This window comes from Cyclospora cayetanensis, unplaced genomic scaffold, assembly GCF_002999335.1.
Source record: "Cyclospora cayetanensis isolate NF1_C8 unplaced genomic scaffold, CcayRef3 CcayRef3_contig_9, whole genome shotgun sequence".
In the NCBI taxonomy this organism is placed as follows: Eukaryota; Apicomplexa; class Conoidasida; order Eucoccidiorida; family Eimeriidae; genus Cyclospora; species Cyclospora cayetanensis.
The window spans coordinates 300,804-368,062 of NW_020312763.1; the positions used below are offsets into that span (position 1 = coordinate 300,804).

At 52.6% G+C, this 67,259-nt stretch overlaps 9 protein-coding genes across 9 annotated transcripts; 2 read left to right on the forward strand and 7 right to left on the reverse strand.

The window, feature by feature from the left end:
- Nucleotides 1-2,698: 2,698 nt before the first annotated feature.
- LOC34617736 lies at nt 2,699-7,419 on the reverse strand. The gene is made up of 6 exons (XM_026336033.1): nt 4,984-7,419; nt 4,522-4,650; nt 4,033-4,333; nt 3,723-3,852; nt 3,297-3,375; nt 2,699-2,953 (listed from the first exon to the last, which is right to left on the reverse strand). The coding sequence occupies exons 1-6, from the start codon at nt 7,417-7,419 to the stop codon at nt 2,699-2,701; spliced, it is 3,330 nt and encodes a 1,109-aa protein (XP_026191818.1).
- Nucleotides 7,420-11,915: 4,496 nt separating this feature from the next.
- Nucleotides 11,916-17,270, reverse strand: LOC34617737. The gene is made up of 8 exons (XM_026336034.1): nt 15,518-17,270; nt 14,739-15,071; nt 14,423-14,514; nt 13,506-14,126; nt 13,155-13,378; nt 12,808-12,973; nt 12,263-12,352; nt 11,916-12,008 (listed from the first exon to the last, which is right to left on the reverse strand). Exons 1-8 carry the CDS (start codon nt 17,268-17,270, stop codon nt 11,916-11,918), a joined length of 3,372 nt encoding a protein of 1,123 aa, XP_026191819.1.
- Nucleotides 17,271-17,652: 382 nt separating this feature from the next.
- LOC34617739 lies at nt 17,653-18,613 on the forward strand. Its single transcript, XM_022731096.2, has 2 exons — nt 17,653-18,158; nt 18,448-18,613. The coding sequence occupies exons 1-2, from the start codon at nt 17,653-17,655 to the stop codon at nt 18,611-18,613; spliced, it is 672 nt and encodes a 223-aa protein (XP_022589120.2).
- A 2,900-nt stretch (nt 18,614-21,513) lies between these two features.
- Nucleotides 21,514-30,177, reverse strand: LOC34617740 (stromal processing peptidase, chloroplastic). The gene is made up of 14 exons (XM_022731097.2): nt 29,851-30,177; nt 29,431-29,578; nt 29,072-29,262; nt 28,582-28,843; nt 28,053-28,331; nt 26,663-27,375; nt 26,135-26,514; nt 25,389-25,854; nt 24,417-25,076; nt 24,075-24,270; nt 23,758-23,937; nt 23,104-23,339; nt 21,936-22,934; nt 21,514-21,762 (listed from the first exon to the last, which is right to left on the reverse strand). Exons 1-14 carry the CDS (start codon nt 30,079-30,081, stop codon nt 21,514-21,516), a joined length of 5,190 nt encoding a protein of 1,729 aa, XP_022589121.2. The 5' UTR covers nt 30,082-30,177.
- A 5,363-nt stretch (nt 30,178-35,540) lies between these two features.
- LOC34617743 lies at nt 35,541-39,727 on the reverse strand. The gene is made up of 5 exons (XM_026336037.1): nt 38,862-39,727; nt 37,696-38,576; nt 37,038-37,172; nt 35,701-36,864; nt 35,541-35,590 (listed from the first exon to the last, which is right to left on the reverse strand). The coding sequence occupies exons 1-5, from the start codon at nt 39,725-39,727 to the stop codon at nt 35,541-35,543; spliced, it is 3,096 nt and encodes a 1,031-aa protein (XP_026191822.1).
- Nucleotides 39,728-41,960: 2,233 nt separating this feature from the next.
- Nucleotides 41,961-45,174, reverse strand: LOC34617744. Its single transcript, XM_026336038.1, has 4 exons — nt 45,094-45,174; nt 43,945-44,058; nt 43,436-43,517; nt 41,961-43,357 (listed from the first exon to the last, which is right to left on the reverse strand). The coding sequence occupies exons 1-4, from the start codon at nt 45,172-45,174 to the stop codon at nt 41,961-41,963; spliced, it is 1,674 nt and encodes a 557-aa protein (XP_026191823.1).
- A 2-nt stretch (nt 45,175-45,176) lies between these two features.
- Nucleotides 45,177-46,234, reverse strand: LOC34617745 (probable 3-hydroxybutyryl-CoA dehydrogenase). Its single transcript, XM_022731102.1, has 2 exons — nt 45,614-46,234; nt 45,177-45,437 (listed from the first exon to the last, which is right to left on the reverse strand). The coding sequence occupies exons 1-2, from the start codon at nt 46,232-46,234 to the stop codon at nt 45,177-45,179; spliced, it is 882 nt and encodes a 293-aa protein (XP_022589126.1).
- A 374-nt stretch (nt 46,235-46,608) lies between these two features.
- Nucleotides 46,609-48,594, forward strand: LOC34617746. The gene is made up of 3 exons (XM_022731103.2): nt 46,609-46,824; nt 47,200-47,285; nt 47,520-48,594. The coding sequence occupies exons 1-3, from the start codon at nt 46,609-46,611 to the stop codon at nt 48,592-48,594; spliced, it is 1,377 nt and encodes a 458-aa protein (XP_022589127.2).
- Nucleotides 48,595-49,859: 1,265 nt separating this feature from the next.
- LOC34617747 (calmodulin) lies at nt 49,860-50,860 on the reverse strand. Its single transcript, XM_026336000.1, has 4 exons — nt 50,683-50,860; nt 50,254-50,543; nt 50,027-50,118; nt 49,860-49,911 (listed from the first exon to the last, which is right to left on the reverse strand). Exons 1-4 carry the CDS (start codon nt 50,858-50,860, stop codon nt 49,860-49,862), a joined length of 612 nt encoding a protein of 203 aa, XP_026191785.1.
- Between the last annotated feature and the right edge of the window lie 16,399 nt (nt 50,861-67,259).

Here is a 67,259-nt window from a genome sequence, read left to right on the forward strand (position 1 = left end):
AGCTCATGCATCCCAGCTACCCATCCTTCCTGCCTGTCCTCTCCCTTCCCGTCTACTCTGCCCATCTGTTCGTCTATGTCCCTCTCTGGCAGCCGACCTTCGGAGGGCAGCACGCGACAAAATGCACCAAACACACCGCTCAAAACTCCATCAGGTCCACCTCCCTCGAACCTCTTCGAAATATAGGGCCCACAGGCAGGCTGTTTGCGTTGAACTTGCATCGCGGCCTATGCCTCAAGTCTTGACCGTTGGGGTGCCTCTTGAACTTCTTTCGAAACCATGCACCACTCACTTTCTTCTCCGCTGCTTATGCTTTCTATTTCGGGAACTATGTCTTCGGCTGGCCTAGTTAGACAGCTGCCCCCGTGAGAAATTCCACGAGGGTCGTAAACGAATTGTTCATCCCCCCTCGCTTCGGCTTCTCGTCCTTTGCACGCTCGCATCCCAGCTTGTTTTCCAGACAAGAGTGACGCCTCTGGGAGCTGCCTTGGAGCTCTGTCTGAGCACCGTAGATCTAGTGCTTGCTTCTGCTGGAAAGATCGCCGACAACAGGCATGCGCGTAGGCTCCCTCTGTTCTTCTGCCTCCATGAGCGACCCGACAGCCGACGCGAGCTGGTGTGTCTTCCGAGGCCTCTGGAAGCTCGGCGCTACTATCCTGCTGGCAGGTCGCATCAGGAGAGTGCAACAACGAAGAAGAGTGCCCCAAATTCCACCTCCCACATGCATCATGATGCATGCCATCCTTTTGCTTAAGGATCTTTTCATCTCTCGCACACCTTGCCTTAGCACTATCCGCGCTCAAGTCGTCTTCTTTCTGAATTCCACAAGCCATGAGAGAAGCAACCGCTTTGTATGCGGCCGTCAACCACGGATGCCTATGAAACACCTCTTTCACGTTCGCCTTTGCTCTAGCTGCTGGTGCTGCTGCTTTGCTCTGTGCATCCCCTTCTTCCACAAGCGGCCCACGCTGATTAACGGACCAAATCTGCTTCCTGTCCCCCTCTACCGGAATCCAAAATCGACTTGGCCTCTGCCTTTCTTCGCGCTGCAGGCGCAGTTTTAGTGCCCGCATGAAGATTCCAAGCCGTCCATAGGACTCCCTCGACCCAAAGTCAAAAGCATACAAGAGCCACAAAAATGTTATCATTGCCCAGCAGACGCCGTGCAAAAGAACTATTTTCCAGGACGCGTAGAGGCTGGGAGGCAGTGACAAGCTGTGTGGGAAGCAATCGAAGAAATAGTGCAGCACGACCTGCAAGCCGGATACCAGCGCTCCGAGGGAGCGCAGGCACAAAAGAAGCAGCCACGGGATGACCCCAAGAAGAAGCAGCAGCAAGTTGACTGGGAGACGCGCTACGTACTCCAGGAGCGCCGCCTGATGATACATAAAACCGCCAACCACGCTTTCTGTAAAGTCAATATCCCTGAAGATACAGCAGAGTGCAGTGTAGAAGACTGCGAGAAGGGCGGCGGAGCAGATGAAGGAGAAAATGCCGACACAAAGTGCCAAAATATCCCGATGTTTGCGCAGCATTGGAAGAGGGTAATGCGACTGTACAACCCTCCTCTGCACTGTGATATCTTTCTCCTCCGCGTCCACCGCACTGGCACCACTGTGATCACCTAATTGTTCATCCTGATCCTCTTCTTCTTCTTCATCTCCTTCCATCTCCCTATCAGACGAGGAAATCCCCGAGTTTTCTCGCCAGCAGCTCTCATTTTTTTCCGCCGGAGGTGTCGCTGGTGCTGCCGCTGCTGTTGCAACGTCATCTTCTTCGGACGCTGCGCGCCGTCCACTGCCCCTCCCCTGCTCATTCCGCTGGCTACGGATCCAGGGCCTCTCAGGTGCCCTCGCGCCGTATAGCTGCTTCCTCTCCATAATGCAGCAGCGAGAGCATGCGGACTAACAGCTGATGAACTTGCGCTGTACTAGCCTGTGGTGGGCACACACATGAATAAATGGCAAAGCGCAGCGGTTCAAGTCCTAATTCACGGTGATTTTACGACGAATATAGACCCGCACAGGAGAAGAATGCCTGAAAATGCCCCTATAAATCAAGTGCATGGAGGCCCCCGCTGTATATGTCCGGCCAAGCCAAAGAGCTCTCGATGCAGCGCCGAGTCCACTGGTCATTAGGTGGTCCGCTACAGATTTACGAGTATTATGGAGGATTCAGAAGATTCCTTCACCATTAAAAACATAAACAGTGTAACTGCCACACGGAAAACAAAGTAGAAGACCAGACCTTCGAGAAATCCAAAAGCAAGGCATCACCAGCAGGTCAGCGGCAGCAGCGGGCGACAGCAAGTTGCTGCTTCCGCCTTCACCCCATGCACTATGACTGCTGCAGTTTAAAGCCAAGCGTTCAAATGTGCAGAGTGAATCTGTATGTCGAGTAGCTGTTCGGGGGAAAAAAGGTGGATTCCTTCCCCCGTCCGTGTGTGTGTCGTTCCAACTCCATAGGAGCCGACAGGCTCGGTACTACTTATGCAAACGATTCTATTAGGGAGGCTCCTCTGCAGGCAGATGCCCACCTCAAACAGGTGCACAAGTACTGTAGGATACGTTTTGGCTTCTATCCATTGACGCCATTCCACCTACAGCTAGTGACTCTCTCAAGTACACCACCCCCATTGCCCCTCTCCGCAATTGCCTCTCTCCCACCCGCCGTGTCTGCTGTTTCATGTGAATTCGTGTTAATCCCGATTCTTCTCTCCCTCACTTCTCTGTGCGTGGAGTTCTCGCGTTTGTGCCCTTCCCCAGGCAACAGGTAGCGCCCCCCACCCGACTTTGCACCTTACTTCCGACGTGTCCCCCCGTAATGCCTGGAAACCGCTCATCCGTTTGGTGTCGACCACACTATATAGGAGTGTCAGTTTTAAGGCGAAGGCATTAGCAATGTCACTTAATTGCGCAGCATCTTGTAACTGGCAATGAAACGCTCCTTCCCGCTATATACTCCCCGTGGCCATTGAAAACCTAGGGGTTTTACAACGCGGAAACAGAGCAATCGCAATCAAAAGAGAAGGGCTTTTTGAATAATTGGGGGCGGGGCACCGTGCAGAATGCAGGATGTGCCGCCGTTCAGCATTGACCAGGCGCAGCGGCAGGGTACTTCAAATACAGCAGCCGCACCATCGAGCTCGAAGCCAGCAAAATATTACAGCGAGTAGAAGACGCCTTTCTACCGCAAGGACAATGCAGACAAGGGGGTCCTTAACGCTCTCATGCCCCACGGATTCACCACCAGCAAACGACATGAAAATACGTATAAGATACAGCAGCTGTTTAGGCATAGTCTTGGTCTATACAGAAGCTGCAACTAGCTTTGGGTAGCCCCGCCCTGGGAGCTGCCCTTCCAAACACAAGCCCCCTTCAATGAGGGTAGATACAGGGCGTAATAAGATGCGCAATAGACGATGAGGCAGCACAGGAGTACACAGTCTTAATTTACAGCCCGCGCCGTAAGAGGGCACGGGGAACACACGAACACACGCAATCGGGAAGATACAACGAGCGAAACACAAGTACATCTGCCTAGAACATCCTCATTGACGCCCTTCTGTGAAATCGGCACTTTTTGAATAACCAACGAAACTCTCCCGTGCACGTCCATCCTCCCATTGAGCTTTCATACCAGTAGGGGTCCCGAACAGGCACCCCTAAGGGGCCTGCTGCGCCTAAGAGATCCCCTTATAATGAGGCGGGTCACACTCGCACATCATGGGCAGATCAACGCAAATCGGCTCTGTCGTTGATTGGAACTCGTCGTATTTGCTTTTTGATCTGTCATTGGGATCCAACCGCCGTGCCCATATACAGCCGCTCCACGAAACTGGCCATGGCGTTCCTTGAAGGGGCAACAAGATCGGGAGAGCATGAAGGAAAGATGCATAGGGGCAGGGCAGATGATGCCGAGGAGGCACCCTCGAAAAACACAACGGCGACAGTACCCTTCAGGTTAAAGGAACGATACGAAGACGAGATCGTCAACACGGGGGTGGGTGAAGTGTGGCGACAGCACTTCAGCCTCTGAGGTCAACATCAGCAGGTCTTCCAGTAGTGGTGGGCTGCGGCATAAGCCTGACACCCTCAATGCGGATAAAGACGCGCTGGATCCCTCGATCAAATTCAACATTGAAGGAAGCACAGATTCTCCTTTTAAACTTTTCGGTGTTTGGGGTGAAAGTACCCCCAGCATACTCTAACAAGAACGCCATAGAGGCATCCGAGCTGCAGAAGGAGATGCAACAATGCGAACCACGTGGAGGAAACACAAGAACGCGCTCGATTCCGCAGATGCCGAGGTCGCCAGTCAAGACCGTCTTTAGCTGAACGAAGCAAACACAGAAAAGGCACATGGCGGCTCGCTGCACATCGTACACAATCCGTAGCCTAATCCTCCACCCCTTACAATGTGCGAAATGCGTAATTCAGTGCATGCCCAGTCACATCGAACAGATTTCGTTCATTAGCGACTTTCACGCCTTCCTGTCTGCCTGGCCATTTTTCTACCTACCTTCTCTTCGGCGGCCTCCTTTCCGGAGAGTGTGTGCGCCCTCGCAGCTCTCGGGATCCAGGAGACAAAAACCGTTCTCTCAAAAGCCTCTGGTGAGACACCTTGAACACCAGGAACGCCCATCAGCCCCTTCTCGGTCTGAACTGCAGCGGCCTGCCCATCCCGCGGCTGCTGCTTATGCTTGTGCTGCTGCTGTTGCTGCTGTTGTTGCTCGAACTGTTGCTGCAGCTGCAAGGCGGGCTGCAAAGGGAAGGAGGTAAGCGGCGTGATGCACGCGAGGCCCCCCGAACCCGGCAACAACTGGCCTCCCTTTGAGGCACTGCGCCCCGCGGCTCCCGTGGCGCTTGTGCTGGACGTTCCCTGCCTCGACTTCTTCTTCTTCCTGCTCCTCCTTTGCCTCTGTCCGGGATGGTGGAGTGCTGGAGGCCATCCTGACACATCGGAGGCGCTGTGGAGGCCTACCAGCCCCCCATCAACTCGCAAACTCGACACCAGCTGCGACACGGCATCCTCCGGGCAGTCCGCTGGGCCTCTAGAGAGAGCGTCGCCGCAGTCAGGCACGCCTTCTCTCAGCTGACCAGAGAGTCCGACCCCCCGTCCTGCCGCCATCGCCATTTCTGATTTAAACATCGCGGGCAGACGGCCTAAAACGCTCCTGCTCTGCTGCTCTGGGCTGCCAGGAAGCCCTCCATGAAGCCGTCCCACAATGCTCCTAAGACCTGCTTGTGCTGAGAGGGGGGCGGGTGCGAGGTTTCCTGCCCCAAAGCCTGCGTCGAATGCCTTGATGCCTCTATTGCCGAAATCCAACTCCTGCAGAAGAGAGGTGACCCCACAGACCTGTGCCGACAAGGGAATCCCTCCACTTTCAGAGGCCGTCAGTGCCACAAAGACTTCAGACTCGATGATAAACGGAGAACACATCGCCGCAGAACCTGAAGAGACCGGGTGGCACGCGTCCACTCCTCCTACCCGCTTCCCTCCAGCTTCTCCGCTTTCCCCCAGAGAACCCGCCGTCTCAGCTGCCGGCGGGGGCCTCGGCCGCAACGTCAAGAAGTGCGAAAAACGACCCACTTTCTGAATACCTTCCTGAACAGAACTGCCACCCCCACTGCCAGCAACGGCAGTAACGGAGGCGGGCATACTCCTCCCGCCCCCCTCCTCGCGCTGGCTACCCCCCCCTCCCGCCACGCAGTTATCGTCGGGGCATCGAGATCCGCCCTGCCCAATCATCAACGCCCCTCTAACGGAACACGACACCCGATCGACACCCGCAACACACACCTGAAGGCTCTCCACAGTCAACGCGAACCCCCCAAGGCAGCTCTTCAAAGCCGTCAGCTGCCGCAGCACGTCACCCGGACCTGTGCCTGCATCGAATACGGGCTGGTCCTGCGGCGTTCGAGACCCCAGCAGCTGAGGATCCAGAAGCTGCCTGCGACTGCACCTAGGGGAATGAACACGCACTGCTAGATCCGCCAACTGCAATTGCGGACGGGGCAAGCCTCTACCGCCACCCACAGAAAACGGAACCCTCCATACGGGCCTTTCGTCAAAGATCGCATCGTACAGCAAAGATACAAATGCAGCTGCTTCTTCATGCAATTTCTGCAGGCCGGACGAGATCGACACAAGACGCTCCCTACGATCCCCATCCACATCGTTCTCCGAAGGAATTGGAGGCAGGGGTGCCGGACAGGCGACTCCTGCTCCTCCTCCCCCCTGACCGCCCCCCCCCACAAGAACCTCGGAAGCGAAACCCATGACGGGCATATTAGGGGCCGACTCCAGAGAGGACGCTGCTGCTCCAAGCCCCAGAGGCCCTCTCTGACTCCGCGGTTTCCGCACACGCATTTTCTCTCGCGCCACCTGTGCCACGGCAGCGAGGGCTATGGAGGGTCGCCTTCCGTCAAAATTCCCACAAGGCGCAGTGTCTTGCTGCTGCAACTGCTGCTGCTGCTGCTCATACAAAAGCGTCCCTCCTCCGCCTCCACACGCCCCTCCCGCCGCCGTCCCCGAGCCTTCTTCGCCTGCCCTCCCTACAACTCGCTGATGCGCCGTGAGGTCTTGCAAAAGGGCCTCTTGCTCAGCAGCAGCGACGCGCGCCTCGAGCGCTCCTCCCCCCCCCGCCCCTCCGCCAAATCCTAGAGCTTCGTAGCCGGGAGGCGCATGCAGATCCAAAGCAGCATGGCGCCGCAGCGCTTGGGGCCCCGCAGCCGCTCCCCACATGGAGGAGGCTTCGACCCCTGGCAACACAGGGGAGAATCCGTCAAACCCCTCGTATGAAAGGGCGCATGCAGCCGACATGCCCATACCCAGTCGAACTGCCCCCGCACTTCCGCCCCCACCGCCACTCGGGGGGCCGCCTCCACCCCCCTGAGCGCCTTGCTGTCGCTCAGCAGCACCTCCGAGAAGAGCCGCACTCTCCTCCGGTCCCGCAGGCAGAGAGGACGAGGCGCTAGGGATACCTAAAGGCGCCTCCCGCAGACACCTCGCCTCCCCCCCAGCCCGCAGCTTCGTGTATGCGCTATTCGCTGACGCAAGCAGCAAACTGGCAGGCAGCGAAGGAGACCCCACAACTCCCGATGCGTCGCCCCCCTCCAGCAACCCGCGAACGCCAGCAGGGCTCGAACACATATCGCCACTGCCCCATTCGCCGAAGCTTTCCGAAATGAGGGGAGAAGCAAATGTGCACGGAGGGCACTCCGGCACCAGGGAGGATCCTCCGCCAGCAGTCGCGAGCTGCACAGGAGGGGCAGGTCGGGGAAGCGAGCCAATCACTGCTTTAGGCGTTCTGCAGAGGCCCCCAGGAGCCACCTCCCACGACTCCGTCGCGCGGGAAGGAAAGACCACCTCAGACACAGGCATATCCCGTGATACAGGCGAGTATCGCCTCTCCATTGGATATCGAAGGAACTCCTCGAAACCTCGGGGCTCTATCAGCAATGCACCGAAGACGCCAGACTAGATGGCCAAACTCCGTCCGCAAGTATTGCATACACACACACACACTCACTCACTCTCACAAACACTCACACACACACTCCACTGCCAAACCGGCGCGGGCAAGCAAAACGGCTGAGGCTCAAGGGGACAGCAAGGCCTCGGGCTTCACAGACTGCGCTCGAATACGCAGCGCTATGCGCTCGCCACACACCGCCGATATTAAGGAACCTAGTACATACAAGAGCACTCCGGAGGCAGCACACAGCCAACGGGAGCGGGAAGGTACCAGCACACACACACACGCAGAGAAACAAGGATGATGAAGCCAATAGCACATGAATGCAAAATATGTGTATTTTTGCGGACAATATATTAGTAAATATATATTCCATAGATAGATGGACATAGATAACAGGTAGAGAAACATGCAGAACCCTACAAACCAGACACACGCGCGCTTCCAGGTTGCCTAGCGGATGCCTCGCACAGAGGCACGCACGCCCCCCGCGCGATCAATCAAAGAATGAAAGAAGCCGTTGGAAGAGGGCTGCCCTGTCACGAGAACAACCTAAGACCCTCCTCCCCCAGATACACCTGGCAGCAAGTGACGAGCACTTCGCATCAACCTCCTCTGGATCTAGACCGATGCCTAGCCTAGAACTTCGCCTCCACCGCGCTTTTGCTCGAAGGCACTCGAGAAAAGGCGCGGTGCAAGTGCAGAGGAATGAGGGGATAGTATGACGCACAATGAAGAAATATTGGGAGGGAAGAAGGGTCCAGTGGAGACGGCACCGAATCAGAACACTCGTCCCTACGTGTGTCAAATGAATCGAATGATGCAAACAGCACTCGTTACGGAAGAGCGAAGAACAGAGCCACTCGTGCTCTTCGATCCCTGTCTCGTACGGCAGGAAGGTAGGTGTATATAAATGAAGATCCAATACACTTCAAATGGAGCAAGCAGGCGCCGAAACTGCCGCACTGTCGCCACGTATCATAGATAGCATATATATATATATATTGTATTGTATGATGAAAGAATATATATATACATATATAAATCTACCTATCTGCACGGCCAAAGGCTCAGTCGCATTTGATTACGCATGTACACTGCAGGCAGCTAGCTATACGCGCAGACGGCCTTCATCATATAAACTCTACACAGTCTGAAGAGCGGTGCGTGCCGCCTCGCACTTGCGGGAGACCGTGCTCTTGCTATTTGAGAGAACGGAAAATCAGATAAGAGCAATCTTTGAATGCACATCCATTCTCGTTGGCCTCCCTTGTCCTGGCTTGCATGCGGCGGGGGAACGAGAGCTTGCAACGAGATAGACACCCGAGATGCCGGGGTATGAGTGTTGGCTCCGGGAGAAGAGAAAGAAGCTCTAGAGCGCGAGACGCAAGCGCGCCTCGCTAGTTAGGGGGCAGGCGAGGCAAGAGCCACACGCACTGCACAATATAAGGACCAGCGCACAAGCTGCAGATATGGGTACATTGCAAGGGCACGCATGCATGTATGCATGCCCTTCCTCTACTGCGACACGAACACAGGGCAGAGGAGAAAGCAAATGAACGAATCGAGGCCGCACACGCAAACAGGCAAGCAGGGGGAGAGACAGCAACTGATGTACCTCCTCCTTCTCCGTAGATATATATATAGTCTATATATATGTATATCTCGATGGACTGGCTTTTCCTTGCTCTTTCGGAGCACCCACAACGGCTGTGCCGCCGGCAGAAAACGCCCCAAAAGATGACGAACGCCCCGCAAACAGTATACGGCCAGAGCCAAGCCTGGAAAAATGCAGCAGGAGGTGCAACACTGGACTCCTCTACCCGCTGAAACTTCAAGGAAGTACCGGTTTGCCGATATCAAAGGCTGCTCGTCTGCTGAGGGACGCAGATCCCCACAAAGGGAGCACGCACCCAGAGAAACTTATTCAGGGCCCCCCATAAGGCGAATAAGAGAGAAAAAGAGAAGAAGAAAACACCAAGAGACCACAAACAAACAACGGAGAGTGATGCTCTTGCTGCCCATGCAGCCACCTCCCCCGCGGTTCGAGTGAGCCTACTCTACCGCCACCAGCCGCTCCACGCGTAAACGAAAAGGGCAGTCTCACTACGCGAGCTCGAAGGCGCCCTGCCGCTACACAGCTGACCTTTCTTCAAAATAATTTAAACGGAAATCGACTAAAAAACAAAAACCAATGCCTATTTGGTCCGATACGTGCATCAAATCCGCCGCGCCCAACGAGGAGGCGCCCTGGCAGTACCATAAGACGCAGGTACGCTGAGGCCCCCCGCCCTCTTCCGGCCCACAGACAGACACAGCGGCACAAGACTCAGGAAACTTGTGTATGATGTTTGCGAGCAAACAGCTCATTGCGGCTTTCTAAGGATAGCTGCGCATGCTTTCCAGCGCGTTCATCGTGCCAAAGCTACCAGCAACCTCAAGGAATTCGCAACGCACGCGCATTTGCCCCTTCAGGGCACATCACCACCTCCCAGGGGCGTACGGGCTTTGCGGCTGCTGGCTGTGTAATACGTATGCAAACGATCCTTGCGTAGAAGCTCTTATGAAAAGAAACCTCCGAGGCTTCGCCGAATTTGGTTCATGCAGACAAAGGGTTTGAACCTAAACAAAAGCTCAAAATAAGCCTCTCCGTGCCCCCGCCCGAATTGCCAGGGAGGTCTCCCGTCCTCTGCCTTCCAATTCCTGTCATAAGTCTCTGCACGCAAAAGACTGCATGAATTTGTCGTGTTCTAGGGGAGCGGTCCGCAGCTACACCAGAGCGAGAAAACCTATGCCTTGAATAGCATGCGTCCATTTCGAGGTAGCGGACAGAACCGGCAAGGGCAGTCCTACCAACGCCTCTTCTTACACGCAGCGCAGTGCACACCTGCTCTGGAAGGGGCACCGTGAAGCCCTCCAAAAGACATTTCTGGCCCCGATTACTTCTCTGCATGCTGAACGCCTGAAGACACGAATTATGTACATTAACTGTTCCGGAGGAAGAGCCCGCTCAATAGTTTCATAAATCCCTTCATAGTAAGTCTGCACTCTTCGTAGTTTTCTCCAAAATGGATAACTCCACGGGTATGTGGACACCTCGCTTCTAGAAGGTACCCGTCCATGCGTTCCTAGATGTACGCCGTCACGGATGCTCTGCCGGATCACCTCGCCGCATCAGAGCTCACCTTGGCGCTTGTGTAATTAGGAGTTCTGTGCTTTCCGCTTTTTGTAAGGCGACTTCGCTCATCGCAAGGCTGGGTTCCCATTCGTGAAATTGCGTCAGGAAATGTGACGAGGGGCGCGGCATGCAGTGTGTAACACTCCGTGTGAGGTCTCTCTGTGCGGAAACACGTCCTTCCGGAGTCAATGCAAACCTAATGGAGTATCATGAAGCGTCCTGCTTTCAAAGGAACGTCACCGTTTTCTTCCCTTGCCCCTCAGGGGCCTGCCATGAGTGGAGAGGTGCAGCTCAGCTGCTGGTAACTGCACCACCCTCTAAGCACTCCGAGCGTTTACACTTAGTTGCCCGCAGCATTTACTGCCTGCACACGTGCACAAGGCTAAGTCTTCAGCGCATTGAGCGAACGCAGTTGCAAAATATATATATTGGGAGCTGAGATCCTGCGCAGGCTAATGTATATGAGTTCTTACTTAAATTTAGCCACTGCAGTAGGAAGAGCCCAACTATACCTTCGCCTCACAGCTTGCCTCCTTCCTCGGTTCGACAATATGCACTAGCCAGGCGCAAGCTATCTTGTGGATGGGGAAATCGTGGCCACTCTAAAGCCCTGCCACCCCACCTCCCCATATATTGTCGCAACGACGAGGGTAGCAGCGCATTTGTTGGGAAGGGCTAAAAAGAAATTCTACAGGGAACCTCTCATTTTACGAGTGTTCATCTGGAGTTATGCGACCGCTAAGAGGTGTATATGCGTTGGGCTGTTCGAGGCGAGATAGATCCCTCCTCTGATTATAATCGGCGCATTTGAGTTGCCTCTTTCGATTAATTTTAATCCCAATTGCGTCAGTGAGCGAATACAGTTGCTGCAGGAGCCCCAAAGTTACGTAGCGGGTACGAGGCTTCTGTGTTGCTCCCTCGAACTCCGTGCTTTCACGCCTCAACCAGTTTTGAATGGCTGGAAGAAGCGCTGAAACCGCGGTTGCTGCAGTTCGGCGTTAGGCAGGCTGCCTCCTTCCGACAGCATGCAACGTGGAGCGCTCGTGAGCGCGTAGACATGTGCAGAGGCTTGCGGGGTTCGGCCTTAACGAACGCAGGAAGGGCTGTCTAGGTTTCACGCTGCGTTTAGGGGCCATACACCGCAACTAGCAAACGCTACATCCATCAACCTGCCAGCAATAGCCCTAAGCGTCCCCTGTATCCCTTCTTCCTGCCTTTGCCACAACACACAATCGGCCAGTCGCTGCTGTCAAGACTTCACCCTGAGCAGGACCCTTGTTGCCCAGCAGTGTCTGTCTGCTCAGCTTCCTCTGTGTCAGCCATAGCGTCGGCAACTGTGGGAATGTCTTCCTGTAGAAACACCAGCAGACTCAGCAGCGTCCAGCGGGCGGATAAGGCATGCAGGCAAGGCTTTTTCACGAGGCTCGCCTTGCCACATCTGCCAGCGCTACCTACGGATTCTGTATAGAGAAGCTACACACACGTGAGGAGCACAGCTGCAGCGCTCCGCTACAAAGCAGTGCGAGACAATGCACCATCGGCACAGTTGGCAAACCAAATAACAAGGCGCTCCTTCCAAGAAGAGAGGTGGACCAGGTACTTACCTCCTCATCCGCCGCCTGATACAGAGGTACACTAGCCACGCGCTCAGCAATGTCTTCATCAACTTCCAGCTGCAAGGTTGCACAAAGCTCCTGAAAACAATGCCAGCCCACCACACTCATACACACCCATACAGAGACATGCACGCCCATACAGATACATGCACACCATACAGATACATGCACATCCACATACATACACTCACATACACACACGTAAGTGCGTAAAAGGTCAGATTATCCAAAAAAAGGCCAGAACATGACCAAAATGAAGGTTGAGAAGCCACAGGGTCGTCTCATCTGCACTACCAACGCGCTTCCAGAGGAACGCGCACGGCCTTTACGCCGGTTTGACGGCTATAGCGATTCAGATATCAGGCAGCGCGAACTGCTAAACAAGGGCATTTCTGAAACGGCTGTTGCAAAATGAAGCCGCCTAAAGCGAAGGCCCGCAAAACTAATACCATAAAGCCGCCTGCGCACTAAATTACACTATCCATTCTACGTGCAGATGCGCTGCGACTGTACCGGCAGAGCTGCATGCTGACCCGTAGTTCTCGGAGCTGCCGCCAGCTCTTAAGATCTCTGAAGCGGAGATCGACTGCCCTCGCGAGTTGATGTCTGAGGGCGGTATCTATGGGTGCTGGCGGGAGAAGACGCAGAACGGATAGTACATCACGTCCCCCCAGACACCAGAGACGGGGTGCGAGGTGCCTGCACGCCAAGCGTCACACGGCATGGCGACCACGCGGCTTGCAGGCTGTACGCATAGCCCCCGCAGAAGTGCCAGACAGCTTTAAAAGTGCAAGTGTGATGACACATTGATACCAGCCGTGCATCAGGAAACAGAAATTCAGAAAGGGCGAAGAACACAGAGAGGATCTTTTATGCGCACTGCAGCAAATCCAGAGGGATGGCGGCCCCCACCGCCACAAGGGTTTGAAGCACACGGGCCAGGCACTTTGCCTCCTTTCGGACGAATGCGCCTTCGAGGCTCTCGCGCTTCTCTTCTTCTTTCCTCAGACACCCGTCCTGCAGTGCACAAAGAGCAGCAGCAAAAGCAACAGCAACAACAGCAGCAGCGCATTTTTTCGACTTGATTAGCGTCCATCGCCGCCGCTGGCCTCCCACGAAATCATGCGAAATTCCCTGTTTTTCAAAGCGCACCAGCAGCGTGACACAGCAGCAGCGTGACACAGCAGCAGCGTGACACAGCAGCAGCGTGACACAGCAGCCGCTAGAGCGCTCGTGTGTTATCGAGCGCAAAAGCAGGCCTTAAGAAAGCCGAGAAACAAGCGAAAGCAAGGGAAGGGGCACGCAGACAGACCCTCTGCAAGCGCCAGCAGATGAGGCCGCAGAGATCCTCTGCATAGCGACGTGCCACATCAGTTTGAGGATGGTGCCGGAGAGCGTCTGCTGCAGTGGCTGCCGCAACAATGGAGAGACGCTGAAAGAGGCGATCCCCAGCGTTGGGAGCCACAGGGAGACTCCTAGCAGCTGAGGCTGCCCCAGATGCGCCTCCCATGGGTGCTGCTCCCAAAGAGGTGGACTCCATTAGGTAGCGAGCTACATGACAGAAACGGCGAGAGAGCTGCTCAGCGGAGGGCAGCGGAGGGAAGTGGCCTCCTCCCCGCACTGCGAATTCTAAAGAGTCTGCTTTACCGACGTCTGGAGGGGCCTGCGCAGCCACAGCACACAGACTGAAGCAGCTTCGGCTTCTCAAAGGCTGGCTAGCCAAAGCTCGCCCCCCAGTATGCCCTAGCCAACAACACACCGGCGCGCCAGACGCGCACGAGCTTCCACCTCCGTCCGTCGCAGAGGCGGCGAGGCCTGTGAAACAGCTACTGGAGATCCCCAGTCCAGCATCCTTTCGAAGAGCCCCATGCGCCAAGACATCAAGAGAGCAAAAACGAGGCGTAGACGCACATATGTATGTATGTACATGCATGCATATATGTATGTGCAGAGCGCTCCACAAAAGCAGCCCTTCGCTTCGCTCTCCTTCGAAGCGCCTCCGCGAGAGCACCCGTGTGCTAAGAATAGCCATGTGGGCATCGTCGCAAAGACAAATCCGAGCCGACAAATCCCCAATCGAATGGCCCCTCCCCCTGCCTGACCACTATACGGGAGAGACAGCACAAGGATCTAACGGCGCAGACTCACGAAACCATCCATTTCCTCCTCCTCCTCTGCCTTCTCCGCCTGCAGGCGCGCCAGTGTCATCAGGAGAGCCGGGAGGCACTCGGGGTCCGCTGCTTCGGCCAGCGCAGCAATGCAGCAAAACACATGAAGCATGCATGCATGCAAGGAAGAAGAATTGTGGAGCGTCTAGAAATTGAGATCGCTGGCCTTTTTTCCCACGCTCCCCCACGCAAGCGCCTACGTAACAGCAGTCATGAGAGCCCGTACTGGGGGAAAGGGGGGCCCCCCAAAGGGCAGGGAGGCCCCCAAAAGTATTCCCAGAAGGGGGTAATCTCACCAGCCATGCGCCCCTTCATCAGCAAGGAGAGCCACAGACCCGCGCCTGCATCTGCGGGGTATCGACAGAGCGTCCGCACCAACGCATCGCCAGAGGCTGTGGCAGCAGCAGCAGAGAGGCGAGCATAGAGTGCCTTTGCCCTTGCCTCAAACCCCTCTATCAGCAACGCATCTGCGCTGTCCATTGTGCACTGTATATCGCAGCCAGTGCCACCGCCGACTGGCGCCTCCCGGGGGGTTCCGAGATCTTCGCACGCGGAAGAGCCATGCCCCACTTGCACGGTCTTCTTGAGGCAGCCGTCCCGGTAAGATGCAACGAATAATTCTGCGATGTCTCCCACGCAGGCGCATACACACACGTGCATGTATACAGACATACATCCATACGCACATACATATATGCCTACATATATACACACAAACATACATATATGCCTACATACATACACACAAACACACATATATGCCTACATATATACACACAAACATACATAAATGCCTACATATATACACACAAACATGCATAAATGCCTACATATATACACACAAACATATGCCTACATACATACACACAAACATGCATAAATGCCTACATATATACACACAGATATGCCTACATACATACACACAAACATACACGCGAACATACATCCATACACAGATATTACCGTCGCCCTCCCTTAGCGCAATACTCTGGAAACGTCTACTGGCAGCGCTTCTACTGCTCAGCCTGGCCCCACAACCACCGCCACACAGGACAGCTCCCCTTGCGTCGCTTGCCTTCCGAAGGAAATACTGAAAGAAGGATGCGCTGTGCCACGAGGAGCTCCGGCTCCTTCAACACGCTTTCACTGCTGCTGGGAGCGGCGGTATCATCAATCGCGTGCTCTCCAAACAACAGACGCGCACAAAGGGCTAGTTCCTCGTGGCACTGAAGCCTCTCAAGAGCATCCAGAGTCCTTATAACTGCCGCGGGAGGCAGTTCGGATAGCAGTGTGTTTGGGGGCTCTAGGAGGGCTGCAACAGCGGCAGCCGCTGCCTGGTCAGTACCGTCTAGTTCTTGCGCTGCTGCCTGCTGCAGCATCTCTGCGCACTGCGGAGCAGACAGTTCGGCAGTCTGTTGCTGCAAGAGCTGTTGCAGCACCCGCGTCAGCAGATCGTGGCGAAGTCCTACTGACCGCAGGGCCCAGTCCACCGCAGACAATTCGCTGACAGAGAAACACAAGGCATGCCGCGCCAGTGCAGGCAAAGCCGCCCTGTAGAGTGCAGCATTAGCTGACAGGGGGGGAGCCGCATCCTCCTTCACGATCTGCCCGTCTAGACGCGAATCTTCAGGCCGCGCGAGCTTGTCGAACGTGGTGAAGGTCCTCAAGAGGCGTGGGAGGCTGCGCACCGGTATGCTGGGCAGCTTGCCTCTGAAGAAGGCACTCGACGCAGCCACGAAGTCAGCTCTGTAGAAGCGGAGAGTCGCGAAGGCTTCGGCAGCAGTCAAAGCCTCTAGGACGGTGCAGGTGGGCAGTCGCTGGACGAGATGATCTGCGCAGCAGTCCAGCATAGGGGCGTTATGGAAGGCGACCCTCGCACATCCCCACAGCAGCTGACTGAGGTCTATGCTGCAGAAAGCCTCCGCCCGAGCCTGGACGTGCTGTGCAAGGGTGCTGAAAAGCTGATGCTGGGGATGTTGCATCCCTCCGTAGGCAGCGGCAACGGTGGCGATGCCACGCGGGCCTAGTTCGTCGGCCTTGCTGATGCACTGGAGCGCCAGGAGGTCAAAAAAAGACTTGTTGGGGATGTTGAGTCGCGCAAACGCCTGAAGCGCCACGGCAAGATCCGACGCGCGGCAGTCTGTAGCCTGCAGCGCAAGGAGTCTCGCCAAGTGGTGGAACAGGGAGACATCGCGGTAACCCGCTTTGGCGTATGCGTTGAGGATTGCGACGATTTCCCTTGCCCTGTAGCCTTCTGCCACGTCTCGCACAGCCGAGCTGCACCGCAGCCAGAAATTCGGGTTCGAGAGGCGCAGGCAGCCTGCGGTCTTGACACTATCCCGCAGTTCCCCTGCAGACTGGAGGTGAATGGGGATGCGGCCAAAGCTAGCGGGAACGCGGCGTGGATCGAGGGTTTTCTCGTAACAGTCGTACTCGTCTAGTCGCTGCCTCTTCGTTGCGAAGCTACGAGTGCGCAGAATCTGCAGGCGCCTCCACAGCGAGTCGCAAGACAATGCATGCCCCGGCAAAAGCGTCTCCGCAGCCAAGGGCCCCGGCTCTGCGTACAGAGACAAACGCCTTCGTGTCGCGTTCGCTCCGCGCCGCCGCGGGGGAGCACTGGTAGAGAAAACGGACGGCTTAGAGGCCGCGCATGCCGAGAGGCGGCATCCCTTGTGCTCGCGTGTCGATGCAGCGGGGAGGGACGAGTGAGCGAGCCGCCCCTCGGAGCCGCCACAGCGCGCTCTGTATTGAAATTCAGGTCGTGCCGCGGTAATAACACTACGCACGGAGGTCGCCCGGTGAGCGCATAAAGGCGCGATCCCCAGCATCCTCCCGGAACGATCGGCCGGCGCACACCCATCTGGGGAGAACGGCTACGTCGAACTCCCACAGAGGTGCCCCAATCGGCGTTATCAAGAATTTCACTAGTAAAAAATAGTGCAACACGGAGGATCCCAGAGGAGCAGGCGCTCACTGCTTGAGTGGCCACGCCGAGGGGCCCCTCCCCGGCTGCGTTCACTGCATGCGCGGAGAGGGCCCTCTCCTCAGCCACAACACGCCCTGTGCGACACTGTGTCTCTTCCTCGACAAAGGAACTTGGCGATTCAAATCGATTCTTGTGAGCCCCGACGCTTCACGACACCCGGGAGAGGGCCGCTTCCGGTTTCTTTTTCCGTCTCTGCGCGTTTTGTGCTATACCCCCACAGCATGATGCCGGCGTACCTCTTACGGCTCGCCCGGCCCTCTCTCCTGCAGAGGAGCTGCAGCAGAGAGGCAGTCGCGCGCCTGACAACTGCAGCAGCAGCTGCCACCCCACAGGCCCCCGGGGGCTCCCCCCCCGTGGCTCCCCCTGCAGCTCAAGGCGGGAGCATCCCTCTTTCCCCCCAAAAGCAATCTTCCGCCTGCATCCCCCCTGCGTTCACCTCCTTCGAGGCCATGCTGAACGCTTGTGGAGGCTCCGAAGACACGGTCTACAAGCGCCTGATCGAGCGAAGCATTGCGGCTTACGGCGCCGAACGAGAAAGTGTGGATAAACACCTGATGCCGATTCTTCAGAAAAATAAGCTCGTTCTTTTCCTTGAAGGCACCGTAGATAACCCCAAGTCTATGCTGTCCATGAATGTGGTCAAGATGCTCACGCAGCTGCAGAGCGTTCCTCTAGTGGCGGTGGATGTCACCACGCATGCCGCCATCCTGGGTTTCGCTCTAACACATGGGTACGGAAATATGCTCTTTAAGATCACAGCCCCCCCAGACTAACACACACAGACACGCGTTAGACCGTTAGACGCTCATCCTTCTGGGGTAGGACCTGTAGGACATGTGGTCTCGAGCACTCAAAAGGAAGCCGGCTTCTCGGAACCAGCAAAGCGCAGCGTGCGCTGGTGCGCTCGATACGTCGAGTATACATGCATTTCAGTACGAATGGCTAGCAGGGTACAGGCGGGGTTCTGGGATTCAAGGTTTTGGGGACTTGTGCTGATGGTGATGTATTTTTTTCTGCAGGAAGAAGAGCCGGTGTCCACTGCTGTTTCTGGATGGCGTCTGTCTCGGGTCTCATGACACCCTTTTGCAGCTTTACCAAAGCGGCACCTTGGCAAAGCAGATTGCCGGCAAGCTGCCACCTACGAGTCAGTACTTTGAAGGGGAGCTGCCCATCGCGTTGTACTGAATGCACTTCGAGATTTGTGAAAGGCAGCAACGTTCATTCCTGTACTGCCGAGGCAGCAACGTTCATTCCTGTACTGCCGGAAAGGCCAGCCACGACGCAGCAAGTAAGCGAAGTTGGGGGTAGTCTTTAGTTTCGTGAGCGCAACTGCCTGTGCTGTAGTTAGGTGGCCCAAATCGGCTGGTCTTCCGAATGCCGAATTTGCCGGATGCTCGTGATCGCTGCCCCGCGGCCCTCTCGCATCTCGCAAAAGGTTGCAGTTAAATGGAAATCGACAGCTTGAAGCCTGTGACGATTCACAGCTTAATATGCTTCGATGAACATGCGGAACCAGCGACGTCTTTTTGCCGTAATGGGAGCGTCCCAGTCAAGATGCCTCTACTAGAGCCCTACGGCGTTCATGGCGTAGGGTGGCTGTTCGCCCACCTGAAGATGGACGGTGTATCAATCGTTTACATAGGTTACGCCGCGGTTCGAACCCTTAAGGCTTAAGATTGTTGCACCGGGAGAACAGTGGTAAACTGTCTGGCAAGTAACATTGCATATTGGAAACGTGGCCTACGTCGAAGAAAGTGAACTGATTCACAGTTTATTAAGCTGTCTGCTGTATTTCTGAGGGCGCTAAAGCCAATTTGGTTCGAGATCGCAAGAACACATCATGAGTTTTCACATTTGCATTTAGGCTGTACATACAGTCGTTAGTTATTCAGCCAATTTTTCGGGATTCGTCAAGGTAGCGATTAAGCTGCTCCAGGCAAAAATTCAGAGGGGTAATGTGAATTTGGCTACGAAGTTGCACTGGCAAGAAGAGCAAATGCGTATTTCCGCTGCGCTGTAAAGAAGAGAGCATGGGAACGGGCGTTGAACCCGGCACTTCTAGCAAGAGTTGCTGCGATTACTACTCCGATTTCGCATTTGACAAGAACTGCAATTTGCAAGGTGCAGAAAATCCAAATACAGGTGGCACGGATAATTGAAAGCACTAACTCCCCACGTTTTGTGCTTCAATTTCGTGTCGTAGATGAGGCCGCCATGGCTGCATTATGGAGTTCACGGCTCGCAGGCAGCAGCAATTTTTCTGAGTCTTGCTGTGCTCTTTGCCATGAAAATTAGTGCGTATCCTCCCCCTTTGGAACACGACGACGATGAAGTTCATGAAGCGGAAGCACGCATAGTTGCATCAGAGAAAGGCAAGATGCTGTTTCTTGTGTCATCGCACTTGCGCTACACCGTTCAAGTTTTCAGCTATTTCGTATACTGCGGTGTTTGCACATGTTCCGAACACTGTAACGGCCGACGATTTTTCAGCGCGGTAAGAACATACCATGACGCTCTTGTTGTATCATCGGAAAGATGAATTTTCCCGCAGAGTCATTGCGCAGAAGGTTCTGAAGGTGAGACACCCGGGTGGTGTGCCCACATTATATCCCCAATACAAGTTCCTGCAGATTACTGTCAATGAAACTCCCTTTGATTGGCATTTCCGGCTTGCTGAGGTACGGATAACTGAGGGGCGCAGCGCATGAATGCAACTTGCCGAACATGAGCGGAACGCGCAGCCCATACCATCGGGTACCAAACTAATCCCTCCGATTGAAGTCGAACGTAATCCAGGTAAGAGCATTAAAGCAGAGTATCATGCAAACATAGCATGAGTTTTGAAGCACAGGGGATTACACCGGTGCTGTATGGCGAGCTACTGTCGTCATTCCTAAGAAGTTTCAGAGCTTCGCAGCTGTTTCTCCAGGTAACCTGCGACATTCCAGCCCATGACAAGTATTTGCGCATGCATAGACATATTGTCCTACTCTGCACACAGCCCCAGCGGAACAGGGCGCTGAAGTAGCTGCAGCACCAGAAGCCAGCAGTGGAGAGATTCCAGGAAAAGGTCTACGTGGGGGCAGCCCTAAAAACCTTCAAGGGCAGACGCAGGCACCCCCTACCCCGCCTTCGTGGACTGCTGAAGCACCTCAAACGACAGGGCCCTCAGTGACATCTCCCAGGCACCGTGCGAAGCCACTATCCTCTCCCTCAGTTCCCGAGAGCATGCCACTTCCTTCCTTCGACAATTGAGGTTCGTGAATCAGTCAAGGAAACGGCCTCGGATCATGCGAAACGTGCCGTTCTCCCCAGTGGCTCTCCTTTTGGTTCATGAAGAACCCAAGTTATCATGCCAGCACAAACCGTTTGTGGAGGAATCCTACGACTGTGCGGTGCGGTGGCTCAACAGGACAAAATATAAGTTCAAATAATAAATATACTGTAAAGTAGTCAAGCCCTGCTGACTGCCACTGGCAGCTGTTCGTGCGGCAGAACCGGATGTCGCAGTCCTCACGCCGGGAGAGGTGGAAATCCACGCAGCCGAGTGCAGAGCTCTCCCCGTGCGAGATGCGTAAATAGAGTAGATTAGATTGTTCCCTCGCCATTAGGTGCTGAAAGACTACCACCTGCATCTAGAAGCCACCCGTGGACGAGCAAAACGTAAATGCCTGGCACATAGACTAGTCATTCGGGTGAAAATGGACCCAGCTCGTGTGCCCGTGCCTAGCTGAGTGAATGCGCCCTCAGGGCAATTGATGCCTGGGCACACCCGTTTGTCAGCAGAAATTTCTGCCATAAAAAATCGATGGCACATTAGTGCGAATAACTACGTAACACCGGCGCGCGCACATACGCGCTTCTTAGCAGCTCTAAGCTGTAAAAAGCCGCGGCAAATGTAGACATGAGCAGTATTACCGCAGCACAGAAGAGTGGCATCAGATAGAGGCTGTGTTCTTTGAAACACAGAGCTGCTTTAGCTGCACCAACTTGCATTACACTTCTACTATGGATGGCTGCCAAGGTTCATGCGGAATTATTTTATGGTAACTAAGGGGGAAGGGGAGAGAGTAGAGCTAGGCAATTCAAAGGGCACTGAAAGCTGCGCTTAGCCTCGTGCTGGAGCGCCCACTGCTAGGTATAGGAACTTCCGAGACCTTTTGGGGTGGGCGAGAGAGAGTCGCAGGAGGGACGGGGCCAGACACCCCGACGGCCTCCCACATGCTATCACGACGCGTGCCTAGGGACCGCAGCAGCAGCTGGATGTCTTGAAGAGTGACGCTCTCAACGACTCGCTCGAAATCTTTGAAATACGCGGCAGTCTTTTGAGGGATCTGCAGCAAGCAACAAAAGTCCGCATTTTGGAGATGCGAAGAGCGTGCAAGAGGGAATGTACAAAATAGAGGGAAGGGTGGACCCAACGTATCCAAGTAGACTACTCACAGTACTAGTGCAGAAAATAGGGGTCTATCAGTTGCATGGGTGATTTGTACTGCTGGGGACTCACATCGGGCATTTGAAGGCCTCCAAGGAGGTCCAACCAGTACCGCGCATACTTGCGGTCGTGCAGATGGCGGCCAATGACCTGTTGTTTTGCTCCTTCTAGCTGCGACTGCAGGAGTGGCCGAATGCTAATGAGCTCCTGCAGCGCCACATGGGTTGCAGCTAGAACGCGCTCCACCTCCTCGGGCTGCGTATGTACCGTGATGACGAAAATCCCCCCCGAAAGGATGTCAAACGACATGACCTCAAAAGCAGCTTCGTAGGTTAAACGCTGCTCTTCTCTGAGGATAGAAAAGAGGCGCTTAGTGACCAGTTCTTGCAGTATCCACAAGCATACGCGAGGAAAGGCCGGGTGTCTCCTATGTGCACTGCCACCTGGAGGAGAAGTTTGCTGCCTGCTGCCTCCTGAAGCCCCACTGTAGGCAGCCTCCAGAGAGTCGTCCTGCCGCTGTAAAGCGTCCATGTGCTCCCAGATCCAGGACCCATCAGGGTTTCTTCCCCAACGATTACACGCGAAACCGCCAATGTGCACAACAGCGCGCGTCTCGCTGTCCCTGACGTACGCATGCAGCCGGCGTCCCCAGGCTTTTGTCCAAGTGCCAGAAGAAAGTGGCTCGGTGATTTCATGCGGAGAGCCCCATTCCTGCACAGCACTGGGAGCCGACGTCTCCTGCAGGTGGAAGTACGGCGACCGTAGCGCCTTTTCTCTGGGATACCTAAGAGGAGCGGGCAAGTGCCGAGGCAAACGACGCATCTCTTTGTCGGTCTTGCTTGGCTCAATAGTCCCCAAGTACTTTGCTGCCAGTTGCGTAATGTGGGCGGCGTCAATATCACCCACTACTGTCACCTCAATATCTCCTCGCAAAAGGGCCTCCGCGATGTGAGACCGGATCTGCTGCTCCACGAAGGGCAGATCCAAAGCCCTCGTAACGGCCGGCTTCAGCGCCTCAAAGCGTGGATCTCGACCAGTCATATGCACAATTAGCTCTCCGAGAGAATACCCCTGAGCGCGGCAACAAAAGACGGACACCCGCACATGCCACTGCTCCAGCTGGGACGTCGCAGCTTTTCACTATCTGGCCCGCCTCCCATGCAGCTGCATGCGGCATACTGCTGTGTGTCTCTGGAGTCCAGTTAGTGACTGAAGCAATGACTGAAATGTTATGACTCACAACCAAGTCTCGGGTGTACGCATGGTAGTCCATGAGGGTCTGCTGTTGCGCACGGCGAAAGGCTGACTCTTCGAAACGAAAGTTAGTGAATATGAGGTGCAGCAGCTGCATGGCACTTTCCAAAGTAGAAGCCCTATCGAGGCTTCCGGCTCGGTTCGAGTCTGCATCGCGGGCGGCAAAAGCGGGGGCGCTGATGTCGATTGCCAGGAACTCGTCGAGGCACTCTATGTTGACGCCTGCATACAAAGTTCACCAAAAAAGCTAGCAGCATCTTGTACCGCAAACCCACACGCAAAGAAGTAGCAGCTAGTGCACCTCCTAAATACAACGCCCCAAGTCCAAGCCCCCCAAAACAAGAATACTTCCAAACATCGGATTTCGTGGGTTGGTTTATTGTGCGACGAGCCAGCACGCATACACAGGTAGCGCACAAATGCAGTGCCACCTGTGTTCAAGCCATCTTGAATGGTGACTCAGTAAATATGCAGTTGGATGATTCAGCAGCTATGGAAGCGGCAATAAGCTAGCTAACCAAGTGTGCCTAATATGAGAGGGCGCGGGCTAGGTGGCGATCACAGTATCCTACAGCGGCTTCAGGCGCATCCATCTGCTCTGGAGAGGCTACGTGGGCCCTGACGTTCGAATACGGCTCACCAATAAGCCTTTCATGGCAAAAACCCTCAATCTGCTCACGCGAAAACGGCCCCAGAGCCCCTCCTTCCATCATTGTACGTGCCCCGAGGACCATGGCAGCGCTCTGTCGCTTCAGTGATTCAAGCGAGCCACTTGATGCATCGCCTCTGGAATTCTTCATCACTGCACCCAGGCGACCTCCTAGAGACACAAAGCAGCAAATATCGCGTAGTCCATGGAACGCCGTCCAGGAAGAGCTTCAGCAAACGCACATGCATGGCCTCAGATATGGGAGGTTGCGTTCACACGTTTTCATCGCGCAGCAAGATGGAACATACCCGGCATCAAGACACGAATCAAGACGGAACCGCGTTCTTCGGGTAGCGGCTTGACTGTCACCTTGACGCCATTGCCAAGCTGCACGGTACGTGCATTAGGCCCAGCCTCCTGCAGCTCCCTGGAAATTGGGGGACTCCGCGCCGCGCGCTGTTGCAGCGATGCCAACTGTGCATCCGTCAACAAAAGCTTGGGAGTCTGCACAAAGGACGTAGCGCAGAAGCCTGAGCTTATGCGACTCGCCAGGCATGGATTTACAAATGTGAGAAAAGACCAAAGAGAGGACTCGGTCTGTTTGCTTGCAGCTCTCTGTGCCTCGCGATGCCGTGGGCCACAAGGCTGACCTCGACTCCCTTTCGTTGCGCCCGAACGGCGCGCGTCATGGAACTGCAAAGTTCATCGAGAATCGATTCCTCAGATATCGCGAACGTAGTGCTGTTAACCTCCTGGGATGTCTCTTCTTCAGCATGCTTAGGCAGGGTAGCAGCCTCCAGAAAGCCCGTCGTTGCGTCTCTCGGCTCCACCTCGACGTGGCCAATCAGCTGCGTGCCGGGGAGCCGCTTCGTCATGGGAGGGCTGCTGCACCGAGTTCCGCCAGGCTGTACCAAGAATGTGCAGATTGCATCCGGGCCGTTTTTCACATTGCTCCTGCAGTTTCGCGCGTCAATCCAGCTCAGCATGCACCGCGCCTCCGCATTCACCAGGTCCAAGAGCCGTTTCATATCCTCTGGATTCGCTGCAGCATCGTCGGAAGCTGCCAGTGCACTCGCACTTTTCGCTGATGAAGATTCCTCTAACTTGCCCATCGCTAGCTTCAACGCAAGGCCGCGCTCGTCTTCCAGGTGGATTATGCGATGCCCGCAAGCGGAGTTTTCCATTAGCAGCCGCAGCATGTCGGCAGACGACAGCAGCTGCATGTGCATGCGATCCAAGTTGGCCCGGTAAGAATCGAGGAGGCTCCTCAACTCCGACATTGTCAGGCCGTGCTTCGCCATCTGGCGCACCTGATCAATGCGACAACACAAGTCACAACAGCCAAGCCCTACTACTCCCCGATGCGGTACACTAGAGCAGCATGCCCGTCGTGGTGCCTTTCGCAACGCACACGCCACCAGCCCGCAGCAGCAGATCCTTAGGCGGCATTGCACTCATATGCATTGGTATTTACCGTGATACAGCCATAAAAGCATACGCACAGAACATTTATACGCGCAGCGAAGTCGTCTCCAGCCACAGCAGATACCCCAAGCTGTGGCCGATGCTAGAAACTCACAGAGGCCTTGTGGGCCCTAGGCATTTGCCAAAAAACTGCGTACCTCCTCAACAGCCACCCTCACAGCGTCGCGCCAGCTGCCTTGTTCTGCCTCTGCCTCGACAGAAACGATGCGACAACCTTCCTTAATGGACTCGGTGTCTGCCACTTCTACGCGCATCCAAGCGTCATCCTCCCGCCTGCACCGCTCATTCAGCCTCATTGCGAGGGCTTGCAGGGCGAGTTTGCGCGCGAGGAGACGGAAGAAATCGCCCGCGGTGCGAAGGGGGACAATTGGCAGCTTGCGGAGAAAGAGCAGCGAAAAATTTTGAAGGAGAGAGTGCTGCCAGATCTGCAGCCGAGACCGCAACACGTTCTTAAGAGGCACTGCTGATTCCCCAGAAGTCTCGCTCTTCACATCTTTCTGCACTTTGCCTGTGGCGCCGGCTGCTGCTTCACCTGCAGCTTTGGCAGCGTTGCCTTTAAAATCTCGGACCCACGCATGTGCCAAGGGAGGAAAAAAAATCGAGCTGCGAAGACACCACCGCACACACAGTAGGACGGTCCAACGCGTAAAAGTGTCATCCCCTCCAAATGCTGGTAACGAAGGCTCAACACGGAAACTCCCAGTTCCTCACGTGCAGGCTTTTTGCGCCCTCCGCTGCATCGGCAATGGGCCGTACCGAGAAGCGCGCCGCCATGCAGAACACCTACAACTAAGACGAGACGTTCTAGGAACGCAGACGTCGTGTTGCAGGACGCTCGGCTAAGCACGAGCTCCCACGCATGCGCTTCGGGAGGCTCGCTCACCTGTTCTTTACTGTGGTCTGCCTCCACTTGTCTCTGGTGGCGCGCCATTTTTTTTCAGCGGCTTTGTCTCCCCGAACAACTCCAAGGACCTCGTCTACAGAACGCAGGGCCCCCAGAGGTGCCACGTCCCCTACAATAAAAAGCGTCGCGTTATCTGGGCGGTAATAGCGCGCGAAGAATTTGTGCACTTCATCAAGGTTCCACCCACGCAGCAGACGCATGTCTCCGATTGGGAAACGGGAAGGCAGCAGCGTATCGCTATGAAGCTTCGACAGTTGAGCCTGTTCCTTCCTGTAAAAAATAGTATTGACTAAGGAAGACTCGGAGAGGACTGCTGCCTTCTCTTTGAGGAGTCGCTCTGGGGTGAACTGGGTGGGCGCCTGGAAAAAAACCAAAAAAGCAAGGACTGCATAGACTTCTGGTTTAGAGCAGCCTCGCAGCCTCGGTACCCACTGCCGCAGTCCCCACTGTAAAACAGCACGGTCTAGAAAGCCCTTTGCGGAATCAGGAGGCCTAGCCTAAATGTACCGTAAAGACTTCTCGCAATAATTCCAGCGCAACCTTCAGCTTGCGGCGGCTTCCCGCTTGACTGTCGGTGAGCATCGTCTCCCGTTCATTGCCCCTCGCGTCCGCCCCCTGAGCGTTCTCGCCCCCTCTCCAGCTCACAAAGTAGACAGTGTGGTGGAAGTCTGTGAAGGCGTTGGCCTCTCCTTGCAGAGCCACGACATCTCCCCTCTTCCGATTGCCCATAAAAATGAGGTGCTCGCACAGGTGTGCCATGCCGCGCTCGCTGTCCTCCTCTGCCGTGCTGCCTGCATGAATTTCCAGATGGACTTCCAAACTGCCTTCAGGGTGGCCGTGAGGCAGCATAAACACCTCCAACCCGGAAGCCAAGACCTTTCGCTGCAAGTAGGGATGCAGCCGGAGCGGCGCACAAGACACGTGGAGACTCCGCCGTTCACCCCCTGGGCCATCTTGAAGAGGTGCCGCTCCTCCTGCCCCTTCGGCAGCCGCGCTTGCACCGCTCGACGCAAGCATCTTCGAGTGCACACGCTGCCCTCCAGAGAGCCGCAAGGCACAGACGTGTCGACTAAAAGGAGCGCCTCCTCCTGGTGGAGGCAGCTGCGAAGGTGGCCGGGAACGTGGTGCAGTGGCGGGCAGCATTCGAACACCCTGCGCGCAAAACAGACTTACAGTTTCCCACCGTGCGCGAGTGCTGCTGCCCCCAATCGTCACGGCAACTACGGCGTGTCAGACTCGCAGGGTGCCCTTGGGCTACACGATGCGCATCGTGGCGCTTGTGCGGTGGCTCTGTTTCGACCGTATCCAAACAAATGCCAGTTCAGCGTTGAGCACACAAGGAGAGCAAAGCCAACAGACACGCGTCGTAAAAATACACCACAACAGAGTGCGGACAACCAGGTCACATCCACACGAACATAACACATGGAGGAACATATTTCAAAACACGCAAGTTGTTCAAGTCAGCGCGGCTTCGCCGGCAGAGTAGGCGAAGCCAGTGCGCAGTCCTTAGGCCTCAAATCCGCTGCCGCGCGCGCTCCAGTGTAGTATGCGCGAGACACACACGAGTGCCAAGGCACCAGCCGCTGCTGCTGCCGCCTTCCTATTGTCACCACGAAAGAGGACGAAAAAACCATCCTTAAGGTTCACAGTGCACTGCACTGCACCCTCCACCTTCCCTAATAATGTCCACCTATCCCCTGTCTACCAGACAAGAGGACAGCCGCTGGCTTCAGGAAGGCAGCTTTATACTCCCCCCAAATATGCTACCAGCAGCAGCTCATTTGCCGTGCTAATAAACGCATTATTTTGCGTTCCCTGAGTGCACCGAGACTTGTCCGCCGGTTGTAGAAGACGAGCGTGTAAAAAAGTTAAAAGCACGGCTCCGTAAACTGGCGTTTCCCACTACAATCATCGGCCATCCACTTGGCAACATCTTTGGCGTAGTACGTCGCGATAGAGTCGGCTCCAGCCCTGCGGAATCCCTTTAAAGTCTCAAACACAACAGACTTCTCGTCGATCCATCCCTTCTCCGCCGCTGCTTTGATCATCGCGTATTCTCCAGACACGTGATAAGCAGCGAGCGGCACATTCGTCTTCTGCCGCACACGGTGCAGGACGTCCAGGTAAGGCGTGCCTGGCTTCACCATTAACATGTCAGCCCCCTCTTGAACATCTGCAACGCAGGCCATCGCAGAGAGCGCATGCGCAGCACAACTCTAGCGGAGGCTCACTTTGGCACCCTCTTGGCATGGACGCGACACATCGTGTTGAAACTGCACACAAGGGGCCTACCCCGAATAAAACACCGAACCAAGGCGGGCACTGTGTGCGGTAAATGGAATGAAAATACACACACCTACACATCAAACACCACATCTACACCCACATACACACATATATATATATAATACATAATCACGCACCCAAGTCTGCCTCGCGCTCCGCTTCTCGGGCATTCGAGAAGTCCATCTGGTAAGTCTTCTTGTCGCCACCGCCTTTCACATGTGAACCCAAGGCGTCTCTAAATGGCCCGTACAGGGAGGAGGCGTATTTGCAAGCGTAGGATAAGATCGAAGTATCCACACATCCCTCCATGTCGAGCGCCTCACGGATGGCTGTAACACGTCCATCCATCATCTCGCTGGGACAAACCATATCCGCCCCAGCCCGCGCTAGGTTGACCGACTGAGCCGCAAGCAACGCGTCAACACACAGCAACCGCATGTTTCGAGAAACAACAGCAGGATGGCGACAGCAGAAGCGAGCAGAAGTTTACACAGCAAGCGCAAGGGGAACTGATTGCGCAGGGACGCTACTGCTTCACCCACACACATCCCGGGCGGGGAAGCGTAAATTCAGCGGGAAAGGCCAACATCTCCATTCGGCTAAGCTCGCGCGACCAGTCGGACTCACCTGCTTGCAGATCTGATAGACAGTCATGTCGTTTAGAACAGCCCCCGTCTCCTCATCCACCACTCCGTCTTGCCCCGAGGTGCTGTAAGGATCCAGCGCCACATCGGCCAAAACTAAGGCATCCGGGAAAGCATCCTTCACTGCCATAATGACACGGGGCATCAACCCGTCCGGGTTGTAGCTCTCTTCCGCTGTAAGGAAGCGCACAAAACGCACAAACACACCACGGGGTGCTCAGTACAAAAAGCAGCAGCGCCAACGCCCGTACAGAAGGCTCCCAGCCAGGTAGAGGCAGCGAACGCGTGCTTCCACGAGAAAAAACGAATTCCAGTCCCTCCAAAAGAAGCTCCACAACGCACCCAGCGGGCTCTTGAGGTCGTCGTCCACCTTTGGAAAGAGCATGAAAGCGTTGACACCGTAACGGCGAGCTTCATCTACCTCCTTGAGGAGATCGGCAGGGCTCAGCCGGCGCTGGCCAGGGAGAGATGGAATCGGCACACTCCTCTCCTGTTTGCAAAAAGACGAACCAAGCCACACACGGACAAGACTAGCATACTCCCGACTGCCCACTGCATCCTGGCTGTCTTTTATTCGCCAGACCATACAGAGCTGACGAGCTGAAAATGGACGGGACGCCTTCTTCTCAAGCCATGCTCCCTCGCGCAAGAATTTACACTCTAGCAACGCTGCCTCTCCAACCAACCACGACAACACCACCACTGCCCACACAGTAAATCGCGCGCGAGCGACACAACACACGGGCCGCCATTGTGCCTCACCTCGTCGTGTACGAACAGCGGATATATCAGACTGGAAGGCTTCACGAGGCTTTCCTGCACGAGCCGACGGGTTGCGTGGTTCTTGCGGTTGCGACGCGGGCGGGACTGGACAGGCAGCCAGACTTCGCCGTAATTGTTGTTTTCTAGAGGCCCTCTGGGTGCAATGGGGTCATACTCGTCATCCGCCTCTCTCCCATCCTCATCTTCATCATCTTCTTCGTCATCTTCCATATCCTCGTCCAGTTCCTCTTCATCGCCCTCCTCGTCCTCCCCCTCGTCCTCCTCTCCCTCCAACGCCTCCAGTATCCCGTTGCCCAGTAGAGCTCTCTGCTGAGCCATGGCGCGTGCCTTTCCCCCCGACTCCGAGCTTCTTGCAGAGCTCCCCAAACTCGCCCCTAAACGTGTGTTGTTGCGCTCTCTGAAAGTCTGCCGCATGCTTTCCAGTGCCTTCGAAATGCGCGCCGACACACGGGGCTTTTTAGACGGCTCCATTCCATCAGCGGCCTGCACACAGACACACACAGACACATGCATACACATACGCATACACAAACAGACACGTACATATACACATACACATACACAGACACATACATATATACAAGTCGCAGCACAAAAACGCTAATTTTCTAAGTCGACATCAACCCTTAGTCGTGATTCTTTCCCCCCCTCTCCCTCCCTTGCACACACGCACTCCACACATATCTGCCAACTACCGAGAGGCTGCACGCATGCCGGCTGGCGGACGCCGCACGAGATCCAAGCCCTTATACAGCAAGACACCAAGCATGCACATGCACCGGCGGAGTAATGCCACGCGTTTTCACACATGCAAAACACCACTGTCCTCCCTCCACAGAGGAGGAATAACACCGCGCCAACGCCAAAGGCAGCCCTCGCAACCCCCAATACGGCTTCTCTGCCGGCAGAGTTTCGCTGCAATGCATGCGCTGCTCCTGGAGATTCCCACATGCGCATTCTGCCGCACACGGTAAAACATCGCGTCGAATGCGGCCCGGTACCTGGGGCAGCAGCAGCTGTGGAGAGGCATGCACAGCTGTGCGCTAAGCCAAGCACTGGTGCTGTTTTCACAGAATATCGCGCATTGCGCAGCAGACACAGCCCTAGAGGAGGCTCCGCGCTAGATCGAAGATTCTCCAACCGCGCTTGGAAGAAGAAGAAGGGGCAGAGGGACGAGCTGCTGGCGCAGCTGCTGCCTCCACCATCGCCAGCTACTACTCCTCCTCCCCCAAAAGAAGACGCTGATTCGTAATCGGCTCCCCCCGAAAAAGGCAGGAAGGCACACCAGGTGGCATAGCCTCGCACGAAGAAATAGCTCCTGAGGCGGAGACATACCTCTGGGGCAGCAGGGGCCTCGTCCATCCGGCCTCTTCCCTTCTCTCCAGCGCTACCTTTGCTTTACGGTGGAATGCAAAAAAATGCAGCTTGCATACCCGCCTCCCTGACGAGCATGCTCCGTATGGTGGATATCGAGCATGCGTGCCAGGTCCAATTTTGAGTTCCTTTGCGCCTCTCCTGACGCGAAGTCTTTGGCCTGTGCCCGTGGGCTTGGCGTCGAAAGCCAGCGTTGCGGCATAGCGTGTGCAGGTCGAGAACACACTCACTCCTCTCATGAAGCAGCGTCATGCCAAAATGACAGCGAGGAAAAAACGCAGCCACTCGCGAGTCCTCAAGGGTGTGGTGTGAGGCGAGGATAGACACCCCACGAGGCGACATAACACTATTCCTGTGCTTGCTTGTTGGCGCGAAAGTGCTGCGGAGCACCGCCACAGACCCCGCGCGCAGGTTCAGTGCTTCTTACTTGGGTAATTGAAGAGCTTCGGAGTCGGTAAGACGGCTTGACAGGCGTGCTGGTAGGGATGCGCTTTCCCTGGCTGGCGATCTCCTCGGTCTGCCAGCACACAGACACGCAGAGCTCAGCTCTCTTTGTGCTCTGGCTCACGAGTCACGGTCTTCCCCACTCCGCGAAGACTTCCCTTCCTCTTCGCCCTCTTGCAGCGCACTGGGCGCAACTCCTGAGGCGGAAACAAGGGAGGCTGGAAGGCGGTAACCACGAGACTGCTCACGTGCAAAGAATTGGGCGCCCTCAGGCCTCCAACGAAGGCCAAAGTCAAGACATTTGGCGAAGATTCATTGGCAACAGTGCAACCCGCGGAGGAGGACCTCAAAGACGGCGCATGCGCGCAATTCTGTCTCCTGATCATTGCGGAAGAGGTTCCAACAAGCCCCAGCAGCGCCGCCAGGGCAGCCGCGCAGAGACTGTGGCGCATTGTCGCTGCAGACAGAGAGGCGAGCACACACGACATGCCGAAAAAAGTACAAGGCCTAAGGAGCCATGCAGCACTGCTACGACCAGCCTGGACCCTAACGGATACGCGTCTAGTGGACAGAAGCTCGGAGGAAGGTGGGCGAAATGCAGGTGCTCACAGTTAAGACAAGCTCGACAGAGAAACAGGATCGGCTGCGCACGATGCTGCAGGAGGGGTATTGCCAGGGAGGCAGGAGGAAGACGATTTCGTGGTCTGCCTGTCGGTCAGGAGGCCCTACACTATAGACACACGCTGGTGGGGTGCTCTGAAATTAGACGGCGAAATCACACAGCCTCCTAATTCGTGTACCTGGCAGAAGTAATGCTTCTACAGGGCCAGTGTTTTGGAAGGAGCCACACAACTGGGGCACTACTGCGCTTAAATCCAACCCTCGGTGTCTCTTCTGCTGTGTCTCCCCACAGCGAGACACAGCCGCGCGGCACTTCAAAGATCAAAGTCCGAGGACAGAACTAAGGAATTCGACTCCTAAATATAGTTTGCCTTCGGAATATACCGGCGGCAACAACAAACCAAAAGAAGGGACTCTCCAGACACACTGGCCCCGCCACAGCGTGGCGTGTGCGGGGCCATGCGAGTCTCGGCATGCATCGCCATCCATATAGCACATGTTGAGGTGTCTGCTTGGCAAAAAGCAAAAACACAATGGCGATGCCTTTGTGTTAGCGAGAGGAGCTCCTGATAACGAGTCTGAGCCTACACAGAAGTCACATACACTCGAACCCCCGAAGGAAGGCCTCCAAGGCAAGGAGCAGGCAAGGAAACTAGCTACTTCATTGGGTATGTTGTGCAGTTTCTTGTGTATTATCGAAGACAAGAGGCCGCCCTTAGGCAGCTGGCACTGAACGGGAACCCCCAGAGAGGCGCATGAAGGTCAATGCCTACCGAGGAGAGGTACATACAGCATGAGGAGGAAGAAAAGATGAAACGGCTTTTCGGCACTATGATATCCCTTCGCAAGCATTTCTTCCGCATGGCGTAACAAGCAGGAGGGGCGCCGAAGGGCTTAACGACAGGTTTCTTCTTGTGAAGGAGCAGTGTACCTTCCTTTCACGCCCACTATCGTAGACCACAGCCTGAAACGGCTAGCGGCAACCCGTATGTCGGCTGTGGCTGCAACCTGCACCCTAAACAATGCCTCAGCAGGCTTTAATCACCATTAATGCACATGCTACATCCCGAGTGCACATGCACGTCCAACGTGTACGCCCCATTACAGTTGTGGCAGAGGATGTGGATGATACAAACCTCAACCTATGTCGTAATTTAACTGGCTTTAGAGAGCATAGCGAAGCCTCCTATGGCCTTTGCGAAGCTCTCTTGAGTGGGAAGAACGGGCTCTGTGCATTCCAGGTACTTTGGTCTGCACTGGCTGTGGAGTTGTCCCGCAGTAGATTTGGTGACACAGTCAGTGGCATACCTCGCCAGATTTGTAAAAGTTGTTTAGTCTGCTACAGGATGTGCATCGGAAGACTATGCTATAACGGGATTTCAAAAAGCGACCGCCAAGGGTCATACAAGGCCAAACCAGTGGAGCACTGGTCTACGATGCATGCCAGCTACGCACAGAAAAAAAGAAGCAGCGGTGAGAGGAGGAGTTCTTGGGCTGCAGACACGAAGCTGCAAAGCTTGATTTGTGACTGACTCTGTGTGAATGGGGGCTGAGCCCTCTCTAAGCAGCGTTACATGCTATTGGTCTCTTAAAAATTCTGCAAAGGGACCTGGAAGATGGAGGGAAATGCATCCAGTGTAGGTCTTCAGTGGAGAGACACGGGAAGCACTTCGTGATTACTGCCGACAAAGCGCCCTGTGTTAAGCGAATGAAGCAAGTGTGGATGCCACCTGCTGCTCTTCAAAGGCAACGCTTTTCTTTGTGTGCTTGCGCTTTTGGCTTACCTCCCACTTGAGTAAGACGCGCGACGAAGATGCGACCCTAGGTGATGAACACGAGGGCAGACTGGCAAGGCCATAAACGGACCAGGACACTTCTGTCTTGATGACAGTCTCCCGCTCTACTCTCGAAAGCCCAGCCGATGAGCACTTGCTGAGTAGTATATATCCGGGGTAGAAACCATGAAAAGCCTTGCACAGAGCGAAACGGCGTGATCCTAGGGGAAAGCAAGACTTCTCCCAAGGAAGCCGATGAGTTCATTATAATGCCCGTGTGTGATATTCACACCCCAGTCCAAAACCATGTTCTCCCTTCCGCTGCAGGCCCTGATGTGGTCTCTTATTCAAACCTCGATCCAAGCATGTGGAGGCAGGTAGTATCCAGCAACACTAGTGCGCGACACCCTCCGTGCAGATGCCTGCCCGCAGCTCGCCCGCATGCTGCACAGGCAAGGTTAAGCGCTTTAACTGTGACTGACCGCCCATGGCGTGAGTGCTTTTGTCCACGTATATACGAAACGGATAGCAGCGACAGTCTAACGCCATGCATAATGCGCGAGAGGCCCTCCTGTGACTGGTTGCTGTCGGGCGCACTGTAAGGCGCTGGCCTGCCCTGGGCATAATACGTCCCATTCAGCACAAGACGCCCGTTTCCCCACAAGCATTGCATGCGTATGGGATAATTTGGTCATGTCATGACCCACATATTACCCTTCTGCTGTCTGAGCTGCACGGGTTTCCACTACGATATAAAAAGTAAGTGCCTGTTAGGCTCTCTTCGAGAATCCAAGTGGTTCCCTTCAGAGTTTCGATCAGCAAGACCGTTTAGCTTTAACATCAGCGAGGCCCTACGATGGCTCGGTTATATCTCTTAGGAAGCAGAGCACTGCTGCTGAACGGCGACGGCCGCAGGAGGGGCCTTTTGCGCTTTGCGCCCGTAGAGTGGCACATGACGTTAGGATTATGCGTGGCCATGCAAACCCTATGGCGAATTGGCTGTGTGGACAGAAACGTAGGGGGTCTCGCTGTCACATGTGCAGATGAAGGTATGCAGCTATTGTTTCTGTGCTTTCCCATGCGGTGCGGGGAGATAACGCCTGTTTCTGTGGGGGGGAGGGGGCCCTCAAGAGGTTGAGAAAGGGCCAACTTGCTGGTCCTTGTGTTGGTGCCGTAACTGTACTACCATGGCTTGTTAGTGCTTTTGTCGGGGTCCGCATATACATACATATGTGGTGTGAACAAATAAGCAAGCGACAGACGCATACAATCGTGGGAACTTGCTGAGACAGCCAGGGATCTCTACACTTGTGCCATGCTTGTCAAGGCGAGTTCTGCTCCGCGGTGTGCCGTTTGAAAGAGCGCTAGGGAGGCGAGCACGCCGCACTGAGCGACTGCTTGCAGGGGTCGAGAGGTTGCGAGAGGCCCATGCTAAAGCTACTTGCGGTGGTGCTTCTAGTTACTGTCCCCTGAAGGGGCTGCATGTGGCGCTGCAACAGATGTTGCTGAGCCATAGGCGTGAAAAGAGCGATGTTGGCTGGTGTTTCCCACTCGCAGGTGATGCGTGACGTGTGCTGCGGAATCCCACCCACCCAGCACCCCGAGGAAATGGTGCCTGCAGGACTGCCTAAGACAAGTGCACAGTCGACCAAGTTGAAGTCCATGTGTTCGGCCGGGTTGCAAGCCTGCAGACCGTCGTGTGGAGTCCGACTGCAGCTCATGAGCTTCTCCACATTGAATGCGTCACTCCTTACACCACACGGGAGATGCGTGCGGAAGCCTGACCTTTGAAAGACATAGGCTTGATTTGGCTGGCGGTAGTGTAGCAGTCCCTCAAGGCCTAAGATATCCTTGCTGGCGCTGGAGATTGTCGGCCCTATATGTTCTTCCAAATCTTCCTGCCAGCTTTCAGAAGTAGGCCGCCCTTGGAGGACTGAAGCAGCAAGATGTTTGCATCCGCCTTCACCACTCGGGATATCCCCCAGAAAAACGCTGGCAGAGTTGGGGGGGGCTTCAATGCATAGAAAGGGCCTGCTGCTCGGAACGTGCAGAGGCTGGAGACCTTGGCTATGGCTAACAAGAAGAGTTGGGGCTGCCAGATTTCGATGTTTCTCAGGTTCGCAACGTAGTGCGACGTGATACTCGTCGCTGTGCGACGCATAATACTTGCCATTGTAGGGGTTGTTTTTGAGGTCTATTGAGCCCTCGCTCCGCTCGATTGCAGCATTCCACAAACCATGCTGGACTCCAGGTTGCAGAGACAAGGGAAGCGCGTCGGTCGATTGGCTCTCCTGAGCCTCCTTAGGCAGCGAACTCGGCGGAGCAGGGGCACTCGACGGGTGCTTCTCCGCTTCCCGTGAAGGGGGCCGAGGAACGTGAAGAGGCGACGACTGCTGCCGCAATCCATGCTCTTCTTGCAGCTTGCAAGGCGCTTGTTTATCTCGCCGTTGCTGCTGTGCTACCTCGGAGTTCACCGAACGGGTGGAGTGGGTATCTGTTTGGCCGGTTCGTGTTTCCATAGACTTTGTCGTTTGGAGCCTGTCGGACGCTTGGTGCTCCTCCGCGCGATGCACTAAGGGCCACTCTTCCCCTTTATTCGGCCCGAAACTCCCGATGAAACGCCGTAAAGGCTCTTTCATTAGGAGCGTTTGTTGTTTCGGTGACAGATAGGGGCTGTATGGCGTGGACAGAGGTTCTTTGCGAGCAATGGCCTCTTGCAGCCGTGGAGGGGTCGGCGAGTTCGCTGAGTGCTGTGCTCCGTTCAAGCTTTTAACCCACTCTGCGAAAAGGTGCACGCGGCATCTATATATATATGTATATACAAGCTATTCGAAGGCCTCTTGTAGGGAGGACCTCAGTAAAGCGCATGCATGTAAAGGCAGAGATCCCGCGCGTGTTGCCGTGAGGCTCTGTTATATTAAAATTCCCCCATTGTTCATCGAAAGGGAAGGCGGGGCAACTTGCCTGGCTCTTCGTCGGAAAGTCCTTCGCCGTCGCTCTCATGGATTTGTCTGTTTTTCTCAATGACGTGCTTCAAGAAGAGGCGTGCCAACATATGCTGCTGTTTCATTTCCTTGGCATTCTGCAGTCATAAGAAGCAGCACGCCATCGGCGACGTCCGTCCTGGACACTCTGGGATCTACGCTGCAAGAATGAAGCGCTAAGCTCTATCTGCTCCTTTGAACGGCTCTCGCGTGCAACTCCGCTTTTTAGTACAGTGGTGCATGCTTCTTTTCTCTTCCCCTAAGGTTCTTGCCACGTCTGCCTATGCAAACTAGAGTATTTCCAGTGCCCTAGCTTCCCGAGCAGTCCTGTACTTCCTTCTGCTGTATCAACTGGGAACGAAAGGTTTCAAACTGACTCCGTGAGTGTAAGGAAACAGCTTGGACATTTCGCCGAACTCTCCGAAGTAGTTAATCTGCAGGCAGCAGATGCTCCACCGCTCGCGTACAAATCTACATACATCTATATAATAGATCTGTACATAGACTAGCTTGCGTCAATATGCCCTGTTTTTTGCGGTGTAGGGAGGATTCCTTTCTCGTAGCAGACAGCGTCACGGACAGACCTACCTTCCATGCACCCTGCTGGAAGTACATTCCTCGCACGCCACTGTGAGGTTTTTTGCCAACTCTTCTGCGTTTCCTTCTCATCTGAGCTGCAACTAGCACAGGCAGGAGGGCCAGCTCCGGAAAGACCTTCTTCCAGAGCGCATCCGAGCTTACGGGATCTTCGCCTCCAATGGTCGCTTGACTTGGCGCAGAAGGATGCCCTTCTGAATGGACAAGGGCCTGTGCAGCAATCGCCTCCTGGTCGCTCCCGGCTTGAAGAAAGCGAGAGCTGCTTGAACAGCATCCTGAATTTCCTGTAGCTTCCTCGCAGAGAACGTCTGCATACCCTCCAGCCTCGCAGTCCGCGCATGCTTGCCCCGCCACGGCAGTTGCCGTTGTTGGTGCTGCCAGAAGTTCCCCCCCCGCTGAAGCCTCTGTCTTTGCTTCTGACTCCATCGTTTGCGGGGAATCCAAGTTTACAACGAGCTCCGGAGCCGACACTACTGTACGCTTATCCTCACGCGTTTCTTCGGACTCCTGCAGGAGCGTTGCGTCTGCCGCGTGAGGTTGGGAGTTCATCTCGCGATCAGTTCTCTGCCCTTCCCGCCCCCCGTCTGCTCCAGAGGTGAGAGGCCATTCAGCGTCCGGCTGGTGCTCCTTTTTCGCAGCTGATCTTTCAAGCTTTTTCTGGCGCTTAAAGGCAGCAGTCTCCTCTTCAGACAGCATGCGATAAACCAGCTTAGGCGCTTTGGGGGGGAAGGTAACCAGCCAATCGACAAGGTCCGGCACGGCAGAGCCGTCATTATCACTGGGGAGCTTGAAATCCATCAATACTGTCAAGGCATCCCTTGTGTCATCGTCGCCGGGGAGAGTAGCCGTCCGCATGACAAAGTTGCGAGCCCACTCGCACATTAAGCGAGCTCGTTCATATCCATAAAGCTGAGGAACGTTCGCACGGCAACACCACGAGTCTGGCTCAAGCCACCGCAATGAGAATACGGAGCCTTAGGGAGCTGTTGCAGACCGCCAGATGACGCGTCCTCGAAAAGTCAAACACAATTTTTGAAAGCGCAAACAAGACTTATACACCAATGGAGGGGCCTGCCCCAGGAAAGCCATGCAAAGGGCGTCGCATGAGAATGGAAATAGAGGCGGCAACATATGGTGGTGTTCAGCTTGCCGTACCTTGCAAGAAAAGGAGCGCTGCCTTTTTGTCCCATTGATGAGGAGTTCAGCTCGCCATGCGAGTTTCTTCATGTGGAAATACATCTTAGCCAGAACCTCTACTCCGTCACAGGCCGCGCGAAGGCGAACTGGCGCAGCACCAAACACATAATGTTCGGAACTAACATACGTTGGTCTTTCCTCAGACTCCTGGTGGTTGAAAGCAGAGTCTTCGGGGATCACCGCAGCCTCGACGATATCCTCCACCTGCGGCATCAGAAGCAGTCTTTTCTTGAGCTCAGCTACTGTGCTGGCGCCGATGCGCTTCTTGAGCTTGTTGTTGAATAGTGCAGGTCCTGCCATTAATCCCTCCGCTGCCCCCTGACTCTGCGGCTCTTCTCCAGCGGTAGCGGCAGTCTGCTGAACCACGTTTAGTGAGTGCTTCAGCTCCAAAATAAGGGGCCTTCCGCTGCCGCGGAGCAGAGCCACGCTGTTCAGCGCGCGCTGCGGCTTCCCGCCAATTATTGCCCGCTCACTGGATGATCCTGGAGTCGCAAAGGAAGGGGCCTTTGGCTGCCCCTCCCGAGTTGCCTGAGGGGCACCTAGCAAATTGCGAACTACATCCAGGGAGGGAGGACGATCAGAAATGCCTTGAAGGGGGGGATGATATGGCCCTAGCCAGTGAGGCTGCACGGGTGTTAGCGAGGGTTCGATGGGCTGACTCAAGCATCCAGTGGAGGAGAATGCGGATGGTGCACAAGGAAGGAGTAAGGACCCTTGCGTCAAAAGCCCCTGTGTTTCCTTGAATATTCGGCCAGTAGTTGTTGCTGCAGGCTGCTGGGAAGAATGCAGTTGGTTTCGCGGGGTGTCAGCAAAAGTGGCCACGGCTGTTGGGCATCCTGACGGAACTGGCATCTGTGCCGCCATGTCGGAGCCAGGAACACTTTTGTTGCCTCAGCAGCTTGCTCGGCCTTTGAGGTTAAAAGTACCCAAAGTGACGGGATTCAACAGAATAGTTGCTTCAACAAACTAATTGTGTCGGGGAATCGGACGCTCCCGAATTGTGCCGACAGGTAATGCCTGCGGGAGACCGCAACGAGACCTCTTAGAAATGTAGCGAGACCACATTAAGCACCAAATGGAGGACATAACATGCATGGCATCAGCGAAAAGCCGCTTGATAATAGCTAATGACAGAAAGTGGACCATTCATTTAGAGGGTCAGGGGCTATGCGCGCCTCTGGGAAAAGCAGATCGCATGACACAGCGGGCGACCAAGCGACCAACGGCTTGCCTCAAGCGTGGAATACAGCCTTCAGCCAGATAGCATGTTGAGGCGGGGTTTTCAAATTCACTTCCTCCTTGTATGCTACTCAAAGCTTCCGGTTCGCTTTCTAATGCAGAAACGACCCGAGCACTCGTTAAAGACTTCGTGCGCGTAATCCTGAGCGGGAGGTGCAAGTTAATACCACAGGAACATCTGGCGCGCACTGAAGCCCGTGACACCAAGCAGGGCGGACTTCTTTGTTTTTTGCCCTTGAAACTCCGGTGACCGGGCTGGTCGCCCTACGCAAGTGCACAGTATGCACTGCGCGGCTTTGGAGCGCTAAACAGGTAGCTTTGGCTGGTTATATGTCCGAAGCTACCAGCGTTTAAGGAGGGTTTTGAGTATCGGTGTCTGTGCCGGAGAAAGAGGAACGGAAGTTCCGGCCATAGGCAACTCTCGATAGAGGAGGAACCGACGGGTGACGAAGCTTTGATATACGCGACACAAGTCAACCAGCAGGAAAAAAAGCGTTGAAATAGTTATAATTAAAAAGGCGTAAGGCTTTAAAACGCTGCTAGGTAGAGGCACTGGGGAGAAACTGGGCTGTGGTCACTATGTCGGATGCGTGGTTCTTATGAGGGGAGAGATGCGTTCCGGAGTCATTCTCGGCTGTGATGCGAGCACGAGGGTTCCGAGGTAATCACATCTGCCAATGATGCATTGCCTCATCAGCTCTATAACATTTGGAGAGCATGTAATGGCCCAACGTTGTGTTCTTGCGCCCCGCTATATGACCGCTGGTCACATGCGTGGTCGTAGAACAACCGTCCACCGACCGACCAGTCACACAGGGCTTCCTGGTACTCGCTCGCTCTACCCTTTTAATTATTTAGCTTCATGACAGAGTGATTTTTCACATAAGGGAAGAAGACAGAAACTGGTCCAAAATGTGCGCATCTTTAGAAGAAGCTGCTAATCAGCGATGTGGAAATAAACTGTAGACGCTTGATAGCACGAAGAAAGAAGTGGGTCCAGCCCCTTTTGATTGTTAGAATCAAACGCGGCATTTGGGTCAAAAACGCATTTTTAGGGCCACTTGCGAACTGGAAGGGCAGTGCTGCTTAATGAAGCGTGATGATCCGCAGCTATTCGTGAGAGCATCCTGCTGCATCTAGATCCTCAAGGTCAGCCTTAAATCCACTGTATGGCAATAGGTTTTAGGGACATACTGCGTTGGAGAATAGCACATTCTCTGGACTTTGAGGGAGGTGAAAACCACGTTTGAGCAGCCTCATTAACTGGTTACCCGATCCCATATCGTAATTATTGCTGCTACGTAGTGTTAATTCGTAAGAAGGAAACGCAGATTTCTGTGCATGAGCGCTTAATGCTATGTGAGACAAGCTGCGTATGGTCGGAGTTTATGGAGGGTGCGGCTGCGCGCCCCCTTGCCTTCCCTCTCCATCACATCGTAACTTTGAGGGGTGCTAGCAGGGGAGGTATGAAGCGCTTACAGGATAAAGCTCGATATCTTTATATTAAACTTTACTGAAACTAAAATTGGTTTCAACGAGACCCTGAATGGAGCAGTACAGCAGTGCACGCACTGACCCGTGCAATTCTCTAGGCATGACCCAATAGTTGACAACCCTAACTTCTGCTTTTCTATCAGCGATACAAAATTAGATTGCCTTACGGATGTGTAAAATGGGCTCAAAAGAGCTCTGGATCAACAAGCTGAGCGGTGGAAACCACATATCAGCCCCAAATTTTTGTTGTAGTTTCACTCGGAAGATCAAACACGTGGACACACCCAATTGCTGCGACGGACACACAACGTAGGCATACCAGTATTGGCCTGCCGTATGCAACCAGGGATGCTGGCAATGTAAGTCAGAGCCGTCTGAGAAGCACTGAAGTTACCACCTGTCCTTCAGCTCCACCAAATTTGAAGGACCTGTGAGGTAACGTCCCAATCCGTTCGAATGCTACACCAGATTTGGTGTCCAGTGAACCCCCTGATGCATCTCCGTTACACAGGTCCTTAGTCAGTGAGGTACTAATACCACAATAGGGGGTTGTTGAAATGCTTGGACCGGGTGCACTTTCAGGAGTTGCACCGTCGACCCTGGTCCCTGGAGTTTGCTCTGCCGTCGGTTGTGCTGCTGCTTCACTTTTAAAGCAAAAAAGAGCATCAAGCTCCTCCACTGTGCAATTGCATGAGGTCAAGAAGAGCAGTCCGTATTGCGGCATCAAGCGATGCATGCACTGTACATACACCTCGGGCGTGTGCATCAGCCAAAAGACATCGAATGTTCCTTTATCGAACACCACAGGAAAATGTGGTAAACCATCCACAGGCTCACAAGTGCTGGAAGCTAGAGGATCCGCCCGCTCATCTGCGTGTGTCTCTTCATGGGAGCTCGCAGGTGCCCTGCAGCTTTCACAGTGGCAGCATATACACGGAAGATGCATATTTGTTGCGGTCGGGTCACGAAGTGGCTTCAAATCTCGAAGATCAGCCTGCCTTAGACAAATATGAAACCCTTTACCTCCATTCTCTTCAAAATGCCGGTACCGGAGGTTTGACTTGGCAAGTTGGATAGCGCTTGCCGAATAATCAATACCGGCGAGTCGCTGAAAGCCGCATCGCTTCAGCCTCGCCAAAACCTGCCCGCCCCCACACCCCACGTCCAGCACTGGCAGTCTCATGAACTCTTTGGAAATCAGAATGCCTTCCCCTCTGCACCAGTCACAGCTACTGCCCACGCACGCCTCCCCGACACTGCCAAAAGTGCCACGTGACGCATGGAGAGCGCGAAAATAGAGCTGCAATGGATGATTGTGGGTCTTTCCCAGCGTGCTGCTGACCCAGCTAGCAATCTTGATGCACTCTGGCCCAAACCATTCTTCTCCTTCTATCGATGAGGTGTCACTGCTTACGCTGCTGCTCCTGCTTTCACTCCGACTTCCACTGTCAACAGTTTCCCGTTCGCGGACACTTCTCCTGCCCTGCCTACTTATATATGCCTTCCGCGCTGCCGCTGCTTTTAGCTCCCTTTGGTATATCTCCTCCCACGTGGAATGCAGTGCGTGGGCAGAGGGCTGCTCAAACTCACCCCGCCGTACCTGATCGCTGCCCATACTTTGTTCTCGCTCCATACCCTTCATATTATCCTCAAAAGAACTCTCCTTATTCGAACACTGTGAGTGCATAGTAGGAGAACGATTGCCTCGCCTTTTCAGTGTGAGGCCGCTTCCTCTACACTTAGAGTCAAAACTCTCCGATGCTATGGTAGAAAGGAATACAATACCTTATTCTATTTGTGGGCTGCCCGGGTGCAGTTGTATGCAGTTGGACAGCATGCCTACGCGGGTAAGGAGGGGCTCCAGTGGTGGCTCATGTTGGGGACCGGTCTCCATTGGGGGCCCCACTGTGGTGTTTTTACTCTACGGGCCAGTCACACATAAGCAAAAATCTTCTATACATAGCCTTCTAATGTCATAAAATGCACTGCTTCAAACTGTATATGGCCTGCCGTCTGAGTGCGTGCGGCGTCTGCCTTCTTCCACGGCATAGAAGGCGCTAAACGATCAGATCTCAGGGGGTGGGGAACATTAGTCCACTTCTTCTATATATACTGTAGTTCGCCTTTGTGTGCAGAATTAAATGTCATATATCTCAGAGCCTACAATTTTCCTCAGGCAAACTGCTACACTCCGCGGGCAGGATGTAATGTTGACTGCAGTGTGTAGATGGCTTCTGAGCTGAAATGAAGGACAGTTGCACACAAAGGGGAACCTGTATTCAGAAACTGGGTCACAGTTATCCCCATTGACAGTATGAAGACTCCACTATTCAAGCAAGCTATCATACCGTTTCCAGGCTCCGACGAAGGGAGCCCTGTGAAACCGAGAACCAATCCGCTTCGTTGAAGGTCCATTCTGTGGGGCTGCCACTATATGCAGATGTAACACAATATACTGCACACTACTGGGGTCCATCCGCGTAGGAATCACTGCCAGGGTATAGGGGTGGAACTGTATTATTGACGAGTAGAAAGAGAATAGTGTAGTAGCGGCCCTCCAAAACATAGACCCGGCTTGAAGCCTTTGAAACCTCCACACATGTTACCTTGTTCCCGATTCCGGAGCTTTAGACAGTCAAGCGAGCCGCATGAAGGGCCCATGCAGAGTCGTGAAAGTTGGCGCTTTATCATGCATTTTCTATCTGTAGTAATCAGGCGGCTGACACCCTACACACCCAGTGCTAGCACTGTTTTCCTCTAAAAGCAGTTCTGGGCAGGGAACAGTTAACAGCTTCAGCTACTGCAATGCCTAGCGAACTGGGGAAAAAGAGCTCAGGCCGCAGGGGCCTCCGCAAATTCAAAAAAAAAAAAGCGGCCCTTTCGCAATGTGAGCTGAAGTAAAGCAGGGATGAAGACTTCCAAAAATCGAGATACACATGATATGTGTCGCCGCAACCGCCGAACGCCATTACCTTTAACGGTCAGCCTGCCTTCACATGGGTTTGTGTTGTAACTCTTGGTGGTACAGTTTTCTGGCTTCGAAGAGACGCATTCCTTTTATATCCCATCGTTGCGGGCAGGGATAAGAAGTATATATCGGCAAGTGCTGCTAGAAAAAGAATAGGGCAAGGAGTCGCTGCACATGGTGATCTCCCACGGCTGTACGTTGGCTTGTGCTTTGAGGGTTAGAAAGCAACTCCCGTTCGGATTAGGTCAATTAGCACTGTAGTTTCGATATGATCCAAGTGCTGTAGATCCAGCTGTTTTCCAGGTAAATACACGAAAGCGCTGCTCCCCAACCGCCTTCTTGAGGCTTTAGCCCCAGGGGTAACTTTCTTTCATTCAGCCTCGCTTGATCGCCTTGACAGGAGTCAACCGTGTTTAGCTCGCAGCAACACTGTGACGCCGTATATGAGTAGCGCCACACCCACAATAGAGTTTATTGGAGCATGCATACAAGGTGCAGACATGGCGCCCGGCGGCTCTCAGGCGGCCGCATGAGTTTCACTACCCACTGCCTCTAGGACGCCGAGTGCTGTGGCACTGCGAGTGCCAGTGTACTCAGATTTCTCAAGCATAATTACTTATGAATGACTGATTGCCCATTATGGTATTCGTAGAATCCACGTCCAGACTTCCTCCCAAGGTAGCCGGCGTCAACATACTGTGTAAGCAGCGGCGCTGGGCGATACTTTGAGTCACCGAGCTCTGAATGCAACACACGGAGGATAGCAAGACAAATGTCCAGACCGATAAAGTCCGCAAGTTCTAGTGGACCCATTGGCATGTTTGCACCGAGTCGCATTATGCGGTCGATGTCTTGCGCGCTGCTTATTCCTTCCTGAGACGCATAGCATTGTACGCAACTTCCCTCCGTAAAAAAGTGCCCCAAGTGGTCGTTCTTCATAAGGGGAATTCGGTAGTGGCGGAGTGGGAAAAGTGCTTTGACAAACTCGCTCAAGAGATTTACAGGAACCCCACGCTGCTCTTCCTATGAGCCACTGTCGCATTCGTTACCTGCAAGGCGAAGACCGCTTCGTTTATGTATGGCATGAGCAGGCGGTTCGCGACAAAGCCTGGTCGATCCTGAGAATGTGCTGTAGTTTTTTTCATATGAGAAGCGAGCTGTTCAGTGCGTTGCTTTGTGTGGTCGTCCGTGTCAAGGCCAGAGATTATTTCAACGAGTGGCATAACCGGAACCGGATTCATGAAATGCATGCCAATGACCTTTTGAGGTCTCCGTGTCACTGCGGCGATCTTAGTAATGGAAATCGAAGAGGTATTTGTCGCCAGAACTGCTGTTTGCGGAGCAGCGGCGTCCAAGAAGGCGAAGAGGCTCCTCTTGACTGCCAGGTTCTCGCTGGCACTCTCAATACAGAAACTGGCGCGCTGGACAGCTTCTGGTGCAGCCGATACATCCCGCTTGATGAGCGCATCCGGATTGAGTATTGAAAAGGTCAAGCGTTGGAGCAAACTTTCCGCCGCTAACTGATCTAGCTTGCCCTTGACGACCTCTTTCTGCACCCAGAGTTCAGAAAATTTGCGGCCACGCTGAAGCTGCGCTTCCGATATATCAAGCACTGCAACGTGCATGTCTCGTATGTGGCGCACTGCTGTTAATGCAATTCCAGTGCCCATTTGGCCTGAGCCTATCACTACGAGTCCGGACTCTGGGGCAGCCAAGGTATTGCCAGCTGGAGCCCCACTGCCTGTAATGCCAATAATATTATCCCCCCCCGTGCTCAGTTTACGGCTCTGATTATTTAGCCATGACCCTCGATGCTGCAGCCAAAACCGGCCTTTCTTTAAAAAAATACTGCTGCCAAGGGACAGGATAATCCCTTTCGACCGCATCTTCCGAACGGGCAAAGTATTGCTCTGAATGCAGGAGAAAGCTGAGGATAGCCGTTGTCACCAAGCAGAAGAAAGGACAGGATGAGCACCTGATTTATTGTGTTAATTGAGTCTACTGTGTCTACGCGTGTAATGCTGCTGTCGAGTTGAGTCGCAGAATGGAGCGAGCTGTTCTTCGTGCCCATGTTCCCAATATCCTTGCAGCTGCATACACCCACGAAGCGCGGAATGGAGAGCTCCGCTTCGCTTTCAAGTCAACACATGGTGCCGAGCATAAGGCAGGCATGTCATGTGGACGCTCATTGAAAGACCCGATGGAAGCGGCATCAGCACACACGGCTGTATTCTTCCTACAAGGAAGGACGCCTGCAGTCGTAGCTTCTAAGAATTTCATGAATGAGTCGCATGGCAATAGTTACTAGCCACAGGATAAAATGCGCTCCGCTGGCAAAGACCCCAGACACCACCCCACGCGCGAAAGGGCCCCCTTTCCTAGCCGCTCATCGCGCCGTATGTGTCCAAGCAAGGCTTCAAACTCGTAGGCCACTGAAACAAGATTGAAGCATCGTTGAGCAAATGTAGTAAGACTTGGCCTTTTCTGGTGTGATGCTTGCGGGGTAACTCTCAAAGGCATGCTCTCAAGACGGCAGGGCACTTCGTCAGCTCCACCTGTTTCGCTTGTCTGCAAAGCATACTTCACCCCCCTGCGTTTTCCTGCCTTCCACTGTATATTACTGTTACCCATCAAGGCGGAACAAAGTCATGCACATTGTAGAGCCCCCTTTCTTCTTGGAGTTCACTGGGAAATTCTAGCATGTACGGCCCTACGACTATGGCAAGGCACAGTCATACGTCTACAGAATTGCTCTAGCTGGATTAGGAAACAGCACTGAGCTGCTTAGCTAGGCTGGGACAAGGATCTGACCACTTTCATCGGCGGGGGGACGCGGTCATGCTGTAGGTCGGGATGGCTCATAGTGAACTCTTCTGGCGACCAGAATAAGGACGTCTTTGGGATTTTTTGAAGAGATCTTATTTTTGGGCGTGTCTGACGCATCGGGAGGCTAAGCTGGCATCTTGTCTGGCCTGTAGCTGCAATGGCTTCGCCGCCCGTGCGTAGTGAGCCGGCAGCCACCATGACACTTGCGGAGCCACAATGTCCCCAAGGAAGAGTGCGTTTCGACAGGAGGCTGCTGCTAGTCTATGGAGTGTTGCTTCTAGATGTGGTTGTAATCGGGAGTACATCGTTGCAACACGTCTGGCAGCCGGCAAACTTAATCGACAAGGTGCTGCAGAACCATAGTACACCTGTTAGTGCGGCGACTCCACTCCATACACCTATGCCACAGCACCAGTTGCCTGTCGCTGTAAAAAGGGAACTTGGCATGTCCTGCTGTTGCGGCTGGCTGGCCCTGGCTGTCATGGGCACCCTCTCGTTGTTGGTGTCATACTCCCTCTCGACAGTTGCTCCTGGGAGTGCCTCCACCTTAACAAGTGGTAGCCATCGGAGGAGGCAGAACACAACTTCTGTACGTCGTAGTCATGCTCAACCACTTCAGGGAAAGGAAGAAGAATCCTGCAGTGTTTGCATGCGGACTCTGGATGAACTCGAACTGCAAATGAAGCTCAAGTACCTCTTGGTCGCAGTTGCCACCTTCTTAGTGTTTTTCACGCTTAATCTCGTTGTGCAGATTCACGGGCGCTTCCAACAGAGCAAAATGACTGTAGCGGCCCTAAAGACATTTGCGGCCGACACAAGCGCCCAGGTGTCCAGCCAGCCGTCTGCGCATGACTTATACGGAGCTCCGCAAGACGATGAGCATCGATTTCACTTCCACACCCAGCGGGATGAGTATCTGGGCACTACTGGTATGTCAGACATAAAACGGGCTGCCGAGGTCTTTCAAGGCATGGATGCGTCCAATGCTGTCTATAGACAGGAATACGACGGCCCTGTGAATCCTCAATCACCTCCTTATTTCTACTGGAGAGATTTCTTCTTTTGGATGGAGCTCAGTCGTGAATGCTTCCTAGATGGTGAGATTCAGCTGTCAGGGCTGTGGGTGCTGTTGCACGCAGCTACACTTCTTAGCGGTCGCGCTATTCTCCGCACGCGTACAGTGTTCCATGCTAATGCAGACTGAGACTCACATCTACGTCTGAGCAGCGGGGATAGGACAAGTCGTTCCGCAACCGATGCCCCAACTGACAAGGGACCCCCATCTCCTAGCAGTTACACGTGGCCAAGTGGAAGACTCCGAAGATACAGCTTTGCAGAGAGTGCTGCACGTCTACCTTCACTCGAACTTTAAATCCTGCAGCTAAATCTCGGTTCCAAATGCCGCCTGCTTGGGAGCAATATCGAAACTGGTGCATCTGCGCACATCATGTCACCCCACCTGCCGGGGCCCGCCAGTATGGAGCCCGCTTTTGTGGAGAGAGCGTCGCGGGCAGAGGCGGCCAACTCTTTAATGCGGAGGGAGAAGCACTCTAAGAGCCTAGCGCGTTCTGTTATCCTAATGTACCCTTCCAGTGGTTCAAACGCCAAAAACGAGTTCCAGGGATAGATATTAAAAGGAAGTTTGATTTATGTTCACTTCTGGTTCGATGTGCAACATGTTTTCCAATGAGCGACACAATACCATGTGGGCTGCTGTGCACTGCCCCCTTTCATTTATGTTGATAACCAGTCATTATTGTCCACCTGAAAACTCGACCATACTTGAACTTGCACAAGAGCGCTATGAAATTTGCGCCTGCAATACCACTGCGACGTAGGCGTGTAACAAACACCTTAACGGACTGAAAGGCACTTCAAATGTCGTGTCGCAAATGCTAGTCGTGCGACCCGTCCTAAGGAACAAAGTAACCACTACTACTGACCGCAGTGCGAAAGCAGGCGTAGCCACTCAAACGATCAAGGTAGCAGCACGCTATCAACACAATACTGAACTCCTTGTATGAGCGCTTCATGCTGATGTGTGCAAGTGCATTGCTACTTGTGTATTGCAGCGAATCGGTAACTCTGCTGGCGCAGCCTAGTTGGCTCCATTGTCCCATACCCGGCTCTGAAGTCTACCTGACAGCATAAATGTGCTGTATGCCATGCGTACTGTGTGGCTAAACTTGACTCTGCAACCATATATGGCGTGTAGCAAATCAGCCGGCTGCTGTTTAAATTGTTGCAGGACTGGCAATGACAAACTGCACTTGGAGCACCAGCTGCCGATGCTTTACTTGCGAGCAAGAACCCTGCAGGAAAAAGGCATAAGTAGAAGTGAACAACTGCCGAACTAAATTGTCCACACCGTCATATCCTGTAAGGACAGATCTGCGTCTGCAACCTCGGCAGGAACCGCCACCAAGGTAAGCAGCATGCTTCCGGATCATCTTGCTAGCTATTGAATGCTTACCGCGTGCAGAATTCTCTGTAGTCGACTCGTTTACTCTGGAAAAATTCCCTGTAGACACGCATCCACGGATTCAAAGAAAACATGAAGCTCCACTGACCCATCGGGCGCAAAGTTTGTTTTCAGTAAGCTCACAGTACGTCCCTCTGTGGAAAAGCAGACTTACGTTTCAACAATGTTCATTTCTTGCGTGGTAAGTGGCTCTCCAAAGGTGGTGAGAATGTTGCGCATTTGCTGCACCGATAGTGTTCCTTCGCCCTGTTTACAGAAAACCAGGCATAAGCAAGCTCAACGATGCAAGTAGATTACGCTTCGAAGTATAGGAACTAGAACTAGTCTATATCACGATATAATAGAGCACCATCACTGAAATTTGTCACTAGCAAATCTCACATTTGGGTCGAAGTACGCAAATGCCCCAACGAAGTCCTCGACGTTGTCCTCCGGGTGAGTGCTCTGAGCAGCAAACTGCTGGAAAGTGGAATAGTCCAGCTGCTGGCCGTTTTGTTCCGCGCACTTTTCCACATCTGCATATGATGGGGCAAGGCCAAGCTGCCGAGCAAGAACTGCGGCGTCCGATGTTGAAACTTTCCCACCGCTAGCCTTGTCGCTGTACTTCTGTTTCATTTCATCATTCTCAACCATCTCCTGTAGAGCCTCCTCCATATCTTCATCAGCCTCTCCTACATTCAACAGAAGTGGGTTTGCAAACACAAAGGAGAATCTCTGGCTTCACATACACTTAGCAGGAAAGAGCTTGTGCCCAGTGTCTACAAAAGCACCAAATTCGCCACGCAGATGTACACGAAGAGGAAAACTTGCCTTCTGACTGAGAACGTTCGGTTTCGTATGCTTCCTTCTCAGCGACAGGCTTAGGCTTCCATTCGAATCCGGGAATCCACATAAAGTAGTTGAGCTCTTCATCGTAGGGCTCCAAAACTTCCCCAGGCTGGGGAAGCTTGTGGTAGCAGATAGGGCAACCTTTTTCCGCTCGCCCCATCTTCTTGACTAATCTAGTGTCACAGCTGAATAGGGTGAATCAGTAGCTCCTGCACAATCTAGGTGTCGAAGCCACCGGGGAAGACGGCCAAGTGCACGGGGGCACACTCCTGGTTTTCACACAACAAATAGAACACAATCAAGGGAACATAATAAAAAAGCGGCACAAAGTGCCCCCTTATTCCAATATTTGCTTTAGAAGCAGTATATTCCCTATGCACATGGAAGGGAAGCGCTCTGCTCGCTCCACCCAGAAAGAGAATCTGTATTTACACACAGCATGATAAAACCCCGACATCTGATTACTTGTGATAGTTTCGACATTTGCGACAGTACTGTGGTGAGCGTTCCCACAATACAAGCAAACAATGAACACTTCAGAGCACGTGTTCTACTGGGTATCAATCCAAGGCTAATACTTGCTCAGAAGCTTTGACTCAGCGTCGCACGGCTCCCTAGACTGCACACAGCCCCTATAACGGTCTACGATTGCAGGGGACTCATATGGATAGGTGCCTCGGCTCCCGAATCGCAGCGTAGCCACCGCTACGAAGCAATCGACGGTGAACGGACGAGCTGCGCTGCTGGATACCGGGATCCACAACTACAAAGACCGAGTTCCACGCACCAAATGAACGTCAGCCTCTCACATCGTATTGATCAATGCAGTCAATCAGTTCCAGGACAATCATGAGAGCAGGACCAAACAGGCGGGAGGTGGGGCAATTACGAGCCTCAGCAAGCCACACCATTCAGACGCACTCGCACGGACAGTGGAACAGCAACCTGGGGGATCTGCAGGAGACAAACATACCAGGGTAGAACTCAGTAATTCTTGGGTTGGAACATAATTATCAGAGTTTCAAATGACTGAAATGTAGATTCGCCCCCAGCCCGCGCCACGCCGCGAGGCCATCCAGCCCGGCTGCATCGGCTATACCGGCCCAAGTAATCCTGCATGACCATGCCAGCTATGAAGCACAATAACAGCCATCTTTTAAAACTGGTATACCCATTGTTAGGCGATTTATTGCAAATTTAATCGCCACGCAAGACGGCATAGCAAATCTCTTTCCTCCTCTCGCTAGCTCACTCGTGCTTCGGCTCTGTTTGTAGGACAGACACGGTGTGGCATGACATACAGGTAAAGGCTAAAGCCGAGCTGCCGTTAAGAAGTGACCTTTGAAGCCCACAGCGAATATCCTTGACTTGGATACTGTTTACTTTACCGGAGCAGTACAATATCTCATCCTCCCCTTGGCTCACCAGCCATTGCAAGCCCTCGGATCCTCAGTGAACAAACACGTGGCTACGTAAGTGTCAGTCGAATTTCTTTTGGCTTGAGGAACAGGTTTATAATAATGACTTCATTGCTGGTGCACTGCGGCTAGAGAGCATCACTCACGAACACACCTAAAATTCAATTTCGTCTTTTGTAAACCATCGAAGGTCTGCGTAGGGCGGAACGCAAATTTTAACTTACTACGAAATGAATGTGGATGAGAACCGAATCATCAGACTCAAAACACAGCACCGGCCGCCTTTACCTCCGGTTCCCTCCTTGGTTCTTGCGCCTTGTACATACACTCGCATGCCCTAGCTAGCTGCTCTCTGCATACTTTGCTCCTAGGGCTGCTGACCACGGACTACCAGGTCCCGGCTTGGCTCAGCGAGGGGCTCTTCAATATAAAATAGGGATGTGGAAGGGAAGCTGTTAAACGATCGCATCATAGTATGAATTCACATACCACAGTAAGTTGATTCAAGCCGAGCATTTGGTTTTGTAAGCATGGAGTTGCAGCTACCTCAAAAGAGTGCCGTTGATTTGCACTGTCTGTCCATCTGCCTCGGCGTGGTTTGTAGTGGTCACATTATGGTGAATATGTCAGCGAATCATGCGCCACCAATTTAGGGTCCCTATGTCCATAATACTCCTGGAGAAGTTGTGGATCTTCCAGACATAGTTTACGACTAGTGGAGCGAATTCCCGAAGCATGACAGCGCTGTTCAGACCGATAAAGTGAGTATTTTTGCTAAGTCTGTCGACAACGACGTAGATGCTATACTGAGCCTACAAATGCGGCAGTCCAACAAGAATACTTACAGTAGTAGTTGACAACCGCTCAGGAGCGGAATTTTTAAACTGCGGGGCAAAGAAGAATTTCATGGTTTCGGATGCTGACGATCCGCCCATGGCAATAGATGCTCCACTGCTATGGGATGCATCCCAGTCCACCAGAAGGGCGGTGAGGGTTTTCCCACTTTATTGTGAATCCCACCACATCATACAATATAGTATCATGCTTGGTGCAAAACGGCGCTACGAAGCAAAGTCAGAATGTGCAGGCGACGAAGTCCCAGCTGTGTCTCGAGCCACATCCTGTCGACCTCAACGTGGTTGTGCAATGACCTTTTTGCAAGTACGTACTTTGGCAATCCCATATAACGCACGGTACGCAGTTGAGAAACATATTGTTTTTCTTCACATTATGAGCGGTTGCGCTGCACACTAGTGAACCGGTAAGGCATCGCGAGGGCGGGCTGGCGATCAAGTTGAGGATGCTCTTGACATACTTCACCATGGAGAAAGAAATCGCCGAATAGGTCGAACAACTCTGGGATGGACAAAATCCTGATAATTTCTGGAAGGTACATTGAGGACTGATGATCGGTTTGGACATCAAAATAATGCGAGTATTAAAATTACTGGCATCCATTTTAACTCACCATCGCACCGCATAGAGTCGTGTTTTTAGTGCATACTCCTCCTGGGTTTCGACTAAGCAATGAGCATAATAAGCGGCAATTTTGGTGTTTTGAAAACCTCGTAGCGTGTTGGGGAAGAATATCACCTGCTGCTACCCAGCATTGCCTGTTAGGACAAAACAACGCTCATAATTTAGCAGTGCCAACATTGGATTAGCTGCAAGAAGGCCGATAATCATCAACCCCCTATCCAAAAAGGCACTGCGATCCCTGCAGTAGGTAAATGAATGAGTAGAGAGCCCAGCAAATCTAGGAATGCAATTTGGGGGTTATGATGTAAGACAGTAAAGTTTTGCACCGTCCTTGCGCGTTTAGGGGTAGTGCTTCGATTTTTCCGTGTCTCAATCAATTCCTCTATTCGGGTGGCCTGTTGCGTGCGCGCCAATTCGAGGCTTTGGGGTAGTGCCTTGTTCATTGTCGCAGTGGATGAGAGTGCTTCTATAACCACAAGCGGTGGAATAAAATGGTTTGGTTGACTTCAGAGTATTATTTTAGCGCGCCCGCAATAAGCTCCAGTTTCGTTGATCAGCTTAGAGATAGGGGAATAGAATGCAGTCAAGAAAGTTTGGAACAACAGTATCCCTTACAATCATTCTAGCCAAGCCAGATCTGTGAAGCTTGTAGTGGTGCCCCAGTACTGAGCTTGTTTTGGGGCTGAGGGCTGTGATACACTATGGGCAAGCACGACCGCTAGCCCCTTGCGTGCTTGTGTTTGGAGGGTACTCGCCTTCATGTGCGAAGAACACCTCGACACATTTTATTCAACAAGATTGAATGCCAGAAAGGCACAACTTGATTAGGCTACCTGTCGACAAATACAGTCAGCACAATCGCGCTAAGATACCAAGCTCATGAGCGAAGAAAAGATAAAACTGCAGAGCATATCAAGAGCACAAGTATAGCACATAACTCCGCTGACACGCTACAAGCGATAGAAAACCCTAAATTCTCCCTCCGTCATCCTTTTCCATTAGACGCTGGATGATGGGTAGGCATACCTTAACTACTTTAAATGCAACAGCCAGAACAGTCACACCACTACACAACACTTAAAGACACGAATATCTGCATTTTGGTGTAAAAGTACACGCAATTGTTCTCTTTGCAGGTGAACGACATGCGTCACTCACCTTTCGTAGGCGAAGAGCCAACGCACTGCCAGAGTTTGGGAGATCATTCGAGGGTGCACGTAGCTTGAACATGTCGCCGCATATATGTGACGATGACACGACATTCAAAAGCTTTCAGCCAGCTATTATACAGCCTTTGTCTTGGCTCTTTCTGGACACACCCCTTTGGCGGTGAGTGGGGGTCCCTAGGTTCTTACTCCTCTCTTCAAAAAAGTGAGCTGCCACATGCAATTTCAATTCGCGTCAGCCAACCTGCTTTCGCGGGTTTTCGTTAGAGCCACTTGCGGGATTAGAGTCTCTAAAGGCTTGGAGGCGCTCTTGGTGGCTCTACAAGCTTTTGAAGGGTGTCGGCCTCAGGTCACTCCCCCGCAAACTCTTTCTACTTGCCGCTCCCGAGCTTAAATTTTGCCGTGGGGCTTCAGGCTCCTATATTTATTCTATGTCATCTGTCTCAGAGTGGCTAGCTCCTATTTCTATGAATACAGCATTTCCTATGAACTTGATTGGTAGCGCTGCAAGAGGTAAACGTGGAGTACAGGTTCCTACAGCAGGTTGGGGGCAGGAATTTTAAGCGACTTTGCCGAAACGTTCCAGAATCTGGAGTGCGCCGACAAAACGACAGATCTGGAATTTGGTTTTTGCCTGCCGCTGCATGAAACGGGTGGACACCAAAAGCAGTTCGCCTGTCCGTTGGCAAAAGATTAATGTCATGTGAGGTGATATACTAGATTTGAAGTCATCCATATTGCTCAGGCTCGTGGTGCGCACAAGAACCTCCCTCATTATATTCTCGGAGAGTCATGCCCGTGGATCGTGGACTGTGCAGTTGCATGCTAATCTACTGCAGGCAGCAGGGACTCCCATGGTAATGCACCATTTTGGAAGCATGCGCGCAGGACCCGCGCTATTGCATGGTGCATGGGGTGTACGCGATACTCAATTTGCAAGTGCCAGCGCTTAATGGTGTCGTGTCACCTTGATCCTCCGGCAGAAAAGCTCCCTGTCCTCCAAAGAGCACACCACTCTCAGAGCGTAACACAGGTGGCAGCCTCTTATTTTGTACTAGATGGTCCACCAACAGATAGCATTCACAGGCCAGCGTTGTATCTCTGTGGATGTAGATGAAGTGCACCTCCTTGCTGAAGGTATCCACAAAGGTACGGATTGCATCATGTCCTTTCACAGTGCTATGTAATGCCGCGACGCAATCCAGCAAGCAATGCACCCATCATCTGTTGGAATTTGCAAAGCTCGCAGTAAGCTTGTGTGCTTTAAGAAACAAATTTGGCTCTTCTACAGCGTGAACAGGCTTCCTTGTATTCCTTGGCATAATTGCTCGTGCTTGGAAAGTAAAACTGTCTGTCATGAGTATCGCCTGTTTTCTGGATACACATCTGCCGTGTTGTAGGATGCTATTAAGCTAGTTGAATGATATGCTGGCGATGGTGTCCGTTGGAGACAGCAGCAATACGCCAGAGCCGGTGGATAAGGACTGGTAAGCTGCGAAGGAGCTTGACCTCGGGCTGTGTCCCTTGAGTCTTCGCCGGCACCGTGTACAATCTGTTGGTTTCGGCGCAAGCAATTTTCGGGAATATCTTCATGCTTTGGGACTACCAAGCTTTAGCAACGCGTGTTTTCCATGAGCGGTTGGCTTCTTTGGTCTGCAAGAGGGTGAAGGCCAGTGTGGGTGATGCATAGCAAACTCCTCATCTCCCACTGCCAAGTGGCTAAGCACGAACAGGGTAAATCCCTTCACTCTGTGGAATATTCCGCCTATTTATCGGTCTGCTGATAAAACGTGATCGTGAATTTTGCGTCGGCGATCACATCGCTGGCATAAAGTTCGTATTTGACGCGTAGGGCTTGGAAGTCCATGAGAAAGCCGAGGCATCTAACTGTGCTCGGGCCACTCGGCCTTGCTATATGTAGCTCCGTTGAAGGGTGCAGCTTCTACTTGTCCTTGTGAGAAATCTCTAGGGAGCCTGAAAGTAAAAATTCCACTTTTACAGAAATCCTATTAGGGCCTCAGTGGCCTCCCACCCTGCCCTAGCACTTCGCCAAATGCGTAAACTGATACCGGTAACAGGGCATTTGGCACATGGGAACCGGAGTTCTCAAGGTCGTGAAGTGTACAAGAGTGTGATATCAGGGCCTCTTGCTTTCTGCGTGCTTCTCAGTTGAAGGCAAGTGGTCTCTATTTCACGTCAGCTCTACAAAGGCCTAGCCATGCCTGAGATTGCAGGCTTCTTGAAAATACCGCAGTACTTTGAAGCACCGAGAATTCGCTTCCTTTAGAGGCCGTTGCGAACCTATCCGGAACATATTTCGACAGCTTGGATCCTCAATGGGGTGAAGATTGTCCCGTTTGACTCTAGCCTGTACTCAAGGTACTCAATTGAGAAACTGCAAAAATGACACTTTTGGAGCTTGGGATGATGTTTTTATGTGAGTGAAGAACTTCCAGCATTTTGTCCAACAGCTTGACGAACAATGTATTGTCCGCACTCTAGACCAGAACGTTTCTCAGGTAAGCGATCAATCCTCGGTCGATGCAGGGTAGGAACAGATGGTACATTATTGTTGAAATCTTCTTGGATCACTTGCCCAGTAGAAGGACATGGCATTGAACTTATAATGGCATATATAGGTACGGAATGAAGCCACTGACTGGTCCTTCTGTGCCAAGCGTATTTAATGCAATCCCTGCAACATGGGTGTCATCATACCTATATTCCAACTCGCCGCCAGTCTTGCAGCTAAGGAGCTCTGTGTAGGATTCATTTGGAGAATGCTTTCAAGGCGTCACGTCCTTGGAAGTGTTCATCATGCGGCCTTACTGCTTTCCCGAGACGCCATTCTCTTTGGTCACAATCGCAAAGGATGCAGTGAAAGGAGCTTTGGTAGGCGTGACCCCCTGCTGATGCGTGCGCTGTTCGTCACTTGATATCATCTCCACGATTGCATCTCTCTAAAGGGTCATGGTCGTCTGCTCTGTCTTCGGAGTCCTCTACACCTAACGTTGGCACCTCTAGCGGGCTCGCAAAAATTGCTTCTTCTCCTGCATGGCACCATACATGCTGTATGCCCACTGGGTGCTCCAATGGCTTCAAAGAACTTGTCCCGCCCTGAGCAGCATCTTCTGAGATGGAGTACAGTGATTTCCGTTGAAAACTTTTCTTAATCAATCTCCTTCAAGCCATAGGCTTCTACCACTCCTGCGTTTTCGTGTCCTTGGGGTATTCACTTTTCTGCCGGGCCGTAGCACGGATTTTCGCAATCTCCAATCGGTGCTCATCAAGTAGCTGACCTGCATGTCTCAGCATTAATTTGCTTTCTTTTCTCGTCGCTTCATAGCATTGTCTATTCTATTTTACGTCGGAAAATTCTAGGATTGCTTTGACCCTGCTATCGCGATTCCCTTCTATGTCGCCGTTGAGGCGGCTCAGGCGAGGGACATTTGGTAGTCTAGTTCGCTTCTTTGGGAATAAGGTGAGGGTGACTTGCTCGGCGCTTGAGAGCCTTGCCCTTTGCCCAGGTTGGCCTTCTTCTGAGCTATCTGGGCCTTGTTGTTCCCTGGCTCAGTCCTTTCTACGCAACCTTCGCGTTCAAGCCCTGTCTCTCATTTTACTGAGCCTGTGTTGGGCACCACATTATGCAGTGCTTTGATCCCCCGCACTTACGAAGTCAAAAACTTGATTTGTTCAAAATATCATATCAGTCGGCCTTTCCTGATATCGATGTTCGATGTCGTGGTGTGTGGGGCACCTTGTCGGGCTACTTATGGCTGCCCCTCAAGCAATCTCCTAAAACTTTCGTGACGCTTTCATACCAGACCACAGCTGTTGTGACAAACGCATTGGAACTGGGCTTTTAGAATCTTTGATCTTGCCAGGCATGGAAGCGAAGCCTGTTGCAGTAAACTCCTTATCGTACCATCAGGAAAATGTAATAAACAGAGCTGCAAAACATTTTTTTTTCGAGGATTCTTCTCCCTCTCTTTGTGCCTGAATAGCTGCAAACTTTTAAACCAGCTTCACGCAGTCTCTAGTGTGCTCTATCTTCTTCAGCCTCCTAATAGTAGCTCCCACTGGTGTGGACCCGAGGCGCTCGAGGATGAAGGAGTAGAAATCTTTCCACATGCCTGTCAATTGTAGTGAAACTCGCCTCTGATCATGCAATGGCGCATCAAAAAATTTTCTGGGAGAAGTTGGGATACCATCAAGTGGTTCAGCTTAAGTAAGACCCAAAGTCTTGTTGCATTCATCCATCTGCATTAGCCACTCCTCGGGTTGGCACAGAAGGACATAGGCTTGCGACACGGATTGCCGTGGCCTTCTCGACTGGAAGCAAAACCCCAGGAGTTAGAGATAGGTGTCAAAGCCGTTTCCAGCCAATTTTACATTTTCGGCATCGAGTCGTCCACCTTGTCATCTAGTGAGTCGTTGGGTGTCAGCGTGGACATTCCCTCAACACCAGATGGGCTTAGCTGTGAGCGCGGTGATGGAATTCATCTTGGCGTTGGCATGGAGGTCGGTTTAGTCGTAGCAATATGAGTCTTTGTTTCAAGGGGTCCTCTCCCCGTTATCGGCCTTATCAAAGACAGACTCACATTATGCATTAGGGTTTTGCCGGGCGTCTGAGCGTGGCGTCTAGACCCGTAATGTTCGCCAACGGCTGCAGCAGTAATAATCCAGGTTTCCTTTCAAGACGGACTCCTTAGTGTAGATTAGCGGTGCATGAGTGCAGCGAGTAGACTAGTGTGTTGTTATATAGTAAACCCTTTTGCCACAAGAAATCGAACAAATCCAAAAAATTGGACTTCTCTGAGCATGGACTTCGAAATTCTGCAGTAGAGTTAGGTTGGTGCACTCTATCTCTTCATTTGCCGTAGGGTGCTTCGCAGTGGCTATGTTATGATCAATGTTCAGACAGGTCACAAAAACGCACATGAATTCGCACTGTCAAAGCCGCTTTGCAACACCTGGTGACGATCTAGGCATTACAGTGCGTACTATTCTGCCGTAGAACTTATCGCATGTCTGCAAAAGAATCGTGAGGGATTTTTCATCGTCGTGCCGTCATGTGAGTCGTTCCACCGACCGAACAGTTCGATTTTGTGCTCTGCACAAACCAATACTGCGCATCAATGTTGAAATAAACAAACTAGGGAATCTCCACTTTGTTCTGAACCGAGCAAAAGTGTTTCAATATTCGGCCGTTCTAAATTTCGGCAGCAACGGAGGATACACTGGTGGTCAAAGCATGAGGTCCACTCACTTTTGACCACAACTGTGAACATTCATAAGTAATTGCAGTTGCGCTGCACCAGAGAGCGCATCGGCGACCAGGTTGGTGATCCCCTAATTATATATCACCGCAAAGCGCACAGCAGGAGGTACCCAAGCCATCTAATACCTCTAGAGCCACCGAAGCCATGGAAAATCTTTGTTGGATGCACTTAAGTTTGTTTCTCTGTTTGGAGATTAAGAGGACACCCACGTGTATGTTACCTGCATTTTCCATGCCTAATCCCCACCCACTTACTTCCTATTTCCTCACTGGATACGGATGCTTGGTGTTTGTGGAGCAATAGAGATAGCAAAGAACGATTTGGCGGTTTGAGAACGCGTAGCCTGTTGGTAGAAAGTATTTTCCACTGCTGCACCATCAGTCTACTTTTCTAGGGAGAATCGATACTCAGATTTGGGCAGCGCAAGTACGCGAGATGCTGTAAGGCGGCCGAGAAACTTTCTTGCGCCGGCGTTAGCCTCTTTGCATCAGGTCATAGACTGCAATTTCTTAGGTAGAGCAGCTGAATGGGCAGCGATCCGAGCAAAACCAAGACTGAAATTTTAGTAAGAACGTGCACACCCATAAAGCTCCACAGCATCCTAGCAGCTGCAAAATGGTAAAGTTCGCAGTTTTGTGTGCTTGAAATTTTTGCTGAACCTTGCTGTTTGTGCAGCCGAAATATGAAACCCTTCAAACACAATTCCACTCATGGAAAACGAGCACTTGTTTTCACACACCACTGTTCTCCCCAAAGCTGAAGCACACGCCAAAAGTGCTGCAGGTGCTCTTGGACCTGGCGGGTGTATTCTGAGATATCTTTCATGTAAACGAGTATCAGGCCCCCCTTGATGAGCTCACAAATACCTTGGTCAGTTTGCCGCCGCAATTCGACTATGACACTAACAGGAGCAAACGGCATACTGGCATACTTGAAGCAACGACTCATAATTTCCCATTCTCGGCTTGGCACCTGGGTGAACGGAGACTTTTATAAAGAGGAATCTGTGGACTTAGATGCCGAGTAGACTGTCGATCCTTGTAGTTGTCAAACGCATGCCTACTCTGAGGCATCATGAACTTCTGCTTCAGTGACATTCTTCACGGGTTTTACCTTAGCATGCATACGCCATATCCCGTTCTTCATTCGGCAGTAATGCCTAATTCTTCCCCAAAGTGCTTGTCACTTCCTGACCTTTGCCTTTTTTCTAACAAATTATCCCCCTAAGGCTAAATATTGCCTGCATGCAGCGCCACGTTTCACATAGGTACTGGATTTTCAGCGATTAGTTCAAAACAAGCTTGAAGACCATTGGGCAGCAAGCCTGCAAGAAGAATCTCGTCATTATGTAAGCGCATCCGCAAGTTCCCCCTTGATCTTTGCGCACCACCACATAATGCATTCCTGAGCTTCTTTTCTTACTGCGCTGCTCATCCACCTGCAGGTATACCTGGGTTAATGCCGTGATGCACGGATCCAGCACAAAGTTTAGGCAAACCCGATAAGACACCCATTCATTTCTAAAGTAGCACATAGCTGGAGTAGCGTTTTGAATTCTTGGGCTTTGCCTCTCGCCCGCAAGCGTGACTCTTCAGGACTGTGCTACCGAGTAAAGGGCAGACTGCAAGCCTGCACCGTCCCTTCGAATTACGGATATACTACGCATTAAATTTCAAGTTTCGCTAGCAATGCTCAACTATTAAGCTCAAAGCTTCTGTCAGCGTGCAAATGACCGATAAGGGGTACCCAACCACAATCTATCTTCTGGAGGCTCTTTCATTGTCCCGCAACCTCTGGCGGGGTTGCTATTGCTCTAGTACGCCGTTTTGTTCGCCAAGCTACTTCCTTCGGCTGGGCCCAGTTCCTTTTGCTCAAGGCTTTTGGCTCTTTGCATGTGCTTGCACCTCTTGTCTAGACTGGCCACTTTTTCAGTTAGAGAAGAAGTGTTGCTCGGAGGCTCTCTGGGGCTACTTAGAAGTAGGCTTTTCGGGGCCTTCCTTTTCCGCTCTGTAGGCTAGGACCTGTTTCAATAGCCCCGACATTCACAGGTTTTAAAAGTGGACTTGACTTTTCCTACTGAGCTAAAGAATCACAGTTCGCCTCGACATGCATTTAAAATGTCAAGTAGCCTATCGTGTATGAAAGACCCAACAGTCCACTCTCTAGTCCCTAGATCGCTGCCCATTCTGCCTTCAGCACATTTCAAGTCGAACCCAGAGTAACCAGTAACAGAGCAGACGTTGGTCTAAGCTGTTCATTTTGTGAATTAGAGACCATACTTTTCCAGATACGGATATACTGATAGATTATCCTGCGTACACCGTCTCATCTTCCCAAGCGCAATCGCGCTAATCCTGGCATAACCGATGATGATGAGTTGCAGCAATCCCTGGAAGCAAACAACTTTTTCTGCATGAAAAGAGCAACCAGCAAAGCTCTTTTTCAATAAACGGTCCCCTAGTACCACTGGCTCCGCGTCATCTGATGGGTAAGAAGTAAGCTACATCTCCTACTGGTAGATGATTCCCTCGTGACCTTGCCCATCCTTATGGGTGTCACTCTCTACTGGTAGGATTAGCTCATCAACACACCCCAAAACGCTTTGGCAGCAGAAAAATCATAGCTGTCTATCAGCTGCCGAGCTATTGTGTATGCATCAGCTTGCAGGGCGGCCTCTCTTGGCCGCCCCAACAGATGTTGCGCCACCGTCAGTTTCTACACGAGCTTCATCGTCCCACACTTGCAAAAGAGAAACAAACTAATATCTGAAAAAATATCTGGTTAAAACGAAACAGCTGCTGTAGGGCACCTTGACGTCCAATTGCGTTCTCATCCAGCGGATGAGGGGGGAGCAGTGGCATCGACCATGTGGTGGTATCAAGTTTAATGATTCATCAAAGGTCTCCATTGGGAGACACTTAGCTTCAAATTAAATAACCACTTCTTTTGAATCTTCTCAAGTGACTTTATGAATGATTCCAGCTCTTTCTTCCTCAGGCCCATCCGAGTTCCCAATACTGAGGGTAGAACGAGAGCTACGACGCTGGCTGCTGCACCCTCTAAGCACGTCGAGCATTCACAGCTTGCTGCAGATGGCATCTACCGCACAAGCGCACAAAACGTTGTCTTGTTCTATTGATTCATCTACTAGTCAATTATTAACTAGTGCAGTACAGGGGCTGAAGTGTTGCCTGGCTCGCCGCGCCTTATTCCTGAAAACAGTTTCCTGCGCCATGTAAATCGTTCAGTGAAACCTCTCAATGGCAACTGAGTCAAGTCATGGACATAAAGGGCTTCTGCATAAGCTACGATGTCTCTGTCCCCGTGTAGCTCCAACAGTACTTACGGTTGAGTTGGGTGGCAATCTCACTGAACTGCAGGCAGTACACCTGTTTTGCAAGACCACTAACTGCAACGCCTAAAATTACCAGGAATGAACAGCAGGCTAGTGTATGGGCTTGGGAGGCAAGCAAGAAAGGCTGGGGGACAGTCTGTTCCCTTTTCACAGAGCGGTCCTGCCACCTTGAGTCGTGACGTAGGCAATATGCGTAAATAGTATAGTGCAATATAATGGGCGGTGTATATTGTGTTTTACTACGCACGCTGTGGTGGTAGCAACCTATAGTAGCCAATAAAGCCTGGTCTCATTCGTCATTTGGAGACTAGGAGCAAACGGTAGTCGCGAAATGGAGGAATTTTTTTTGCGTTTTTACTATGTTGCACTACCTGGAACCGAAACAGGGGTGAGGGGAATTAGGTTTAAGTGGTGTGCAAAATGTAACTTTGTGTAGCACCATGTCCAGACAAGCAGCTTTTCCGTTGTGGAGCTATTTTGAGAGCTGGTAAACCTTTTTTTGCCTGATTAAATCTTTTTGCCAATAGGTGTGCAACGGTTTGCTGAGGTACGTTCCAGTTGCATCAAGCGTCTCGCCGATTGGGCAAAGAAGCGGTAAGAGCTGGGACGGCATGGATTACAATCTCATAGAAAAAGAGCCAGCATTTTATCAGGTGTACAAATGATGCTACGCATAACCCATCCGACTCAAATTGCGATGGTGGTAGTTTATGAGTTCTTGCCTGGCGAACACAACAGTAAGAACTATTTGGGATTTAGTAGCAGCCTTCTGCTCACCATTGCTTAGCGTTGGTCGCCGAGGATTGCTGCGGACGATCGCAGGGACTGACGAGAGCAAAAGGTGGCTTTCTGGTAGATTCAGATGCCGCGCTGTGCGCTGTAGGGAGCTCACACGTGATCGGCACAAGTAATTGTGTTGATAGCCGAGCGTGTCCATCACACTGCAGTGGTTAAGCTGGTAGTGTCGAGGCGCGAATGGAAGCTAGTTTGTGTTCCGATAGCTTCACCAAACCAGTGTCGTTGCCTGTGCTCGTATAGAATGGGAATTCTACATGTGAAACACATTTGAAGCAGCAATAGGCGGTGCTCACACAGTTCCTCCATTTGCTTGCTTTATGATAAAATGACCGTGAGAGATCTACGCTGAAAGGATTACAGCAGAAGAATGTTTTCCACTGGAAGAGTTAGGCTCCTGCCGTAAGCTGGGCAACGCATGAATCATCATTGCTCAGGCCTAGTGAACTGCAAGCAATCTCAATAGGACCCGGCAATTGTCTAAGCCATGGAACATACGTGTCAAGGTCAACTGCCAAAAGTAGCTAGGCATTGTGTCTATGATGACTAGTGCGATTTACCAAGGAGCATCATTTTGACTCCCGGGCAGTGACCCTCGTGCTTACCCCTACGTTAGCCATTGAGGCTGGAGCTACCATCCACATCTCACTAGAAAATCCCGCCTAGTGCGTTTGCAGCACTGAAGTGTCCTAGAATCCGGCCTTTGTGCGGATACGTGCGAATCGTCCGCCTTCACACAGATCAGTTGCCTTCGCGGTAAGGTACGCAAGAAACCAGGGAGTTTTGAAGCTCCCGTTCTATGCTGATATTGGTAGTTCTGTTGCACTTCCAATTTTTAGGGAGATCGTAGAGCGGGAACGATCATTGATTTCTAAGAGAATTGCATATGTTCGTTACCCCTGGTCACCAATGGTTTCGTCTTATCATCTTATTGTGCGCCTCGAAGAGCCTAACGATTCACCGAAACCACATCCCGAAGCTTGAAACACACATTCAAACGCCGCTTGCTAACATTACGCTATTCCCCCTCCTGAGCTTTGCAAATGCATTTGTGTACATTCGCCACCTGCTCTCCGAGCCTCTCCGCTTTTACAAGTGGCAGCTGAGCTTGAGCCACTAGGTCCAGGCCTGAATCCGAAGGCTGCTCTGTATTGTAGATTAAGAATGTGAAGGATTCTGGGTAGAGGAATGTAAGTTTGGTCATTAACATACGCATCACAAGAAAGAAAATCAACAGAAGAAACTGAATTTGTGACAATGGAGTCGCACTTATCGCAGAAGATTGTGGCTGCTGCACTCTGTCTCCCTGTCTGCCTCATGGTACTTTGCACTGCTCCCACGGTGGTTAATGGTTTTGTGAGTCATAAGCGCATGCCAAAATGCATTGACAGATTTCAGAGTCCTATTTAAAATGATACTCCTGGGGATTATGTGAGCTTCTAGACGCGCGAAAAATAAGTAAGCGACTTACTGAGCCGTGACAGCTGGAGGATGATACTCAGTGCAAAGTTGTGGAGTCTGTCGTCGACAATGTTGATGCCATCCTCAGCATTGACCTCCGACAGTCCGATAAAAAAGTCAATAGTTAAATTAGTTCAAATTCTGCCTGGAATCACAGGGATTTACGAGCTTCCGGGTTCAGGACAGTTTGGCTGCTCCGGCTGCTGACAATCTGAGCATGATTATGCATCGGGCACTCTCGCCCATCCCCTGGCACCAGAGAAACCATGAACGCTTCTTCACTGGAATGAGAATCCGACCATGACACCCCCAAAATATGATGATATGGGTTGCGGAAAACGGCACTGCAGAACTAAGTGAACACCAACAACCGAATGTCTTATTGGCTTATTTTGAGTCGCAGGAAGCCAATGCTGGTCGTGGTGGTGTTATACGTTTTTGCCAGTCTAGATTTCGGAAGTGGTAGCAAGCGCGTGGGTGTCAAAATCATATGCCTCACTCAATATAAAAAGACGTCGTGAGTCATTCCGGACAAAAGCGCTTGCGCTGCACAGTAGAAATCCGCTGGGCACGGAGCGAGAGGGCGATGGCATCCGCAGTATCCAATGCCTTCACAATACTGAACCGTAAGATCGTACTTCAGGAGGCCACTAAGCTGGAGAACACCTGTTGGGATAGCAAAGTCTTGAACCTTCCTTGGAAGATACACTAAAGAATGATAGGTTGTCTGCAAAGTACGGTTGCGGCCATGTAAAATGTACAGGCGTGTTAGTTCGCTTCAGCACCCCACAAAGAGGTTTCTCGCGCCGGACACCACTGCTGAAGTTCGGTGGAATTCCGAAAATGATAAGCAATACTTCGATGCCTTAAAGCTTCGTAGCCTATTTAAAGGTAGCCGCACCAACGGCTGTGTCGAAAGGATTGGTTGCTAGGAAGGGGTGGCGCTTGTGATCCGGCAGCGCAGCTGCCGGAGAAGTTGTCAGGGGTCTGATATGCTTTCCTTGCCCCGGCATCAGCCTCCTCCCTGTAGGTCACATACTACTACTATTCTGAAGTATATTAGTCAAGAGAGTAGTGAGCAGGGTGAGATTTCGCTGGAAAGAAATTTTGGAAATAGGACGCAAACCTATAGTGTTTAGCCCAAAAGTAATCGCCCTGCCTTCATCGCTTCAGTTTTCCACCTATCTGGTTCAATATTTGCTAATAAATAATGAAAAACAGACATTGCAGGTGTACACACGAAAATGCATGCTTGTGCGCGTAAAAACACCACCACGTTTCCCTCAATAACCGAGGCGTACGCCGTAGTTGCTGTGGGTGTTTGTGTGGACTATAACCTTGTTACACGCCCAATAAGGATGTTATGCATACACAATCTACAATTCCCGCCTACTGCCAGTCCATAAATCAAGCGTAGACACTTTTGGTTTGGTGCGCGAGTCCCGGGGATGGTCCCAAAATGCATGCGATAGCAAACCATCAGGCCGCAGCCCCAGGCATAGCCACTGGGCGCCTGCATGCACCATGAAAGCATTAAGCTGAATCCTCAATGTACTGAAGACAATCGCCGTGGAGAAACAGCTTGCAAAGACTGGTTGGGCTA

Excerpts from the sequence above, each read along its gene's own strand:
- LOC34617743 (XM_026336037.1), bottom strand. The coding sequence starts at position 39,727 with ATGGCGGCACAGATGCCAGTTCCGTCAGGATGCCCAACAGCCGTGGCC. Across the intron at positions 37,173-37,695 it reads TGGCAAAAAACCTCACAGTG|TGCAGAATGCCAAGGAAATG; the intron begins GCGTGCGAGGAA and ends GCTTCTTATGAC. Across the intron at positions 36,865-37,037 it reads AGAGCCAGGCAAGTTGCCCC|AGTGGGTTAAAAGCTTGAAC; the intron begins GCCTTCCCTTTC and ends ACCTTTTCGCAG.
- LOC34617746 (XM_022731103.2), top strand. The coding sequence starts at position 46,609 with ATGGAGCGAGCTGTTCTTCGTGCCCATGTTCCCAATATCCTTGCAGCT. Across the intron at positions 46,825-47,199 it reads AAGGAAGGACGCCTGCAGTC|GCGGAACAAAGTCATGCACA; the intron begins GTAGCTTCTAAG and ends TTACCCATCAAG. Across the intron at positions 47,286-47,519 it reads TGTACGGCCCTACGACTATG|CTGGCATCTTGTCTGGCCTG; the intron begins GCAAGGCACAGT and ends CGGGAGGCTAAG.
- LOC34617747 (XM_026336000.1), bottom strand. The coding sequence starts at position 50,860 with ATGGGGCGAGCGGAAAAAGGTTGCCCTATCTGCTACCACAAGCTTCCC. Across the intron at positions 50,544-50,682 it reads CGAACGTTCTCAGTCAGAAG|GAGAGGCTGATGAAGATATG; the intron begins GCAAGTTTTCCT and ends TGTTGAATGTAG. Across the intron at positions 50,119-50,253 it reads TTGCGTACTTCGACCCAAAT|GGCGAAGGAACACTATCGGT; the intron begins GTGAGATTTGCT and ends TTCTGTAAACAG.
- LOC34617740 (XM_022731097.2), bottom strand. The coding sequence starts at position 30,081 with ATGGAAGATGACGAAGAAGATGATGAAGATGAGGATGGGAGAGAGGCG. Across the intron at positions 23,340-23,757 it reads TTGCCATGAAAGGCTTATTG|GCGTCAACATAGAGTGCCTC; the intron begins GTGAGCCGTATT and ends CTTTGTATGCAG. Across the intron at positions 22,935-23,103 it reads CGTACACCCGAGACTTGGTT|GGGTATTCTCTCGGAGAGCT; the intron begins GTGAGTCATAAC and ends TGCCGCGCTCAG.
- LOC34617737 (XM_026336034.1), bottom strand. The coding sequence starts at position 17,270 with ATGCTGGGGATCGCGCCTTTATGCGCTCACCGGGCGACCTCCGTGCGT. Across the intron at positions 13,379-13,505 it reads TTGCGCTCGATAACACACGA|CGGCGGCGATGGACGCTAAT; the intron begins GCGCTCTAGCGG and ends GTGGGAGGCCAG. Across the intron at positions 12,353-12,807 it reads GGCAGCTCCGAGAACTACGG|GAGCTTTGTGCAACCTTGCA; the intron begins GTCAGCATGCAG and ends CATTGTTTTCAG.
- LOC34617745 (XM_022731102.1), bottom strand. The coding sequence starts at position 46,234 with ATGGGCACTGGAATTGCATTAACAGCAGTGCGCCACATACGAGACATG. Across the intron at positions 45,438-45,613 it reads AAGCGGTCTTCGCCTTGCAG|GAAGGAATAAGCAGCGCGCA; the intron begins GTAACGAATGCG and ends TATGCGTCTCAG.
- LOC34617736 (XM_026336033.1), bottom strand. The coding sequence starts at position 7,419 with ATGGAGAGGCGATACTCGCCTGTATCACGGGATATGCCTGTGTCTGAG. Across the intron at positions 4,651-4,983 it reads TGCGAGTTGATGGGGGGCTG|GGGCTGATGGGCGTTCCTGG; the intron begins GTAGGCCTCCAC and ends CAGACCGAGAAG. Across the intron at positions 4,334-4,521 it reads AGGAGGCCGCCGAAGAGAAG|CTAAAGACGGTCTTGACTGG; the intron begins GTAGGTAGAAAA and ends TGCTTCGTTCAG.
- LOC34617739 (XM_022731096.2), top strand. The coding sequence starts at position 17,653 with ATGCCGGCGTACCTCTTACGGCTCGCCCGGCCCTCTCTCCTGCAGAGG. Across the intron at positions 18,159-18,447 it reads GGTTTCGCTCTAACACATGG|GAAGAAGAGCCGGTGTCCAC; the intron begins GTACGGAAATAT and ends TTTTTTCTGCAG.
- LOC34617744 (XM_026336038.1), bottom strand. The coding sequence starts at position 45,174 with ATGCTTGAGAAATCTGAGTACACTGGCACTCGCAGTGCCACAGCACTC. Across the intron at positions 44,059-45,093 it reads CAGTGGGTAGTGAAACTCAT|TGTGCAGTATATTGTGTTAC; the intron begins GCGGCCGCCTGA and ends GGACCCCAGTAG. Across the intron at positions 43,518-43,944 it reads TTCGTCGGAGCCTGGAAACG|AGTAAAAACACCACAGTGGG; the intron begins GTATGATAGCTT and ends ACTGGCCCGTAG.